The sequence below is a fragment of the Bombina bombina genome, chromosome 8 (assembly GCF_027579735.1).
Source record: "Bombina bombina isolate aBomBom1 chromosome 8, aBomBom1.pri, whole genome shotgun sequence".
NCBI classification, from domain to species: domain Eukaryota; kingdom Metazoa; phylum Chordata; class Amphibia; order Anura; family Bombinatoridae; genus Bombina; species Bombina bombina.
This window is the reverse complement of record NC_069506.1, coordinates 167,262,287-167,334,375: the sequence shown is the minus strand read 5'-3', so window position 1 is coordinate 167,334,375 and position 72,089 is coordinate 167,262,287. Positions and strand designations below refer to the sequence as shown.

Sequence of the window (72,089 nt, the reverse complement as noted above, 5' to 3'; positions counted from 1 at the left end):
TTGTACCAGCAGCTCACAAGAGCTGCTGGTGCAACGCCGCCCCCTGCAGAATTGCGGCCAATCGGCCGCCATCAGGGGGGTGTCCATCAACCCGATCGTACTCGATCGGGTTGAATTGCGGGGATGTCTGTCCGCCTGCTCCGAGCAGGCGGACAGGTTATGGAGCAGCGGTCCAGAAACACGGGGCCTCAAGCTCTATCCGGAGCTCGATAGATAGGCACCTATGTCTAATGGTGATGAGTTTGCTTTGGTAAGTTAGAAAAACCAGCTAGATCCCTAGGTAAAGCTGAGCTAACAGTAAAATACTGTTGTTTTCTAGAAAAGTGATTGTGTTAAATTTAAAGGCAGCATCTGCTTTAACAACACAGCAGTAACTAATGTACAAAATAGTTTGGTTTTTTGTTACATTTTATGCAAATTGGAGTAGAAAAAAAATTGCAGATGCCATGTGATCCTTTTTGTAGAGAGTGTATCCTAAAGCTGTAGAGATATTATAATTTATTAGTATTTTAAGAAAAACAGTTAGTGCTTTAGTCTTGTTAGAGAACCTAAAATCAAGTTCTCAAAAAAAATATCTATATTACATATCTATATCTAGATAAAGAGAAGATACTTTGAAAAAAATAGTGAAATAATTACATATAACTATAAAATGCAGCTATCTTACAAAAGATTATGAATTAAAGAGACAGCACATGAATAGTTAAAGAGACAGTCTACTTGAATTTTGTTATTGTTTAAAAAGATAATGGGGTCAATTTATCAAGCTCTTGCCCCTTGAAGACCGCTACTCCAGAATAAAAAAGGTTAAAAATAATGGGGCCGATTTATCAAATGGCGGGTGGTCATGATTCGCTGTAGTTAATCGTGTCCACCCAACATCGCTAAATGGCAACAGCATATGCTGTCAGCATTTATCATTGCACAAGCATTTCTTGTGAAATGCTTGTGCAATGTCGCCCCCTGCACAATTGGGGCCAATCGGCCGCTAGCAGGGGGTGTCAATCATCCCGATCGTATCGGGATGATTGCAGTCTGCCACCTAAAATGTGGCGGATGAGTTAATGAGCAGTGGTCATATGAGCAGCGGTCATATGTATTTAGCTTACAGTCCAAGCATAGCAAATTTTAGCGTTAAAGCAATAATTCCATCTTTGTAGTATGTGGCCTAAATCTGTTATAAGTTACTTGGAAACAGACATATGGGGTATCCCTAAAATCAGGGCAACATAATCTATTTGGCAGTATTTTTCTTTAGCCTCACTAGTTTTGTAGAAATGGAAAACTGCAAAAAATGCTTTCCCCCTCCCATTTTTTAGTATTAAATTCCTATTTAGAGTTATTTTATGTACCCATATAGTGTATCACTAGAAAAGTCTGTTTGTCTGTTCGAGTAAAAGCTATAACTGTTTTCACAAGCATATTTTTAAATATGCTCCATGCATCAGCATTTTAAAACACATCACTTGCTCAGAGAGCCTAAAGGTGCTTGTTATCTGGTAATGACTCAGTTTGTGTATTGCTGAAATAATACAAGCCCACTGGTGCTCTGAGCAGCTGCCGTTTTTAAAATGCTGGTGCACTGAGAATTTCTAGCTATGCTTCACATGCACATGCAGAGAAAAATGCTAACACTAAAACAGTTTTAACTTTTACTAGAAGCATTTTTTGCAATACGTTTCTATTTAAAGTAATTAATCTATGTGCATTTCAATTTTGACCGGAATGTCCCTTTAAGCACGGAAACTGTGAAAAACCTTGTCCTTAAGGGGAGACATAATAGTTGAAAAATACCATGCTCTAATTTGTCTTAGTATTATGGTTTATACTTCTAAACCCATCACTGAGCCATTATTTGTTTACTCAAACACACAAGCAGCTTTTAAGTAAAAAGTGTTTTATCTGTACACTAAATGATGATAAAATAAATGTTGCAGTTTTTTTCTGTAAAAAATTATAATTTGTGATATTTGAGGAAACATAACTAATAGTTTGTTTCTGCTACAAGAACCAATATTTACTAAAATGTATTATTTCCTGAATTACATCAGCACTGAGGAGGGAGGGACAGCGACCAGGCGCATGTGAAGAGCCTGTGACATAGGCCAAGTTAGAACCTGTTTGGAGACGACTGACCTTGCTGTCCAGAGTTCTGAACCAAAAACCACTTATTTTTCAAATAAAGATAGCAAGAGAACGAAGAAAAATTGATAATAGGAGTAAATTAGAAAGTTGCTTAAAATTGCATGCTCTATCTGAATCACGAAAGAAAAAAAATTGGGTTCAGTGTCCCTTTAATCATGACTCAAAGATACAGACCAAGAATACGAAGTGTAAGAGAACCTTCATATGGCTTATTTCTTCAAGCAGGAAGAAATTGTGTCCTGTAAGCATGAAACTTATGTCTCTCCCATATCATATAAGCAGCTTTCATAAGTGATATTGATTGCAAGACCTTCCTACCAAATGCTACAAGAAGACAAACACGTGCTGATAAAACTTAGTGTGCAAGAAAGACTAAGAGGCCGATTTACCAAATGTCTGTCGGACCTGATCCGACAGTGCGGATCAGGTCCGACAGACATCGCTGAATGCGGCGAGCAATACGCTCTCCGTATTCAGCATTGCACCAGCAGATCACAAGAGCTGCTGGTGCAACGCCGCCCCCTGCAGACTCGTGGCCAATCAGCCGCCAGAAGGGGGGTGTCAATCATCCCGATTGTACTCGATTGGGTTGAATTGTGGCGATTCTTGTCCGCCTCATCAGAGCAGGCGGACAGGGTTATGGAGACCGCTGCTCCATAACTTGTGTTTCTGGCGAGTCTGAAGACTCGCAAGAAAAACAGGCCCTCAAGCTCCATCCGGAGCTTGATAAATGGGCCTCTAAGTCATTGTTTGCACAGTTCTTCAGCAGAGTGTTCCTTACACCTGATCTATGGCAAAGCTAGAATTATAGTCTTTTTTTTACCGTTATAAAATGGAGTCTTACATGGCCACGTTTCACATTCCATTTCTCCGTATCCATGCATAGCTAGCATTATACTTAAAAGGGACATACAACACAACTTTATTTTGCATGATTTAGATAGAGCATACAATTTTAGACAAATTCTATAATCAAATTTTCGACGTTTTCTTGTTATCCTTTGCTGAAAGTCGGAATGCAAGCTCAGGAGTGTGCACGTGTCTGCCGCACTACATGACAGCAGTTTTGCAACAATGTTCTACATTAGCAAGAGCACTAGATGGCAGCACTATTTCCTGTCATGTAATGCTTCATGCATGTGCTAGCGACCTACATCGGTATCTCTTCAACAAAGAATAAACATGAGAATGAAGTAAATTTTATCATAGAAGTCAATTGAAAACGTTTTTTAAAAAATGTTGTATTCTCTATCTGAATAATGAACGAAAACATTTGGGTTTCATGTCCCTTTAATTGAACTTAAACCTCAAATTTAAATTCCCCATAAAATAATTAAGTATAGTAAAAACACTTTATACATTTATTTTCTATCATTATGTACCTCTTTACTGTAATTTAACTCTAGAAATTGTATTTTCCCCAATTCCTACATTAAGTTGGTCAGTGCAGGAGCTCATTTATATCTCTCCTAAATTGCCTCAGTATGTATCTAAAATATATGGATGAATGGATGATAAATATTACTAACCCCAAATATAAACAACCCCGATATATACTGATATTGCTATTGATATTTAAACCATGTGGTTATAATCATTGTAACTGGTGGATCTAAAATGTTTCTGTCTGTATCAGAAATAACAATACAATTATTTGAACCATAGACAGAGAACAAAATGAATGCATTTTATTAATAGCAATACAATAAACAAATTGATGAACATGTTAAAAACTTCTTAGTATGGATGAAACATAAAACAAAGTTTGCTAATGAAATTGCTATTTAAATGTTTTTTAAACATATTTTGAATGCAGATCATTTGCAATGCATGACTTGCTAACATATTATTCATATTAACTTTATTTCAATGTCTCATTCATTTCTTCTTAAATATTTAAATCTTTATATTGAAATATATTTACCTGAATTTTTAGTGATTGCAGATTGTGATAAAGATGCCACAAAACAGTAAAACAATTAACTTATGCTTCAGTCTAGCAGCAGCTCTGAAGCCCTGCTATATACATACTGTATATACTGTAGTTTGGATGGTCCAGTTCCTATTGGCTGGGAAAATAATGTACTAACTAATGTGTTTTTAGTCCATGAAATATGATGCACTTAAAGGGACAGTCTACTCCATATTTTTTATCGTTTAACCTCTTAATGACCACAGCACTTTTCCATTTTCTGTCCGTTTGAGACCAAGGCTATTTTTACATTTTTGCAGTGTTTGTGTTTAGCTGTAATTTTCCTCTTACTCATTTACTGTACCCACACATATTATATAACGTTTTTCTCGCCATTAAATGGACTTTCTACAGATACCATTATTTTCATCACATCATATAATTTACTATAACATTTTTTATAAAATATGAGGAAAAAATGGAAAAAAACAAACTTTTTCTAACTTTGACCCCTAAAATCTGTTACACATCTACAACCACCAAAAAACACCCATGCTAAATAGTTTCCAAATTTTGTCCTGAGTTTAGAAATACCCAATGCTTACATGTTTTTTGCAAGTAATAGGGCAATAAATACAAGTAGCACTTCCAAACCACTTTTTTTCAAAATTAGCGCTAGTTACATTCGGACACTGATATCTTTCAGGAATCCCTGAATATCCCTTGACATGTATATATTTTTTTTTAGAAGACATCCCAAAGTATTGTTCTAGGCCCATTTTGCTATTTTTCATGCCACCATTTCACTGCCAAATGCGATCAAATAAAAATAAAAAAAATTGTTCACTTTTTCACAATTTTTATCACAAACTTTAGGTTTCTCACTGAAATTATTTACAAACAACTTGTGCAATTATGGCATAAATGGTTTTAAATGCTTCTCTGGGATCCCCTTTGTTCAGAAATAGCAGACATATATGGCTTTGGCGTTGCTTTTTGGTAATTAGAAGGCTGCTAAATGCACGTGTATTATGGCTAGCAGTAAAGGGGTTAATTAGGTTGCTTGTAGGGAGCTTGCAGGGTTAATTTTAGCTTAGTGTAGAGATTAGTTCCCGCCATCTTAAGTACTGGCAGAAAGTCTACCAGTACTAAAATAAAAGCTATATTTTATTTATTTATTTTTTAAAAATTAAGCATATTTACATATACTGCTCTGTAGGATCCCCCCTTAGCCCCCAACCTCCCTGATCCCCCCCAAAACAGCTCTCTAACCCTCACCCTCTAACTTATTGGTAGCCATCTTGGGTACTGTCTGCCAGTACCCAGTTTACAATAAAATAGATTTTCTTTTCTAATTTTTTTAATATTATTTTCTGTAGTGTACCTTGCCCCCCCCAAAGACCAACCCCCACCCCCTCCCACATCCCTTAGATTATTTTTATTATGCTTTAATTTCCCCTTCTCCGCCACTTTTTCTTAAATATTTTTCTGCAGTGTAGCGGTACCCATCTGTTCCCTACCCTGCACGCGCCCGCCCCCCACTGCATCAAAGAAGAATCTATGGCCGCCCACCCGCCTCCCACGCCGGCTTCCACCCACCAACGATTGCGGCCATCGATAGCCGATGTAAAGAGGGCCACAAAGTGTCTCTCTTTGTATCGGACTGCTAAAAAATGTTATTGCAGGATGCCTCGATATCGAGGCATCACTGCAATAACCAGAAAGAGGCTGGAAGCGATCAGGATCGCTTCCACCGCTTTCAGAGACTGAGGACGTGCAGGGTACATCCTTGGTCGATAAGGGTATTATTTTGGAGGACGTACCCTGCACGTCCTCGGTCGTTAAGGAGTAAAAAAAAATAGACAATCCTTTTATTACCCACTCCCCAGTTTTGCATAACCAACATAGTTATATAAATATATTTTTTACCTCCGTGATTACCTCTAAGCCTCTGCAGACGGCCCCTTATTTCAGTTGTTTTGACAGACTTGCATTTTAGCCAATCAGTGCTGACTCCTAGGTATCTCCACGGGCGTGAGCATCTTATCTATATGGCAAACATGAACCAACACCCTCTAGCTGTAAAAAAATCCCTTCAGATAAGAGGCAGCCTTCAATGGCTTAGAAATTAGCATATAAGCGTACCTAGGTTTAGCTTTCAACAAAGAATACAAAAAGAATAATACGAATTTGATGATAAAAGTACATTAGAAAGTTATTTAAAATTGCATGTCCCATCTGAATCATGAAAGTTTAATTTTGACTTGACTGTCCCTTTAACCTCTGAAGCTTATCCTTAATGTATAGGGGATGAAAATATAACTATAGTTTACTAGTCAGGGATAAAAAAAAAAAAAAAAAAAAAAAGAAGCCATTAGCCCATTGAGAAAATGTTACCAGCCACTTTTTTAGCATAACAAAATTATCAATTTTTGAAAAAAAACTACTGAATAAACTGCCACACAAAACCAAAAATGTTTTATTCAGGCCTAGTAGTGAGGTTTGAAAAGCTGTGGAAAATGAATCTGACAATGTATATTAATAATGCATTATCAGATGTGCATAAACGTGTTTCCTGATGGTTTCAATAGAAGTTTAAACAAATGTTCCATAACTCTCTTGCACAATACATACTGCTTGCTCTGCACTTTTAAGCAGGTATACTATGGAAAACCTTGCAGCAATATTTAATCAGTTCTAAACTAAATGACACATAAAACAGTAAGGCTTTTTTTGGTGCTGTAACACAACAGCAGAGCGAGTGTTAAAAGGAGTCCTAATTGCTTTGGGTGTTGTGTTTTAGATAACTACTTATTTTAGCAAGTGCCACCCATGTCAATGGAATAAAACTAATGGCACTTCTGTCCCATACTGGAAACAGCACAGATATTTATTGCTGCATGGGTGACCTTCCATGCAAATTGGATACCTTATCGGAGATTAGTTATGACATTGTCATGAAATTCCTAGTCTGCTGCCACTAAGCTTCACATCTGCTTTATATGGAAACATAAGCAGCTCGTGCGGAAAGAGTACAAGTGTATGTGAAAGAGAAAGGGCTGTATCGGTCACAAGGGCCATCGAGAAAGATTTGACCCACAGCGATCAGAGGACTAAAGTAATAGCTTTAAAAAAAATAAAAAAAGTCCTAACATTTAAAATATAAAATTTCTTTGATATGTATCTTCATAAACATCAGATCATGAAACACAGAAATCATTGAATGAAAGTATGACATGCTGCTTAAATACTGTCATTATGATTATATAGCCATTTTTGTATTTTGGAATCTAAACTGTGTTTGCTTATGCCATGCCCTCTGCTTCAGCAGAACTCAATATACAATACGTCCTATAGGAAATTGTTCAGCTTCTAAAATCTCCTACATCAGTGGTTCTCAAACCAAGTGATCTCAAGGCCTGGTAAATATTAGCTGGACGTGTCCAGGGCTGTATGTATGTATGTATGTATGTATGTATGTATGTATGTATGTATGTATATATATATATATATATATATATACATATATATATATAAAATAAAAGTTTGAGATTAAAATCCTCCATGTCTCAAAAGTAAATCAATAAAAAAATTTGCATAGGAAATTAGCACATCTAGGCAAGTATCGCCGCTTCCTTCTCCCCAGTAAAACTCCATATACATTGTTACCAATGCACAAGAGCTTTACCTAAGCAGCAATCAGAAATCTGCTACTGAAGAGTTCTAATAAGAACGAAACAGGCTGTCTAGCAGTGATTTCTGTATTTGCTGCAATCACCCTATTAAAGGGATCACTGTGTTAAAACAGTATTTGAAGCAAAAAGTCTGAGATTTTGCATATATCTTACCCAGAATCCTCTTGTGCATTGGTAACAATGTATATGGGGTTTTACTGGGGAAAAGGAAGCAGGATACTTGGCTAAATGTATATATATATATATATATATATATATATCTGATGAAGGGGTGTATTCCCAGAAACGTCACTGAATAAATCTAGTATTGTCAAGACCAGTGAGTGCTGTCTCCTGATATATATATATATATATATATATATATATATATATATATATATATATATATATATATATATATATATATATATAGTACACCCCTCACATTTTTGTAAATATTTTATTATATATTTTCATATGACAACACTGAAGAAATGACACTTTTTGCTAAAATGTAAAGTAGTGAGTGTACAGCCTGTATAAGTGTAAATTTGCTGTCCCTTCAAAATAACTCAACACACAGCCATTAATGTCTAAACCATTGGCAACAAAAAAAAAAAGAGTACACCCCTAAGTGGAAATGTCCAAATTGGGCCCAAGTGTCAATATTTTGTGTGGCCACCATTATTTTCCAGCACTGCCTTAACCCTCTTAGGCATGGAGTTCACCAGAGCTTCACAGGTTGCCACTGGAGTCCTCTTCCACTCCTCCATGACGACATCACAGAGCTGGTGGATGTTAGAGACCTTGCGCTCCCCCACCTTTTGTTTGAGGATGCCCCACAGTTGCTCAATAGGGTTTAGGTCTGGAGACCTGCTTGGCCAGTCCATCACCTTTATCCTCAGCTTCTTTAGCAAGGCAGTGGTAGTCTTGGAGGTGTGTTTGGGGTTGTTATGTTTGAATACTGCCCTGCGGCCCAGTTTTTGAAGGGAGGGGATCATGCTCTGCTTCAGTATGTCACAGTACATATTGGCTTTCATGGTTCCCTCAATGAACTGTAGCTCCCCAGTGCCAGCAGCACTCATGCAGGCCCAGACCATGACACTCCCACCACCATGCTTGACTGTAGGCAAGACACACTTGTCTTTGCACTTCTCACCTGGTTGCCGCCACACACGCTTGACACCATCTGAACCAAATAAGTTTATCTTGGCCTCATCAGACCACAGCACATGGTTCCCGTAATCCATGTCCTTAGTCTGCTTGTCTTCAGCAAACTGTTTGCGGGTTTTCTTGTGCATCATCTTAAGAAGAGGCTTCCTTCTGGGACAACAGCCATGCATACCAATTTGATGCAGTGTGCGGCGTATGGTCTGAGCACTGACAGGCTGACCCCCCAGCCCTTCAACCTCTGCAGCAATGCTTGCAGCATTCATACGTATATTTCCCAAAGACAACCTCTGGATATGACGCTGAGCACGTGCACTCAACTTCTTTGGTCAACCATGGTGAGGCCTGTTCTGAGTGGAACCTGTCCTGTGAAACCGCTGTATGGTCTTGCCCACCGTGCTGCAGCTCAGTTTCAGGGTCTTGGCAATCGTCTTATAGCCTAGGCCATCTTTATGTAGGGCAATAATTCTTTTTTTCAGATCCTCAGAGAGTTCTTTGCCATGAGGTGCCAAGTTGACCTTCCAGTGACCAGTATGAGACCAGTATGAGAGAGTGTGAGAGCAACAACACCAAATTTAACACACCTGTTCTCCATTCACACCTGAGACCTTGTAACACTAACGAGTCACATGACACGGGGGAGGGAAAATGGCTAATTGGGCCCAATTTGGACATTTCCACTTAGGGATGTACTCACTTTTGTTGCCAATGGCTTAGACGACATTAATGGTTGTGTGTGGAGTTATTTTGAGGGGACAGCAAATATGCACTGTTATACAGGCTGTACACTTACAACTACATTGTAATAAAGTGTAATTTCTTCAGTGTTCTTACATGAAGAGATATAATAAAATGTTTACAAAAATGTGAGGGGTGTATTCACTTTTGTGAGAATATATATATATATATATATATATATATATATACACATACACACACACACACACACACACACACATACATATATATATATATATACACCTACAGACACACACATATACATATTAGACATGTGCATGGCGAAAAGATTTGGTTCGGATCGATTCAGATTTTTTATAATTTCGGTTCGCAGCAATTCGAATTCAGAAAAATTTGAATCGATTCGGTTCGGATTTGTTTCAGATTAATTCGGATTCGAATAAATTCGGTTCGGTTTTGTTTCTGATTCATTCGGATTCGAATAAATTCGGCTGAATACGGTTCGATTCGGTAATTCGGTAAGTGTTAGGTGGGATTAGAGTTATACTGTACAATACTAGTGTAATCCATGGCCATCCGAATTTACCGAATCGAGTAATTCGGATTTATTCGGTAATTCTGCAGTATTTTAATTCGGAAATTCGGTTCGATTCTGCGAATTTTCCGAATTGATACGAAACGAATCGCACATATCTAATACATATATACATACACACTCAGCTGAGACAGAACAAAGGCTAATAATAATAACTTCCATGCCTGTTCATTTTTCATTGCCACTCAGGGTGTATATTCTTTTAGCACACGTTGATGCCTTTCAACAGAGAAAAACTATTCTGTAGCATATCAGTCTGACACTGCCCGATGACAGTCCAGCGCCGAAATACCAGGCAATTCTTCTCTGAACAAGAGAAACAACAACTTCTGAGTGGCAATGAAAATGAACAGGCATGGAAGTTCTTCTAGCTTTTCTTCTGCCTCAGCTGAGTGTCTTTCTCTCTTTTTCATATTTATGCAAATTGCTCTTAGGTCTCCCTAAGAGTAATGGGGGAAACCAGACGTAGACTCCTTGCACACATGCCCTTAGAGAGATGCAACTGCACCTCACTGACGAGACCCACAGAAGGCTGAAACGATCCTCTGGGGTTGTTGTTTCTCTTGTTCAGAGAAGAATTGCCTGGTATTTAGGTGCTTGACTGCTATTGGGCAGGGTCAGACTGATATGCTACAGGATATTTTTTCTTTGTGAAAAGGTATAGTATGTAAAAAAAAAAAAAAAAAGTATGCCCCCTGAGTGGCACTGAAAATGAACAGGCATGGAAATTATTCTAGCTTTTGTTCTGTCTCAGCTGAGTGTGTCTCTTTCTCATATATACTTAATAACATGCCGGCAGTGCTCCCTACAATACGTAGGTCTCACTACACGACCACTTAAGGACCGTATCAGACAACATTTATTATCCCTAGAAGATGAAACTCCCAGAACCCCTGTAGCTAAACATTTCCGTTCTCATGGTAACCATACCAAACATCTTTTTACATTTGTAGGCATTGAACATATCTACAATGACATTAGAGGAGGAGATAAGGTAGGGAAACTTCAGAAGAGAGAGGCATACTGGATATTTACCCTTCATACTAAATCTCCCCATGGCATCAATATGAGACATGACCTTGACCTATTCATTGACTAGGCTTGATACATGCCCCATCAGCAGGGGACCTTTTTGCCTCTTCCTCCATTCCTCCCTTCCTCATCTCTCCTCTTCCTCCTCTCTGTCTTAACCTTTAACTCCAGGCCGAGTAATTTCTGTCCCTAGGTTTCTGTTTTATTTAGATAACTTAATTTTTAGTGTTTTCTCTTCTTTCACTGGTTTGTAACTCATATCTTACATTCAGACCACCACTATCTAATGGCCATTTCCTATCCCAGAATTTCACACTACCTGTATTCAATATCTAGCATTTTTTTTTTCTGATCTCACTCCTTTACTTCCTTACCTGGTACCCATGTCATCTGGATTAAGCTTACATAGAGCAGGCAACCAATGACCAATAGGTACAGTTCCCCCCCATGGTCCAGACACAACAATTAGGTATTTACTCTATATACTGTGAAAATTTGTCCGGCCACTAGGGGCACACAGAAATAATAACCCTATTGGTCCTGCTCCAGCCCTTAGCCTAATTTCCTACCAGTGTAATATAGCAAAGATATGGCCATCTGAGTCTACTATTATTATCCTCCCTCTTATTTGTGTATGCCTTATTAAACAAACATTTCCTTTTTTATCAGAAACATACTTCCTTTGTAGATACATATTGTTTTAGTCCAGCATTTTTAGATTTCCCCCCATGTACCCTCCTGCTCCTCATTTTCAAGTGTTAATCCTGTTACTTTCAGGAATAGTGCCTATCTTAACCTATTAGTTCACTCAAAACTTAGTCTTGTAAACTGTATTGAGTGTTTTAATGGTACAGGAAACATTACAATTGTCCCTGTTACCAATACAGGAATTCAATGCCATAAATTTCATAGAGAAAACCAACTTACAATATTTAAGAATATCCTAACATTGATTCCTAGTGATTTCCGGGCCAAACTAACCTAAAGATTTTTCTTAAAAAGAATTTAGTAAAATTAAGAACTATATCACGAGGTGTAAAGAAAGGGAATAAAAAAATAAAAAAACAAAAAAGAAATATAGTAATAAAAGAAATTTTAATGCACGCTTATGATGTGTGCTTTTTAACACAATTATGGAGTTTAGAGGTGGAGAATATCTTCCCCTAGACCCTCTCCACTCCTAGTCTCCTGTCCTCTATCCTGAATGTAATGAATATTCTGCCAATAGTTCATCTTAATTAACTTATTATCACCTTGATTCAAACACTACTTTTAAATAATTGCCCCTTTTTTTTCCCCTCGCACTTACTTTTTTACTAATCAACAGATTTTAGATGGTTACTCACTGATGTCACTTATTTATTTATTTACCTTAGATAATACACGTTCACAACTATTTTCACTTAATTATCACAGGGATCAGTGCCGGGATCAGTGCTGCCCACTTTTGTGAATCATGTTCTATTGGCTGATGTTCTCTATATAACCCCTTCACATGTAACACTACTAGATCTCTGATGAAGCGCATGTGAGCATGCGCGAAACGCGTCAGATCTAGCACCCCTTGCACACCTGTGTCAGTGCTACTCACTCTGTATATCGAATAAAGTCACCTGGCTTCAAGTTCCTGAGTCCTCGCCTTCTTCCTTGTATCATATATATATATATATATATATATATATATATATATATATTACACATATACACACACACACATACACTGTATATACACACACATACAGTATATATACATACAAAAAAAAATTATAATGCATTAGTGTAAGTGGGGGAAGAAAATGTATATATTTATTGGTGTCAGTGGGCTGGTATCACTTAACTGCGGTGCCTAGTTGCAGTCCTATCTGCTCCTTTCCTGCGCTGTCCTCCCACTGAGCTGCCGCTTCATCTACACAATGCACACGAATAGGAGCACTGGCACTCTGACAGGCCTGCCCGGTATTTCTTACGTGTAGAGTAACAAGCCTGTCACAACTCGCGGTGGGAGAATTTCAGGTCTTGGCCCACCAGGAGGGCTGTCAAGGCCTGGTACTGGGCCGTGGCCCGGCTGATGAGAAACCAGGTCCTAGATTATTATATTATTTTAGATTATTCAAATTAGTAGGTTTTTACATTGGAGAAAGCTATCAAAGTTAAGTGCACAAACTATACAGAAATGGTTCACAAATGTATGTCCAGGAATACAGGTTAAAGCTGTCTGTTTTCATGCTGGAGACCTTAAGACCAGCTTGCGAGAGAGCTGGGTATCCTCCAATAATATTTCTGTTTTGTGATGTCACACACACAAAGTTATGGTCCATAGCTCTGCAGCTCTAAAAGGTTAACCCCCACAGGGTTGCCTTAGGGATCTTCCTTGTCTGGCATTAAAATTAAACTTTTATTTTCATATTTGTCTTAACGCATTGTCTATCTCTTGGATACGACAGTGTGCAGCAACACAGTACAACACCTCAGTCTCACCACAAAACGCAGCAATTTTCCTGTAATGTTCAGTAGAGGCAATATTTTTTGCATACAACAATGAGGAGCCACAGTATAGTTTTGAGATGTGGTGTCAGCCATATTGCCAGACAATTGCATAATAAAATATATAGAGTGTGCTCTTTTTGTTGAGTAGCTATTCATCTGTGAATGGGTAAATACTTAATCAACATAACTGTACAAGAGCCAGCTGAACATGTAAATATGTCACATGGTCCTGAGCTTTAAATAATTTATTAACATATATATATATATAGATATCCAGAAGTTAAGATGATCCAGGCATTTCCTCACAACCTAGGTCATGTGGAGGGAGCCAATCTTTTCCCTCATTCATTCATTCATTCATTCATTCATTCATTCATTCAATTAGGATTGGATCCATTAAGTGAGTTTGCTCCTACAAATATTACATGATAGGGCTGGGGGGGGAGTGCAATCTTGGGAGGCTACAGTTAAAGTTGCTATACTATGAGAAAAAGGCAAATATATATCACATTTCTATCATAAAACAGAGGGGAATAGGGGGGACAAGAGAAGAAGAACTTACAATGGGAGGGGTATTTGGGGTTAGAACTGAAAACAGATTAGAAACAAAACAAAAGTACTAGATGCAATATGTCACTTGAGGGCTGTTATTCCTCGTCATCCCCAAATATTGAGATGGAGCATATTTATGTGGCAGCTAGTAACATTACATTATTTTTGAAGGATTTTCCATCATAAAATTTAAATTTTTTGTACATCCCTTGCAGTATGAAGCCAGACTTTGATACTGTTGTGCAAATGTAAGCAATTAAAGTGAAAAGTTATTATTTGTTCAATGGAAGACACCATAGGGCTTAAGAAATCAAACTGCGGAGGCAACTATGGGGCAGGCCCTCATGTGAACCTATAAACCACTAGTTAAGAAGTTATGACCTAACCTCCCAACATCTCAGAGATGGCAGAGTAAAATCCCTCCAAACAAATTAATCTGGGGGGACTGACAGACAGGAGAAAGCAGTGGCAGCGCAGGACACACATATGCTTGTGCAATATTAAAAGCAAGAAACAGACACACAGCTGGAACCTTGTCTGCCCATCAGTTGTGTTTTTACTTATGGAGAGACACATGGTAATACCAACGTAGGTCCACATGTACTAAAATGAACAAAAGAAAGATTTATTATTGTAATATTCCTTTAAATGAAGATAGCATTTTGAATGTAATACTTGTTGATGCCTTTCCTGTGTGATTTAGTTTTTTTTAAAAAAAGGTATTAAACAGTGATAGTTTAACAAAAACAAATATGTTAAAGTAAACATAAAAAGAAACATATTGTGTAAACCCCCTCCCAACAAACAACTTAACTGTTTTCTTGAAAAATGAGCACTTAGAAATTCTCAGTGTAGCCACTGCCCTCAGGGTGATAAGAGAGCTGACATTTTGGCAACTTAGGTTGAATTCTGCCTTTTCTGAGCATGGGCAAATCTGACTCCCTGTTTATCAAGTCTATTCGCTTAATAGTAAACCAGCTCACGTTACTCTAGAAGCTTTATGGCATCACGCTAGATAAGCATTCCTGTACAGAGCCCAGGCTCTTTGTATGGCTGTGATAGGAAGTAATGGACACTGCATAAATAAAGTTTAAAAAATAAATAAAGGTGAAATCCATTTTAAATGATTAATACATATTTCTGCTTTTTTATTACAACAATGAAACAGACTTTTATAATCCTTTATGGAATAAGGATATAATTTTTGGAAGTCTAAGGATGATTTTAGCTTTACAATATTAATGGGACAGTCTAGTCAAAATTTAAAATTGCTTGCCCTATCTGAATCATGAAAGTTTAACAACTTTCTAATTTTCTTTTATTATCAAATTTGTTGTGTTCTCTTGGTATTCTTTGTTGAAAGCTAAACCTAGGTAAACTGATATGCTAATTTCTAAGCCCTTAAAGGCAGTCGCTTATCTCAGTACATTTTGACAATTTTTTAAAGCTAGACAGTGCTGGTTCATGTGTACCATATAGATATCATTGTGCTCACTCCTGTGAAGTTATTTAGGAGTCAGCACTGATTAGCTAAAATGCTAGTCTGCCCAAAGTACTGAAATAAGAGGGCAGTCTGCAGAAGCTTAGATACAAGGTAATCACAGAGGTAAAAAGTATGTTAATATAACTGTGTTGGTTATGTAAAACTGGAGAATGGATAATAAAGGGACTATCTTTTTAAATAATAACAATTCTGGAGTAGACTGTCCCTTTAACTGAGATTTAGTTTTTGTCGATTTTGAAAATGCCAGTTTTTAGACATCAGATAAGTGAACACTGGAAAAGTGTTCAACTTTCAAATTGCTCTGTTGAGGAATAATCTGAGGCTAAATAATAAGCCTTATTACTTTCCAGATAAACTGAACTTGGTCATTCATTTCACTTTGCTGCACTGAGAAAAGGTAATTTCATTTTTTTTATGTTACTATTTTGAGAAATACAAACTATGGTCTTTTGCTTACATTGTAGTCATTGATTGTCCACCATTAGAGCTGTGGGAGTTTTATCAGCCAACAAGCTTCTGTTCTACAGACTAGTATTGTGCATCCTGTTAAATACCTCTGTCATTCAAATAATATTTTTGACATGTTTAAATAATGATTTTATATGCTTAATATAAATGTTAAAGGGACATTAAAGTCAAAATGAAACTTTCATGATTTTGATAGAGCATGCAATTTAAAAAAAAAAAAAAATTCTGCCTCTATCAAATTGTGTTGTCTTTTTATATGTACAGTTTTTAAGCCAAAAGATCACACTGAGTGTGTGCAAAAGTTTTATATGATACAAGGAGGCAGAAAATGAAAACAAAATTTTAACATTTGTCAGAAACAAATCACCTGTTTATTTGTAATTCAGTGCTATTGTATAGTCTTTTTATTATGCAAACAAACAAAAAAAAGTATTAGAAGCGCCAGGTACTCTATGATTTCCAAACACAGACTAAATCAAACTTAAAAAATCAAAAAGAATACTATAAATATATGAAAATTCATAGGAAATCCTGTACAGAAAACAGTTAAAGTAAATATTACCAGCACATATAAAAAAAATGTATATAAAAAAGTTCATAATAGTTCATATAAAATTCATGTACATAAAAAAGTTCATGTGCAAATAATCCTACTTTATAGAAGACACAGTCCTAATTCCTCCAGAAACCTTGAAATAGTATTCCTTGATATGCAGCTCCGTTCTTAATCACTGGTGTGATATCAGTGAAAGGATGAAAACATAACAGCTAGAAACAGACAAACAAGGAGCGCAAAGGGAGAAAAGAAAATATCATGGTGCAGTATATCCAATAAAATTTGATTATTGCATAAAAAAAAAAAAAAAAGGGACAATCAAACTCACAAGTGTGACCTCAATCAGTATGAGGTATAGTATAGGAGTTAGTGTAGGGTCTCCTACTACACACAAAGGCACTCTTAGTGTCCCACGGTGCAGATGTGTCTGACACCAGACCACAACTGTGTATTGTAGGAAAATCCACCACTCCAATAGTTGGTCCCTTCCTCTTCTTCCCCTGAATGGCGCGGTCCGTGTAGCCGGCAACGGATCTGAACCAAGACAGGGAGTACTGATGTCACAGTGCATCTCAGTGGGCGTGGCCTTACTCATTTCACCGGACTCCTCCCGCTTCATCAGACGAAGCGGGAGGAGTCCCGTGAAACGCATCCCGTGAAACGCATACGGCCACGCTCACTGAGACGGACTGTGACGTCAGTACTCCCTGTCTTGGTTCAGATCCGTTGCCGGCTACATGGACGTGCCATTCAGGGGAAGAAAAGGAAGGGACCTACTATTGGAGCGTGGATTTGCCTTTAGACTATCCCCCAATAGACAGTTGTGGTCTGGTGTCACAGACACATCTGCACCGTGGGACACTAAGAGTGCCTTTGTGTGTAGTAGGAGACCCTACACTAACGCCTATACTATACCTCATACTGATTGAGGTCACATTTGTGAGTTTGATTGTCCTTTTTTTTTTCTTTATGTAATAAATCAAATTTTATTGGATATACTGCACCATGATATTTTCTTTTCTCCCTTTGCGCTCCTTGTTTGTCTGTTTCTAGCTGTTATGTTTTCATCTTTTTATTATGCATTTGTTGATTATGCAAATCCGTTAGGACGTTCTATGCTGTACCAATAGCGCTGGGCTTTAACGTTAGGACTTCATGGAACGTCCTACCTTACATGGCATCCTGCAGCCTCCCACTTTGATGAAAGCAGGAATCGGACTGGGGGCGTGCCTAGCAGTGTAGGCAGTTCCCCATGATCCGATCCCGGCTTTAAAATCAAGTGATTGCATGCATCGACGATCTCATGATTTCCTTTTTCAAGCCAACTTTTACATTGGCATGAGGGGGTTAATATCTTTATTATTTTTGTTTTCTAAATATGTGCTAGCAAATCTGGGTTCTGAAATCCATTTAATAAATAAATTATATATATATATATATATATATATATATATATATATATATATATATATATATATATAAATATATACACATACATATACACACACACACACAGTATATAATATTAAGTTCATTAATGTCTGTATATTGTAAAAAGATTTGGTGATTTTCATAATATGATTTCATTACACAGGTATCTCGAAAAAAAGAATATTAATAAAATAATGTTTAGTAGATTTGGTTATACTATACTTTTTTCCCTTCTCTTACAGGAATGGTCGGAAACAGATAATGATGTTCTAGTGCCTTCTAAAACTCTAGAAAACCAAATTTCTCATCATTAGCACTTCCTATAAACATCACGCTGGGTAGCACAACTATACTCCCCCGAGGCACTCTGGCCATGGGGGTTGCACGTGCCATCCGTCGCTTTAGTACAGAGGTACCTGATCCGCTTCGTGAGGAGGAAGAATCAGAGTTGACACAGAGCATGAAGCCAACAACATACAAAAATGGCAAAGTTCATACAAAACCCATTCGTCAGCGGAGCCGATTTGTTCAAAAAGATGGCCACTGCAATGTGGAATTTATCAATCTCAGTGAGAAGAGCCAACGTTACTTGACTGATCTTTTCACTACATGTGTGGACATACGATGGAGATGGATGTTTCTTATTTTCTCATTAACTTTTGTGGTCTCTTGGCTAATTTTTGGTTTCACTTTCTGGCTTATTGCTTCTTTACATGGTGACCTGGCTCCACCACCTGAAACAGGCTCCGAGGACGCCACTAGTCCTGCATGCTTTTTGCAAGTAACCAGTTTTATGGCCGCCTTCCTGTTTTCCTTAGAAACTCAGACCTCCATTGGCTATGGATTCCGAAGTGTTACAGAGGAATGCCCATTAGCAATATTGACTGTGGTATTGCAGTGCATTGTGGGATGCATCATTGATGCGTTCATAATTGGAGCCATCATGGCAAAAATAGCCAAGCCAAAAAAGAGGAATGAAACTCTTGTTTTTACTGAAAATGCTGTAATTGCACTAAGAGATGGAAAGCTGTGCCTCATGTGGAGAGTTGCAAACCTTAGAAAGAGCCATTTAGTGGAGGCACACGTTCGAGCTCAGCTTTTGCAGGTAAAGAAACACAACAAACATTAAGTAAAGGTTCCGCTAATGTGTATTAATCAGTATAATTACCTACAGTTAAAGGGACAGTCTACTCCAGAATTGTTATTGTTTAAAAAGATAGCTAATCCCTTTATTACCCATTTCCCAGTTTTGCATAACTAACACTGTTATAGTAATACACATTTTACCTTTGTGACAGTTATGCATTATAGCCACTCGGAGCTGACTCTTAAATAACTCCACGGGAGTGAGCACAATGTTATCTATATGACAGAAAATATACAGGTAATAAGGGAGGCGCTAAGAAAAGCCAAAGGTATCAAGCACTTAAAATTTAATAAAAACACATAAGCATACAATAACATATGTATAGGGGACGTCTCCCCAAAACGAAATACTAATAAATAAAAACTAAAATACTAAAAGATGCAATTGATAAAACTTCCACAGATTTAAAACCATATAATTTGTATAGAGCAGTCCCAATCAGTTCGTTTTAGTAGGGTCAGATAGAAATGTCTTTACTCCATATAAAATGTAACTGAGTCTGTGGTCAGCGTCTCACTAGTCAAATACCACCAAGCTGCCAAATTGATAGAGCAATAGCTGCCAAACAGCGTAAGCGGATAATAATATACTTGCAATTCCAAAGTTCTCTTACTGTGTAAGATATCACTTTAGCAGAACATTCAGCCGTGTACTTTACCAGATCCTTATCCGTGAAGTAGATGTCTTTTCCCCTCGCCCGGTATTCACCTCGAGCGGGGCCGACTGAAACTTTCCGGCGTCTGATGTCACTGAAAGATGTTCCGGTTAGGAGAAGAAGCCGATTCCTGCGCTTACTTCTATGACCTGTAGTCACGGTCCTCTCAGATGAGCCCTGCACTTAGTGCTTATAGCACGCAAGGGATTGGATACTGGGCAAAGTGAAGGATATCCCAGAAATGCTGCCAAACACAAGTCCTACAGATGATTTACTCCCATTTAGGAGAAGATAGTTCCAAAATGTATAACCCGGGTTATTAAGTAGGAATCAAAAGATATGTAGATTGTTGTCACAGAAATAAAAACAACAACACTGCCAACACATACGACGCGTTTCGCCCTCCTATGGGCTTTATCAAGATAGTGGTGGCAAGTGTGAATGACCTTATTTAAAGGGGTATCATTCAGTCTGATTGGTGGTGATTTCAATTAGCAGATTTGCTTTAAGGTGGTATTTGACTTTCAGTAGCAACTTCTTTTTAAGGTGGTATTTTTCTCTTCTGACCTTTTAAATGAAATCACACAATCTTGCTACTAAAGGGACCTCGCAGTTGTACCAGAAAAAGGACCGCAATAGAATAATAAATAGAATATTCATAAATATTTAACGGAGAATCTATATGTGATTAATAAGAGATATATAACAAATTTTATTTCATATATCACTACAAATTGGCTCAAAGGCTTCCTTTTTTTTTTTTTTTTTTATTAGGAAGCCTTTGAGCCAATTTGTAGTGATATATGAAATAAAATTTGTTATATATCTCTTATTAATCACATATAGATTCTCCGTTAAATATTTATGAATATTCTATTTATTATTCTATTGCGGTCCTTTTTCTGGTACAACTGCGAGGTCCCTTTAGTAGCAAGATTGTGTGATTTCATTTAAAAGGTCAGAAGAGAAAAATACCACCTTAAAAAGAAGTTGCTACTGAAAGTCAAATACCACCTTAAAGCAAATCTGCTAATTGAAATCACCACCAATCAGACTGAATGATACCCCTTTAAATAAGGTCATTCACACTTGCCACCACTATCTTGATAAAGCCCATAGGAGGGCGAAACGCGTCGTATGTGTTGGCAGTGTTGTTGTTTTTATTTCTGTGACAACAATCTACATATCTTTTGATTCCTACTTAATAACCCGGGTTATACATTTTGGAACTATCTTCTCCTAAATGGGAGTAAATCATCTGTAGGACTTGTGTTTGGCAGCATTTCTGGGATATCCTTCACTTTGCCCAGTATCCAATCCCTTGCGTGCTATAAGCACTAAGTGCAGGGCTCATCTGAGAGGACCGTGACTACAGGTCATAGAAGTAAGCGCAGGAATCGGCTTCTTCTCCTAACTGGAACATCTTTCAGTGACATCAGACGCCGGAAAGTTTCAGTCGGCCCCGCTCGAGGTGAATACCGGGCGAGGGGAAAAGACATCTACTTCACGGATAAGGATCTGGTAAAGTACACGGCTGAATGTTCTGCTAAAGTGATATCTTACACAGTAAGAGAACTTTGGAATTGCAAGTATATTATTATCCGCTTACGCTGTTTGGCAGCTATTGCTCTATCAATTTGGCAGCTTGGTGGTATTTGACTAGTGAGACGCTGACCACAGACTCAGTTACATTTTATATGGAGTAAAGACATTTCTATCTGACCCTACTAAAACGAACTGATTGGGACTGCTCTATACAAATTATATGGTTTTAAATCTGTGGAAGTTTTATCAATTGCATCTTTTAGTATTTTAGTTTTTATTTATTAGTATTTCGTTTTGGGGAGACGTCCCCTATACATATGTTATTGTATGCTTATGTGTTTTTATTAAATTTTAAGTGCTTGATACCTTTGGCTTTTCTTAGCGCCTCCCTTATTACCTGTATATTTTCTCTCTTATTTTAGACAACTGTAGGGATATTTGTCTTTTTAAGGGGGTGTTTGGTTATCGATTTGGCCTAGCGCACCTTTCTCTCCCCTTTATTTTACATTATCTATATGACACACATGAACTAAAAAAGACAGATGCGCCACATGGCCCAATATTGTATGTTCAGCGGGGTAGATATATTCTAGTGGTGTCAATATTAACTCACAATCTAGGGAGCACTTCAGTTAGTGCAGCAGGAGCAGTCTGGGATCAATCACAGTCACCCAGCAGACCGACCTCTAGGGCAAAATAGTATGGTTCTGTAGTGGAGATACAAGCAAAAACAAAAGTGCCTATATGGCCTAGTACTGTTTGAACCAGAGGATGGTGTTCTGTGTATTTGAAAATATACTCACAATTTGTATAGCATCTTTATTGATGCTAATCAGGCAGGAAGGGATCAATGCAGTCACCCAACAGACTATGGCAGGTTTTTACAGCAGGCAGAGCCGCAGAGCTCTCAAGAATCAGGTTAGGTCCAAATGATACACAATAGCAAGTGTTTAAATAATAAGTTGGTACTTTACTAGATAAAACCAATAAAAACAAGCGACGCGTTTCTCAGTCTCAGACTGTTTCCTCAGGCTTAATAAAATAGTTTACAAACACTTGCTTTATATACCTAACCAAACTAATTACCACAATTGACACCACTTGTTGTGGGTGTGGTCTATGACATCATTAGTATCCTAGCTGCAGAGATATTTTGACAACAACAATGTCTACATATACCCAATTTGTATGTTCTAAATCACACAATATAAATATACATTGTAACATACAATGCATAAATTCATCACAGATGGTTTATACAATACAAATATATATAAAAACAATTTGCATGTTTTTTTGTGAAGCAGACCAAAAACAATTGTAACTTGTGATGGATGAATTAGTCATAAATCAAAATTCATTATATACAATGTATAAGCTAAACATATATAGATTAAACACTTTAGTTATTTCTACACAGTTCCTTATTTTATTATTTCTAACGGATCATTCTCAAACGGCAGGGTCAGTTCAATTATAATATTTACTTGTTAAAAACATATATTACACTCTTCACTTCACTCACGTCCACCATAGTTTAATAGCAATCTGAATTTTATGAACTAAACTGCCATTATTGTCTACATGGAGTTTGATGGTTAGGAACAAACACGCTAATTTAACACTTTATTATGCCCAATAATTTGTAGCCTACAGTGAGCGTGTGTCGCTCTCTAATATTTATATTAATAATATTTTACACCTTTTCACAGACTCTGTTCCCTACCGATATACAACAGTTATTTATTAATTTGATTGGTTATAATATTGCTGAATGGTGCTTATTATGAGCTTGTTATGGGATCAGTGACTCGATAAATATAGTAGTCGCTTATTATCAAGGATTATACTTCTTTGACCTGTACATCTAGCCCTACATGAACGCACTGACTTTATTATTAATTATTATCTAGCAGACTGTCTTTAACAGTTCCGTCTCTAATGTTATGGATTGTACCTGCTACCCGCGGCTCCGATCTATAACATATATTCTAGTGACGAAATCGGGCACATCACATGATGGGAAACCACCATTTGATTGGCCCAAGGCTCTACTCTCTTTCATTGGCTAGACCCAATGTGCCTATTCTTTCATACGCATGCGCTCTCGCTATGTAATGACCTATAGACGAACGCACACGCATGCGCTGACTGCATTAAGAAACGCCGACATATAATCCCCACATATCATGTCTACTACTATGTTATCACTTTATCTAGTAATACAAAATATATATACACCTTAATTCTATATAACACATTTCGTGTATGATATAATAGCAAATAACAATAATCATCAACATGACAATATTGTGATCATTAATTATAGGTAGAATATTTTTAGCGCTAATGTTGACAATGCTCAGAGCGATTGGTATAACCAACGCCCATAGATGGAACCCAGCCAATAGCTACTCTCACTCATAGGATTACATTATCCTATCACGTAATCACATTCACTTGCGCTTAGCGTGGAGCCGAATAGGTCTCCGGGTACCTATGGTAACGCTACAGACATGCGCACTAGCTTCACATGCACGCCAGTTAGAAAGTCAAACTGGCGGTTTGAATAAAGTAAGTGATCTAGCTTTGAAATTAATGTACAAGCTTGGTTTATCTCGATTCACTCCCTAGTAGGAATATTCCTCATCACAAAAGGGTAATGTTATTGCATCTGTAATTTAGATTAAGATAAATCAATGGCCTTAATACCAATGCCTGTTTGAGTACTATTAACACAAAGTGTATTACTTCTCTACTAGGGATCACAATGGGGCAATGCCGTTTGAGAATGATCCGTTAGAAATAATAAAATAAGGAACTGTGTAGAAATAACTAAAGTGTTTAATCTATATATGTTTAGCTTATACATTGTATATAATGAATTTTGATTTATGACTAATTCATCCATCACAAGTTACAATTGTTTTTGGTCTGCTTCACAAAAAAACATGCAAATTGTTTTTATATATATTTGTATTGTATAAACCATCTGTGATGAATTTATGCATTGTATGTTACAATGTATATTTATATTGTGTGATTTAGAACATACAAATTGGGTATATGTAGACATTGTTGTTGTCAAAATATCTCTGCAGCTAGGATACTAATGATGTCATAGACCACACCCACAACAAGTGGTGTCAATTGTGGTAATTAGTTTGGTTAGGTATATAAAGCAAGTGTTTGTAAACTATTTTATTAAGCCTGAGGAAACAGTCTGAGACTGAGAAACGCGTCGCTTGTTTTTATTGGTTTTATCTAGTAAAGTACCAACTTATTATTTAAACACTTGCTATTGTGTATCATTTGGACCTAACCTGATTCTTGAGAGCTCTGCGGCTCTGCCTGCTGTAAAAACCTGCCATAGTCTGTTGGGTGACTGCATTGATCCCTTCCTGCCTGATTAGCATCAATAAAGATGCTATACAAATTGTGAGTATATTTTCAAATACACAGAACACCATCCTCTGGTTCAAACAGTACTAGGCCATATAGGCACTTTTGTTTTTGCTTGTATCTCCACTACAGAACCATACTATTTTGCCCTAGAGGTCGGTCTGCTGGGTGACTGTGATTGATCCCAGACTGCTCCTGCTGCACTAACTGAAGTGCTCCCTAGATTGTGAGTTAATATTGACACCACTAGAATATATCTACCCCGCTGAACATACAATATTGGGCCATGTGGCGCATCTGTCTTTTTTATGTTTTGTAGATCATCTTCTTGGGATCCCGGCCGGATTCTTTACAGATTGCTGCCTCTATAATATCTGTTCTCCACACAGTGACTTTCTACTAAGTAACCTGAACTGTTACAATTAATATCAAGTGTCGCTCACTTGTTGAATAGAGTGTCACACGATTTGTTGTGGCATTATAAATCTTTATTTATTAATTTTTTTTTTTTTTTTTTTTTTTTTTTTTTTCCTTTATTGTATTTGACATTTGATTATTCTGTTCTGATTGCTAGAAAATTGTATACTAGATTATTATACCTTATAGTATTACTCCTTACCATTGTTACAATTGTAATTTAGGGCGCCCCCTACTCTTATAGACACATGAACTAACTCAAATGCAATGAGATAAGAGGTGGTTCAACAGCTTAAAACTTAGCAAAAGAGGCAGCCTAGGTTTAGCTTTCTACAAAGAATACATAGAGAGCAAAGCAAATTTGATGATAAAATTAAATTGGAAAGTTGTTTAAAATTACATACCCTATCTTAAAGGCACAGTATACTGTAAAATTGTTTTCCCTTAATGTGTTTTCAATTACTTTTTTTTACCAGCTGCAGAGTATAATATGTATAAAAATTAGTTGTTTAAGGTTTATTTGTGCATATTAAATAGCTGATTTTGTGTTTTGAAGCCACAACCTAATAAAATGGGTTTAACTTGTAGGTATAATCAGATCTCATTAGTTTACCACATTGTGTACATATATATGCTTCTTTATCTTATATCTGTCCATAAACCAAAGACCATTACTTGGAGAGAACAATGGAAAAACATAATTTATGTAAGAACATACCTAATAAATTCATTTCTTTCATATTGGCAAGAGTCCATGAGCTAGTGACATATGGGATATACAATCCTACCAGGAGGGGCAAAGTTTCCCAAACCACAAAATGCCTATAAATACACCCCTCACCACACCCACAATTCAGTTTAACGAATAGCCCAGCAGTGGGATGATAAAGAAAGGAGTAGAAAGCATCAAAGGAAATTTGGAAATAATTGTGCTTTATACAAAAAATCATAACCACCATAAAAAGGGTGGGCCTCATGGACTCTTGCCAATATGAAAGAAATGAATTTATCAGGTAAGTTCTTACATAAATTATGTTTTCTTTCATGTAATTGGCAAGAGTCCATGAGCTAGTGACATATGGGATATCAATACCCAAGATGTGGAGTCTTCCACTCAAGAGTCACTAGAGAGGGAGGGAATAAAAATAAAAACAGCCATATTTCGCTGAAAAATTAATCCACAACCCAAAAAAATAAGTTTATTTTCATTTTTGAAAGAAAAAAAAACTTAAATCAAAAGCAGAAGAATCAAACTGAAACAGCTGCCTGAAGAACTTTTCTACCAAAAACTGCTTCCGAAGAAGCAAATACATCAAAATGGTAGAATTTAGTAAATGTATGCAAAGAGGACCGAGTCGCCGCTTTGCAAATCTGATCAACTGAAGCTCCATTCTTAAAGGCCCACGAAGTGAAAACGAATCTAGTAGAATGAGCTGTAATTCTTTGAAGCGGGGCCTGACCAGACTCCAAATAAGCTTGATGAATCAAAAGTTTCAACCAAGAAGCCAAGTAATTAGCAGAAGCCTTCTGACCTTTCCTAGGACCAGAAAATAAAACAAATAGACTGGAAGTCTTCCTGAAATCTTTTGTAGCTTCCACATAATATTTCAAAGCTTTTACCACATCCAAAGAATGTAAGGATCTCTCCAAAGAATTCTTAGGATTAGGACACAAGGAAGGGACAACAATTTCTCTATTAATGTTGTTAGAATTCACAACCTTAGGTAAAAATTGAAAAGAAGTCAGAAAAACTGCCTTATCCTGATGAAAAATCAGAAAAGGAGACTCACAAGAATAAGCAGATAGCTCAGAAACTCTTCTAGCAGAAGAGATTGCCAAAAGGAACAACACTTTCCAAGAAAGTAGTTTAATGTCCAAAGAATGCATAGGCTCAAATGGAGGAGCCTGTAAAGCCTTTAGAACCAAATTAAGACTCCAAGGAGGAGAAATTGATTTAATGACAGGCTTAATATAAACTAAAGCCTGTACAAAACAATAAATATCAGGAACTATAGCAATCTTTCTGTGAAATAAAAACAGAAAGAGCGGAGATTTGTCCTTTCAAGGAACTTGCAAACAAACCGTTATCCAAACCATCCTGAAGGAACTGTAAAATTCTAGGAATTCTAAAAGAATGCCAGGAGAATTTATGAGAAGAACCCCATGAAATGTAAGTCTTCCAAACTCTATAATAAATCTTTCTAGAGACAGATTTACGAGCTTGCAACATAGTATTAATCACTGAGTCAGAGAAACCTCTATGACTTAGAACTAAGCGTTCAATTTCCATACCTTCAAATTTAATGATTTGAGATCCTGATGGAAAAATGGACCTTGAGATAGTAGGTCCGGTCTTAACGGAAGTGGCCAAGGCGGGCAACTGGATATCTGAACCAGATCTGCATACCAAAACCTGTGTGGTCATGCTGGAGCCACCAGCAACACAAAAGACTGTTCCATGATGATTTTGGAGATCACTCTTGGAAGGAGAACTAGAGGCGGGAAGATGTAAGCAGGATGATAACACCAAGGAAGTGTCAGTGCATCCACTGCTTCCGCCTGAACATCCCTGGACAGGTATCTGGGAAGTTTCTTGTTTAGATGAGAAGCCATGAGATCTATCTCTGGAAGACCCCACATCTGAACAATCTGAGAAAACACATCTGGATGGAGAGACCACTCCCCTGGATGTAAAGTCTGGCGGCTGAGATAATCCGCTTCCCAATTGTCTACACCTGGGATATGCACCGCAGAGATTAGACAGGAGCTGGATTCCGCCAAGTATTCAAGATACTTCTTTCATAGCTTGGAGACTGTAAGTCCCACCCTGATGATTGACATATGCCACTGTTGTGATATTGTCTGTCTGAAAACAATGAACGGTTCTCTCTTTAACAGAGGCCAAAACTGAAGAGCTCTGAGAATTGCACGGAGATCAAAAATATTTATTGGTAATCTCGCCTCTTGAGATTTCCAAACCCCTTGTGCTGTCAGAGATCCCCAAACAGCTCCCCAACCTGAGAGACTCGCATCTGTTGTGATCACAGTCCAGGTTGGCCGAACAAAAGAAGCCCCTTGAACTAAACGATGGTCTCTTGTCTGTTAGAGACACTGAATCTCTCTGGAAGTTTAAAAAGGTGACCCTTGTCTGAGGAATCAAGAAACTCTTTGGTAAATTGATCCTCCAACCATGTTTCCGAAGAAACAACACTAGTTGATTCGTGTGAGATTCTGCAGAACGTAAAGACTGAGCTAGTACCAAGATATCGTCCAAATAAGGAAACACCGCAATACCCTGTTCTCTGATTACAGAGAGTAGGGCACCCATGACCTTTGAAAAGATTCTTGGAGCTGTTGCTAGGCTAAATGGAAGAGCAACAAATTGGTAAAAAGAATCTCAGAAACTGATAATGTTCTGGATGAATCGGAATATGAAGGTATGCATCCTGCAAGTCTATTGTGGACATATAATGTCCTTGCTGAACAAAAGGCAGAATAGTCCTTATAGTCAGTATCTTGAAAGTCGGTACTCTTACATAACAATTCAAAATTTTCAGATCCAGAACTGGTCTGAATAAATTTTCCTTCTTTGGGACAATGAATAGATTTGAATAAAACCCCAAACCATGTTCCAGAAGAGGAACTGGCATGATTACCCCTGAAGACTCCAGGTCTGAAACACACTTCATGAAAGCCTGAGCTTTTACTGGATTTACTGGGATACGTGAGAGAAAAAAAGTCTTACTCTGAATCCTATTCGATACCCTTGAGAGACAATGCTCTGAATCCATTGATTTTTAACAGATTTTATCCAAATAACCTTGAAAAACCTTAATCTGCCCACTACCAGCTGAGCTGGAATGAGGGCCGCACCTTCATGCGGACTTAGGGGCTGACTCTGGTTTCCTAAAAGGCTTGGATTTATTCCAATTTGAGGAAGGCTTCCAATTGGAGGCAGATTCCTTGGGGGAAGGATTGAATTTTTGTTCCTTATTCTGACGAAAGGAACGAAAACAGTTAGAAGCCTTAGATTTACCCTTAGGTTTTTTATCCTGAGGCAGAAAAACTCCCTTTCCCCCAGTGACAGTTGAAATAATAGAATCCATCTGGGACCCAAATAAATTATTACCTTGGAAAGAAAGAGATAGTAATCTAGAATTAGATGTCATATCAGCATTCAAGGATTTAAGCCACAAAGCTCTTCTAGCGAAAATAGCTAAAGACATGGATCTAACATCAATTTTGATAATATCAAAAATAGCATCATAAATAAAATGATTAGCATATTGCAGAAGCAAAAAATGCTAGATAAGTCAGAATCCAATTCCTGTTGCGCTAAATTCTCCAACCAGAAAGTTGATGCAGCCGCAACATCAGCCAAAGAAATTGCAGGTCTAAGAAGATGACCTGAATATAAATAGGCCTTCCTTAGATAAGATTCAAGCTTCCTATCTAAAGGATCCTTAAAGGAAGTACTATCTTCCATAGGAATAGTGGTACGTTTAGAAAGAGTAGAAATAGCCCCATCAACTTTGGGGATCTTTTCCCAAAACTCTATAGATTTTGCTGGTAAAGGATACAATTTTTAAAACTTGAAGAAGGAATAAAAGAAGTACCTGGCTTATTCCATTCCTTTAGAAATCATATGAGAAATAGCCTCAGGAATAGGAAAAACCCCTGGAAAAACAACAGGAGGTTTAAAACAGCTTTAAACGTTTATTAGACTGAACTTCAAGAGGACTGGTTACCTCAATATCCAAAGTAATTAACACTTCTTTTAATAAAGAACGCAAATACTCAATTTTAAATAAATAAGTAGATTTGTTAGTGTCAATGTCTGAGGAAGGATATTCTGAATCGGATAGATCCTCATCAGAAAAGGATAAATTATGTTGTTGGTCATTTGAAATTTCATCAACTAAATGAGAAGTTTTAAAAGACCTTTTACGTTTATTTGAAGGTGGAAATGCAGACAAAGCCTTCAGAATAGAATCAGAAACAAAATTCTTTAAAATTTACAGGTTCTATCATGCACATTAGAAGTTGAAGGAACTGCAACTGGCAATGTACTATTATTTAATGGATACACTATCTGCATGTAAAAGTTTATCATGATAACTATTACAAATGACATTCGGCGAGATAATTTCTACAATTTTACAACAAATGCACTTAGCTTTGGTTGAACCGATGTCAGGCAGCAATGTTCCAGTAGAAGCTTCTGAGGCAGGATCATGTTGAGACATCTTGCAAAATGTAAGATAAAAAACAACATATAAAGCAAAATTATCTATTTCCTTATATGACAGTTTCAGGAATGGGAAAAAATGCAAATAGCATAGCCCTCTGATAGAAAAAAGCAAGAGGCAAACATCAATGGAGTATTGAAATAATAAAAAGATTTGGCGCCAAGTATGATGCACAACGTAACTAAACTTTTTTGGCACCAAAAAAATAACCGGAAATGACACACTCGCGTCTCTAATGACGCAACAGTGTGAAAGGTCTCGGCATCAAGTATGACGCCTGAAGCGACGAACTTGCGTGATAGATGTACTTTTCCGCGCCCAAAAAAAATTTTGCGACAAAAATGACGCAATAAAGTTTAGCATTTGTCGCACCCGCGGGCCTAATACTGCCCGCAATTTGTAAGAAGTAGTCAATTGAAAAAAAGACTAAACCCCAGGTAAGAAATAAATTTCATATTTAAAAGATGTTTATATTGCCCAAATATGAAACTGACAGTCTGCAGAAGGAAATATATTTGCCATGAGTCAGGTTCATGTAAGTACAATACATATGTTTAGAACTTTATATAAATGCATAAAGTGCCAAACCATAGCTGAGGTGTCTTAAGAAATAAAAACATACTTACCAAAAGACACCCATCCACATATAGCAGATAGCCAAACCAGTACTAAAACAGTTATTAGTAGAGGTAATGGTAAATTGAGAGCATATCGTCGATCTGAAAAGGGAGGTAGGAGATGAATCTCTACGACCGATAACACAGAACCTATGAAATAGACCCCCATTAGGGAAATCATCGTATTCAATAAGTGATACTCCCTTCACATCCCTCTGACATTCGCTGTACTCTGAGAGGAATCTGGCTTCAACAATGCTGAGAAGCGCATATCAACGTAGAAATCTTAGCACAAACTTACTTCACCACCTCCATAGGAGGCAAAGTTTGTAAAACTGAATTGAGGGTGTGGTGAGGGGTGTATTTATAGGCATTTTGAGGTTTGGGAAACTTTGCCCCTCCTGGTAGGATTGTATATCCCATATGTCACTAGCTCATGGACTCTTGCCAATTACATGAAAGAAATTAACATTTTAGTACCTTATCGTCTATACCCAATGGGAGTGTAATTTCTTCTGGTGGTTGTGTTTATACAGCTTATCCATAGCTTGAGCCTAAGGACAGACATTTTCTGAATAGGTGGGGATACCACAGGCTAAATCAACTATTTCAAATGCCAATATAAGGGTAAAGGAAATACTTGTAAACAATGTAATACACTGCAGCAGGTAAAGTGGATCTTTGGGAACAAATTAAAGGGAAGAACGTTTTGAGTAAACTGTCCCTTTAATTATTAAAGTTCAATTTTGACTAGACTGTACCTTTAACTTAAAAATGCTTATAGTGCAGGTACTATGAGATGTGTTGAGTAACATTCCCACTGAATGAAATTTGCCCACATAAAATCTAATAATAAAGGATCAGTATTTAATGGTTTAATTTCCCTTTTATTAGACAATTAAGTTCACTGAAGTAACCATAAGTATACACAACAACATATGACCAGGGAATCCCTGCACCGGATCTTGAAACTTATAGACTGATAACTAAACCCAACACAGACCCTAGCATAAAAAAAATCTCTTTGCTCACTGGATTTACAAGTATATATATATATATATATATATATATATATATATATATATATATATATATATATATATATATATATATAAATATATATAATCAGAAATTAACATGTGCATAATAGTAACATAGTATGCATGTCTCAGACTGTGAGAATGACATCTAGTTTATAGATGTTACTAAGTACCCACCTTATCTTTGTGAAACATGTTGAGTAGTATCTTAAAATGTCAAGGTTACTCTGAAGTATTGTTTCCAACATTCTATACAAGCTGTACAGTCCAAGCAAGAAAAACTCATGATTAACGGGATGGTAAATCCTAGTGTTTATGAAACACTAGGATTTAGCATTGGAACAAATAAATGGGACATTCATTCATGAAGTATAAAATACTTCATGCTGAAAGTTCCTTTATTTGTTTGAAGTATTCACCACGCTGTGTGCCTCTTAGCCAATACCCATGCGGTCTATCCGGCTTGGCGCCAGTTGGAGCGCATGGCTATTGGCTAAGAGGTGAAAACGTTACCTCTCACAAAATAGCTTTCTGCCGGTGGGCTGCCTGAGCAGCCCAGTGCAGCGAACGCTTCAAACAAATAAAGGAACTTTCAGCATGAAGTATTTTATACTTCATGATGAAAGTCCCCTTTATTTGTTCCGATGGTAAATCCTAGCGTTTCACAAATATTAGGATTTACCATCCCTTTTACTAACTGAAATATTGACATGTATGCTTTTATCTTATGATTTGATGTTCATACTATATTTTTTCAAACTATATTTTAAAACAAATTTAAGCATGAAGTATTTTAAATGCTGCGGAGTCCGTTGGCGCTCTACAAATAACCGGTAATAATAATAATAATAATAATAATAATAATAATAATAATAATACATGTATATAAGCACTATTAAAAAGGGACACAAAATCCACATTTTTTTTTTATTTCATGATTCAGATAGAGCAGGTAATTTTAAACAACGTTCTAATTTACTCGTATTATAAAATTATTTTGTTCTCTTGTTATCTTTATTTGAAAAAACAGGAATGTAAGTATAGGAGCCGGTCCATTTTTGGTTCAGAACCTGGATAGTGCTTGCTGATTGGTGGCTAAATGTAGCCACCAATAAGCACAAACAAAAAACTATGGTTTATTTCATGGGTGACATTTTGGAGTACAAAACTCTTTCTTTAGTCTGAGGAAGGGGTTTTGTACATTGTTTGTTAGAGTGCAGATGAACCCTCTTATGATATAGAATAGACAGACATTTTATGAAACTTTTAAAAATAAATGTTACTTTAAAAAAAATGTTTACACTTTTTTCCCCTTCAAAAAGGAACAGTAAACACCTTGTGATTATGAGACATTTCTGTTGTCTTGATATAGAAAAATATATCAGCCAAGTCTAAAAACATTTTTAAAACAAAATAACTTCCTTTTACTGCAATAGTTTGTTAATAGCCAAACTCCACTCACCATTTGCCATGTTTGAAAAAGCTTTAGTCTGCAGACTATAAGGATGGTCACAGTCAGTTAGTTCAATGAATTGTTAAATCACATGAACAAGGGGAAAAAATTAATAATAAAAGTATATTGGATAGTTGTTTTGCTACACACAACTAAACATTTTACATTAAAATATCTAGGTGTTTACTGTTCCCTAAACTCTAAACTGAGATTGGGAATTTGTGCTTTCTACTGATGTACTTATCTTGCATCATAAGTAACTCTTCATTTGTGCATAAGCACCTACATATTTGCACCAATGAGTATGAACAAAACATAATATATGTAAGTTTGAAGGGAACAAAAAAAATAATATATATGTTTTTTAAACAAGATTTATATTTGAAAGTTTCTTAAAATCGGATACACAATTATGTGCCATTAATTCAATCCCATTTCTTGCATAAGCAGTTTTTTATAGAGAGCACTAATATCTTATTCATTAAAGCTAAAACTATTCTATACCAGAAACTAACTTAAAAAGGAACATTAAACACTTTGAAATGGTAACATAAAATGAAAAATCGCATATCTAAAAAGAAGTCTGCAATATACTTTCATGATTTATTTTGTCCCCTTTTCCTGTAATTCCATTTTGAAATTGTGAGCTTTTCAGTTCCTGTTAGAAATGGAAGTTCAGAACACAGCAGAGAAGGTAACATAAGTTACAACATGGCAGCTCCTATTTTTTTTTTTTTTAGACACAAACTTTACACTTATTGTGTCACTATTTAATCAGCTAATGAAATTTAAATTTAAAAAAAAAAAATACATCTGCATGTTATTCACAGACTAATCTTTTCTTTAAATGTATCATTCTCTCTCACATTTATTTAGTGTTAAATGTCCCTTTAAATGTGCCTCTAAGCCCAGTTGTGCAGTCACTGCCTGTGTAGTAAGTTTTAATTTATAAGTGACCTTAGTTTTAGATATACATTTGACTGCTTATCCCCAATTTTATCTATCTTGTTCTGAAAAAATTTTTAGTAAAACATTTTAAAAAATAAATAGATAATCTTATAAAAAAAATTGTGGCAAGAACACATTAAATAGCTTTAATTTATACCAATATGTTTCTTAAAGGGACAGTCTACACCAGAATTTTTATTGTTTAAAAAGATAGATAATCCCTTTATTACCCATTCCCTAGTTTTGTACAACCAACACAGTTCTATAAATACACTTTTTACCTCTGTGATTACCTTGTATCTAAGCCTCTGCAAACTGCCCCCTTATTTCAGTTTTTTGACAGACATCCATTTTAGTCACTAAGAGCTGGTTCACCTGAACTCCACGTGCATGAGCACAGTTATCTATATGAAACACATGAACTAACACCCTCTAGTGGTGAAAATTGTCAAAATGCTCGAGAGAAGAGGCGGCCTTCAAGGGCTTAGAAATTAGCATATGAACCTCCTAGGTTTAGCTTTCAACTAAGAATACCAAGAGAACAAAGCAAAATTGGTGATGAAAGTAAATTGGAAAATTGTTTAAAATTACATTCTCTATCTGAATCATGAAAGTTTATTTTGGACTAGACTGTCCCTTTAATATAGACATCTTCTACACATACATTATTATTATTCTTTATTTATAAAGCACCAACAGATTCAGCAGCACTGTCCATGGGTAACAAAGATAAAAGGATAGTACATTATGAGGCACCAGACAAAATATAACAAACAAATACAGGGGGAATTGGGAGTCCTGTTCCTGTGGGAACTTACAATCTAAATGGGTAGGAGGGTGAGAAACACAAGGTGGGGATTGCAAACGTAGGAATGATGTTAGTGTGGAGTTAGATGAGGGCAAATATTAGGCAATTAGATAGTCTTCTGTAATATTTTATGTGAACTATACAATATTTGTAATGATTTCTTCTGTTTTGTTCTCCTCATTTTTCTCTACCAGCCTAGAGTAACTCCTGAAGGAGAGTACATCCCACTGGATCACACAGACATCAATGTTGGATTTGACAGTGGCACGGACAGAATTTTTCTTGTATCTCCAATAACCATTGTTCATGAGATTGATGAAGAGAGTCCTTTATATGAGTTTGGAAAAGCAGATTTAGAAGCAGCAAACTTTGAGTTAGTAGTCATTCTTGAAGGCATGGTGGAAGCCACAGCAATGACAACACAATGCCGTAGTTCTTATCTTCCCCACGAGATTTTTTGGGGCAGCAGATTTGAGCCAGTTCTCTATGAGAAACGTAATCATTATGAAGTGGATTACTATCACTTCCATCGTACCTATGATGTACCCAATACACCCACATGTAGCGCTAAAGAGCTTTCAGAAAGGAAATACTCGCCAGTGCCGCGCAGCTCTTTCTGCTATGAAAATGAAGTAGCGCGTAATTGCATCTGTGATGAAGAGACACCTATTCTTTTGGACACTAAATTGCACATTCTAGAGGCTTCACATGAGCTAGACATGCTTAGAGTGGCTGATCCCCTGGAAGAGATATTATTAACATGAATTGACAGTTAAGTCTTTAATTATTCTAACTTGACCAAGGTGAGATGAACCAAAATTTGCAGACCCTTCTGCATATGGTAAAAAAAACGTCCCTGGCAACGGCAAGGACGAAAGAGGTCATGATACTTGGAAGAGGTTTTCAAGAAAAACAATACATTCATGTAAAAGGGGAATGCCTTGTTCTTCACAGCACTGAGTAAAAGATGTAAACAAAGCTTCTCCAGGCAACTATTTTAAACATCTAGCTGTGTGAAAAGGAACAATGAGCATGGAATAAAAGTCATTTTCTCTATGACACTAGATTGCTTTATATTATGTTTCATGTATTGAGCACATGCTGCTTATTTACCTATTTGGTGAAAAATTTACCAAGAGTTTATTGTTCATAAAGTATGTCTAGTACATAGCCAACGTTGAACATAGGAGTTAACATATTTACTCTATGGCCAAAACATTAACATACATGGTCACTCCATGCAAACAACCCTTAGTATGGCTAGTTAGGAAGAAATGTATATTACTTCTGTGAAGTGTAGACTTATTTTCCAAAGGCACTGAAAGTGGAATACTTTCTGGGAAATTATTGTTATACAGATTAAAAAAAAAAATACAGAACAGTTAGTTACAAACTTAATACTACATGGTGATATCATCTTTCACATCAATATCTGCAGCTGTAATAGTTCAGTATTAGCCATTTAACTTATTTTGGGGTACAAACAAATGATACTTTTCATTACATATTGTTCAAATAACAAGATCATTGATTAAATATATTTAGAGGGAACAAATACAAGGGAGACAAATATATTAGAAAATCCAAAACAAGAAGAATCATTTTTTGGGGTGTTATACCCAAGTAAAGTCCCATCATGCAGTCTTAAAGGGACATTAAACACTAAATGAATGCTATATACAATAATGCATTCAAATAAAAGATTAGCCTAAGAATAACATATAAATGTATTTTTTAAAGTTTCATTAGATGTTTAAATATTGTCAAAATATGCGTAAAATTTTAGTGTCTATAAATCAATGGGAGCTGCCATGTTGTAACTTTGGTTACCTTCTCTGCTGTGGCCAATTAGGTACAGTTATAAATAAGTCACTAGAGTGTGCAGCCAATGACTGTGTGGAATATAACAAACTGAAAAGCTCACAATTTCAGAATGGAATTACAGGAAAATAGGACAAAATAAATTATGAAAGTATATTGCAGACTTCTTTTTATATATGCAATTTATATTAGCATCTCAAAGTGTTTAATGTCCCTTTAAAGGGCACTTATTTATAAAATGCTACTGCACTGCTCTATGGAGAGATTGTGGTGTGAAATCATTTAAACTTTTAAACTGATGTGCTGTAAGTCACAAAGGACAACATTAATTATTTCAATTTAAACAAAGTCACATATGAAGTTATATCTTATGCACAAGCACACAAACGTTTCATATTTCTTTCTGCGTTTATGTGAGTCATTGGTTAGTCACAATTTTCTTCTGTTCATTTCTCACTCAGGGAGGGTCTGATTCTCTACAGCTCTCTGGTATGGAGAGATTTTATAAGATGCCTTAGTCAGTATTACGAGGCCCTTCAGGGATCGTTTTAAAGCCATTTTTTACATTGGGAATGTGTATCTCATTAAGGGGAGTTCAGTTTTCACTGATATTCTTTATTTGAAGGAGATACACTTACTTTACAATATAGTGCTCAATAATATAAGTAGATGATTTCTCTCGATGCAGGGAAGTTTTTGAGAATCTGGTCCTCAGTCTTACAGGTATTCTGATAAAGACAATGGCCAAATGAAATCTATTTTCCCTTCATTTCCCACTCCTGTGTAACTCCATATTTGTTTAAGCTATATTAAAAAAAAAATAATAATAATAATAATAATAATAATAAAAACAACAGTAGCTATTGAGACTATACAATAACTGATGTCATGATCCAGTGGTGCATTTAGTTTTTGTGACATAAAATCCTCTAACGCCTGAAACACTTACAATTCTAGCTCATATATTTGTCACGCCTGGAACCTAGGAATTGATAGGAGTGATACTTCTCTACTGAGCAACCAGGGGTCATTGATTTATATTGAAATTGATAAAATATTTAGGAGTACAGAAGAATGGGAAGGCATTAGACCTAGCTGGCCTAAACCAATACGTTCCCATCTTTTAATTACTTGACAGCCAATAGGATCATACTCTAGGATTTTATTTTGCACTAATAACTACAAGTAAAGAAAGAATTAAATAAAAAAAATACGAGTTGGGGTAGTTTACAACTCTTCTTGATGTTATATGCTGAAATTAGTTTTTTTTAAGTTGTCTCCTGTACAATGTGATTGTCACAGGCTGGTGGAAAAACTCAGGTCTTTTAAGGCACCATATGAAACGCCCTTATAAATTAATAATTGCTGTGGAATTAAAGGATAAGTTCTATTCCTGTTCATGCACAGGGAGGGGGACAAGAAAGTCAAATTTGAAATGCAAATTAGAGTATTTCAGATTTGAAAAGAAGCAAATTTGTAAAAATACATCTTGCACTGTTATTACTGTTAGCTATGATCACGCAAATTATGAATATAAGCTAGTAGATCAGGTTCACAGGTGCCTAGATCACCCAGGCTGCAAAATCAGGCTCAGATCAAGCTGTTGCAGGTTCAGAGGAAGAGAGGAATGAATTAGTTTGGATAAATGTATTTTACTATTCAATGGCTAAAAACAAAAATAAGAGAAGACTTTCCAAATAATGGGAGATATAGTGTCTCCTATAAACATACAATCTCCCATTTCAGAATACATTTATGCAACATGAAAGAATTAGTAACAAAGATGCACATATTCTTCAATTGGACTGCAAAAAATAAGAAAACAATAAAAGTTCCAAAAGCTACTAATGATGTTTTGTCAAATAAAATGTATTTTCTGTTTAGTTAAAGTTGGAGTTTTCTTCCAAAACATTGTTCAAATTGAAGACCCTATAAAAAAGGTGCAAGTTTTACAGGACTGATGAAAATAAAGTATATATTTTGGATTTTGAATGTCCATGTGCTTATTTTAAAGACTGAAATGGAAAACACATAGATGTTACTAGAATGTATAATATAAAGTCAGGATAATGTATTCAGCTATGTCTCTGGAGTGCGGGATGTAGTGATTTGAACTCAGATTGTTATTGAATGGAAATATTTTAAAGATTGCTGGTTCTAATAACGAATGTATGATGGTACAAAAGCAGTACTTTTTTTTTTTTGTAAATAATTGTGATTACCTAACCAAATAGCAATAAAGCCCCATCACTTGTGTTTAAGGGGCCAAATTATCAAATGGCGGGCACACATGATTCGCTGTAGCTGTCGGAATTTAACATTACACAAACATTTCTGGTGGAATGCTTGTGCAATGCCACCCCCTGCACATTTGCGGCCAATCTGTCGCTAGCAGGGGGTTTCAATCATACTGATCGCATTTGATCAGGATGATTGCAGCCCGCCCCTAAGAAGTGACAGATGAGTAAAAGGGACAGTCAAGCCCAAAAAAAACAAAACAAAAAAAAACTTTCATGTTTTAATTAGGGCATGTAATTTTAAACAACTTTCCAATTTACTTTTATCACCAATTTTGTTTTGTTCTCTTGGTATTCTTAGTTGAAAGCTAAACCTAGGAAGGCTCATATGATAATTTCTAAGCCCTTGAAGGCCGCCTCTAATCACATGCTTTTGTATTTGCTTTTCACAACAGGGGAGAGCTAGTTCAGGTAAGCCATATAGATAACATTGAGATCACGCCCGTGGATTGTGGCAGACACTGTACTAATTGGTTAAAATGCAAATCAATAGATAAATAGATAAATCAAATGTCAAGATACAAAGTAATCACAGAGCTAAAAAGTATATTAATATAACCATGGTAACTGTGCAAAACTGGGGAATGGGTAATAAAGGAATTATCTATCTTTTAAAACAAACATACATTCTGGTGTTGACTGTCCCTTTAACTCTTTCAGTGCTAAAGATGGCTCTGAGCCATCTCAGAGTTTCCCACTCAGGTGCTAACGACGGCTCAGAGCCATCGCTAGCACTCTCCCACCTTGAGGGAGATCTGGGGGCTCCCACCCGCTCCTACCCTGGTGATCGGGCCTGTATACCGTGACGTCACGTGCAATGATGTCACCGCGCAACTTTATTTAAAAATAAGAATGTTAACTATAGGAAAAGGGGGCATGCTGCTTAGAAGCCTGTATCTCAGGCATCTATTAGGGAGTGTGCAGGCGCAATCATGTTATTTTCCTATTCAGTTTAAAAAGGGACACTGAACCCAAATTTTTTCTTTTGTGATCCAGATAGAGCATGCAATTTTAAGCAACTTTTCTCCTATTATCACATTTTCTTTATTTTCTTGGTGTCTTTATTAGAAAAGCAAGCATGTAAGTTTAGATGCCAGCCCATTTTTGGTGAACAACCTGGGTTGTTCTTGCTCGATTGGTGGATAAATTCATCCACCAATAAAAAAGTGCTGTCCAGAGTTCTGAACCAAAAAAAGCTTAGATGCCTTTTTCAAATAAAAATAGCAAGGGACTGAAGAAAAAGTGATAATAGGAGTAAATTATAAAGTTGCTTAAAATTGCATGCTCTATCTGAATCACAAAAGAAAACATTTTGGTTCAGTGTCCCTTTAAGTAAGTTCTGTGAAATCTCATGAGATCACAGCAAAGGAAAAGCATTACCTCAGCACTGCTGATGGGCTATTTTTTTTTTTTGCAACTTGCAGCTGGACAGCATTAGAAGTATAACTGTTTACACAGCACTTATTCTGGTGAGCTGAAGACATTTTGAAGTAAAATATCGTCCTTTTTTAAATAGAGATGCTCAAGTGATATTTTCTTCTCAGTAGCTTTTTACAGTTATGTTGCATCACTTTCAACTGATTTAGCATATGAGTATTATATCCCTTTAAGGAGAATTCTTATAGTGCACGTCTATGAGAATCAGCATTTGAATGTTTAAATTTTGCTTTTATCCTTAAATAAAATGTTACATTCAAAACAGGCAAATATAACATTCTAAGCATTAATTAGTAGAAATTATTGTCAAATGACAAAAAAAAAAAAAGTTGTTGTGTACTAAAATAGCTTCTTAGATCAGTGTTTCTCAACTGCCGTCCCAAGTAGCCCCAACAGGCCAAGTTTTCATTATAGCTGAACCAGTGCACAAGTTAAATAATCAGCTGATCAGTAACCATGGTTACTAACTTGCTTTCACCTATCAGCTGATTATTTCACCTGTGCACTGTTTTAGCTATAATGAAATCCTGGCCTGTTAGGGGTACTTGAGGACCGCGGTTGAGAAACAATGTCAGATGAATACACCATGTACTGACTAGTAAGTTAAGATGACCTGAATATTTTCATTTCATGTTATTAATAAAATGATCTGGGTTGTGAGGGTATGCAATATAATTGCACTGGGTCATGGGAAGAAAAGTTTTATGAACATGGTAATTAAATGAAACAAACTTTATAGAGAAATAATTGTATTAACGGTAATCAGTAGACAGATGTGTAAGGGCCTAGTGAGACCTAAAAACAGCCACCTCCAGATTTTGCATATGAAAGACACCACTACATGCACTCCAAGCTGATCACATATTGTGAGCCAATGACAAGGGAATATGTGTTTAGCCACTAATCACCAGACAGCTCCTTGTAGTACATTGCTACTAATGAGCCTACCTAGATATGCGTTTAGGATACCAAGAGAACAAACGTAAATTTTATTTTAAATGATTCGCACGTAGTCCGTAAAAAAGGCTGCAACACCCTGAATACTTTAAAGACTGAGGTAAAATATGTTTAAACCTACAAGGTGACAACAAATAAAGCAAAATTTGTCTTTCAGCTGAAGGAGGAAACTGTGGTTCAACCACAGTCTCTTGCAGTTACAGAAAATGTCTTGTTATTGCTAATACAGCACATTAAGTGAAACTAACAGTTCACGTAAATAAAAAAGTAAAACACATTCAAAATAAGATGGAAATAATCATATCAGTTTGAATATTTGTTTTATATTAATTGCCTATTTTAAAATATATAGTTAAACATTATAACATTTTGAACATTACAAACTAGTTGGTGGAATTATTAAATGCAATAGACAGGATATCATGTTGACATTGAACACTCACTTAGGATTCCTTACCAATCATACGTCAGAAAGAGAAATCCCCTATGGATTTGTAAACTCACGTGATTGTTAATATCAAATTAAATCGGATTAGTATGCCCTGCCATATTTATAACCTGCATGATTACAAAAGGGTAGCCTAGCAGATAAAAAGGAATTATCTACAACGTACAGTTTATCCTGGACAAAAGTATGATGCAGTAATTCATATTGTGTAACAGACCCTGTCTGGGGAAGGGGAGGAAGTTATAGGATGTTACTGAAGAGAATGCGCTGAACAAGTTTAATAAAGGTTACACAGTAATACTTTTATATTCAATACATTTTTCTTTTTGGTGAATTGTATTTTTATACTTTGAAGACAACAAATATATTCATGTAGTATCCACATCTCATCTTATACATTAAAACATCATGGGGGAGTCAGATGCATTTTTTGCAAGGGAAAATCAGCATTAACAGTAATGCACACACAGATCTGTAGTACATAAAAGGTTAATTACTTCTAGGATGCTGGGAAATCTGACATTGTCCTGTTACCAATTAATTTACCCTCACGTCAATATATTGCTGTGTCTGTCACATTAAAAATAAAGTTGTTTATAAAAGGCACATTTCAACTCAAAGCATTGTCTCTATGCACTTTATAGGACAGATAAAAAAAAATCAACATACCTCTATTTTTAAAATTTATTTTTGGGTAGTGAAAACAGTCTGTGAGCTTCTCCTAACTCACTCAACCTCCACAGTTGTACGGCACTGCAGGTGTTGTGTCGTTCATTAGAGTTGTGGTGGGAAGGAACGCCCAGATACTGACTGTTGAAGGCTCATGAAACCTAATTGTTTCTTTGTTTTATGATTCAGATAGAGCATAACATTTATTTTTAAAATGGTTTCAATTTACTTCTATTACTAAATTTACTTTGTTATCATGTTATATTTTGTTGTAAAGCAAGTAGCTGGGTTCAAAATTGTATAGGTGTCTGAGGCACTATGTGGTAACAGTTTTTTTTTTTAAAATTGTTATACATTTGCAAGGGAACTAGAAGGCAGCAGTTTTTCCTGTCATGTAGTGCTCCAGACGTGCACATTACCTACCTAGGTATGCTCTTCAACTAAGAGTACCATGAGAATGGAGCAAATTTGATAATAAAAGTAAACTTGAAAATGTGTTTTTCTTTTAAATTGTATGCTCTATCTGTCATGAAAGAGAAAATGTGCGTTTCTTGTCAATTACAGTACATACGACTTTCTGAATTGACATTACAAAGCTCTATATTTTTCCCACATTTTACAAGTTCTTAAACGGACATTAAATACTTTGAGATTGTAATATATAGTATTTAAAGGGACAACATTTAAATGCACATAGATGAATGATATATTTCAATAGAAACATATTTGTAATATACATGTATTGGCAAAAATGCTTCCAGTGAAAGTTATCACTGTTTTTAGTGTTAACATTTTTCTCTGCACGAGCATGTAACGTATACCTAGATATTCTCAGTGCACCAGCATTTTAAATACTTCAGCTGCTCAGAGCGCCAGTGGGGCTTGTATCAGCAATTAATAATCTGAGTCATTACTAGATACTACAAGCACCTTAGGCTCTCTGAGCAAGTGCTGTGTTTAAAATGCTGGTGCACGGTGCATACTAAAATACACTTTTGAAACTACTACAGCTTTTATTAGAAGCATTTTTAAGAATACATGTACAGTATATTAAAATATGCTTCTATTAAAAACTGAAATGCATCCATGTGGTAATTTCCCCATTCACACAATTTTTTTGCCTCTGCCTGGGGGGTTTAAAGAAGGCACCCTGCTGATCCTCTGGCATCCACCCCAAGTGAACCCCCCTTGAATACCCTAGGCCGAGGCAATAAAGATAGTGAATACTAGTAAATTACAGTGCATCGTATACAGTATATGTTTGATGCAGTGACTTGATGCACTCTGAGAAGATTTATTATGCTACATTACGCTTTACCCACAGGCGCTTGGGTAATGTCAGGTTTACCCGGGTAATGATAGGATTAAGCAATTTCTTACTTTACCCGCATGAGCCTGTGGTTGGCTGATGGCTGGCACATGATAAGGGGGGATGGCAAATTGAAGTTAAAGTGAATGTAAAGTTTGAGGAATGAGTGCCCGGTTTTTAATAATCCTATTAAAAACAGGGGCACTTTTATTCATCAAACTTTAAATTCCACTGCTTTTGTTAAAATACTTACCTTTTCTTTCTGGAAGATGCTCCAGCGCTTCTCCAGCCCGTCGCAAGCCTCTTCTTAAGTCAGGAATGATGATTCCGGCATCCTCCAATCACGGCTTCCCCTCATTCCTCAAACTTTACATTCACTTTAATTTTGAAATTTGCCATAAAAAAATCTTCTTCTCTTTTAAAATTCATTAGGTGCTATAATATTGTCTATTTGTGACACACTTGTTGATTTTGCAATTCTACTGTATTTAAAAGGACATGAATCTCAAAATTTGTCTTTCATTATTCATATAGAACATTCAATATTTAACAATTTTTCAATGTACTTCTATTATCTAATTTGCTTTGTTCTCTTGGTAACCTTTGTTGAAAAGAATACCTAGGTAGGCTTAGAGGCTAGGAGCTAGCTGCTGATTGGTGGCTGCACATATATACCTCTTACCAATGTGGTCAGCTAGCTCCCAGTAGTGCATTGCTGCTCTTTTAATAAAACACACCAAGAGAATGAAGCAAAATTGATAATAGAAGAAAATTGGAAAGTTGTATAAAATTGTATGCTCTATCTGAATAATGAAAGAAAAAAAATTGAGTTTCATGTCCCTTTAATGATTCTTTAAAGTGAAAGTAAAGTTAATAGGTCCAGAATTCATCCATCCTTATAGAATACTGACAGCAATACGACCGCTAACTTTTTTTTATTATATATTTTTTCATAATTGTACTTTTAATCTATATATTTTTTCTTACCGTTACTGGACGAACTCCTCCCACCCTCTACTTCCTCTATTTTAGCAATGTGACGTATAGAGCGGTCCCACACGCTCTATACGTATCTCTCATGCTCGTGCATGAACTCCCTTTCTAATGTGCATGCGCAAAGCCTCTTCTCACAGTCTACTGCACATGCGCTTCGTGGCGATATCGCTATACAATGCGCATGCGTTACTATTGCTTGAAAAATAGTACTCTTTGTGAAATAGAGCGGCCGCATTGCATTTTTACTAACAGTGACCCGTTTTCACATAGGAGCCTTAGTCAAAACAGATGACATGTTATTGGTCCGTGCAAAATATAATGCGCATGCGCAAAACGGGAGCACACTCCTAAACTCATTATGCGGAAGAAAAGTTTTGGGCATGCGCAGAAGAAGAAAAGGTAGGATGACGTAGCTTGTCGGCCGCCTAATGGCCAGATTTTCAATTGGGTAATTAAAAAACGTGACCAGGACCAAAAAAAAACAAGGAAAAAACAGGTTGAATACAGATAGAAATCAATCATTTTCGGCGATAACTTTGTTTAAAGATAAATACTCAAAAAACGATGAATGAGACTCATATTATTTTGGCACAAAGACTGCTAATGAGGATCCGGGTAAGTTTACTTTCACTTTAAGATTTCTTCGATTCCTGTGTCTATTCAAAATGTGCATTCAGTTTTTTTCCCAGTGGTTAATAAATAGGCTGATGTGAGTAACATGACAATTTAAGAAGCTTTGATCTCTATAGTGTATGCTCCCAACTCATTTTAATTGGGTTATAGAGGAGCAATAATGGAGGAGTAATATATCTTGTGTAAAAACTGTGCTTTGTTCCACGCTCCCTAGAGAGATAAAATGTCTGATCCACATCCAAATAACTCTTCTACAATACAACCAAGGATAGAGACTGCAGCCTGCTCCTCACCACCAGCTAATGCAGAAAATGCAGGAGAAGTCACCACTTCCTTTCAAATGAGGGGGTTGCATGCCCCTCTAAGGTGCAGCGGATCACTGTAAAAACCTTGATTTCCTGCAGTAGTCCTTAAAGGGACAGTAAACACTGGATAATTACAAAGCATTTCTGTTTTGTTGCTTTAGAATAACATATCAGCCAAATCTTAACTTTTTATAGAAAATTGACATCCATTTTACTTCATTTATTTTTCAATAACCAAACTCCACAAAGTTAATATAAAATGAATTGTTTGCAATTGTTTTCCGATAAAGCTAATTAGGGACAGATATGTGACATTCTAAGCCTGGAGGAGCCAGTAGGGTGAATTCCAAGTTTTAAGAATTAGAAATTGCTTAATTTTCAGAGTTGTTACATCAAAAGGAGTCAAAGTAAATAATTAAAACTATATTGCAAAGTTGTTTCATTGTGTGTTAATAAACATATTATATATATATATATATATATATATATATATATATATATATATATATATATATATATATATATATATATATATATATATATCAGTGTTTACCATCCATTTAAAAGTTCTGCTTAATTTGAAATGCAGGGGGCTACAAGTGATCCCCTCCTCCCCAGTTGGGTTAGAAGAACAAGTGAACCCTCATTTAAAAAGGCAAACTCCCCCTCCAAATGGGGGTACTTGTGCAGCTAATAATTGTTAAAACAGTTGATCATCTGCCTCATCAGGAACTAAGTGGTGTGGGGGCTAGTACATAGCCCTTATCTAGCCCTCTAATTTAATTGGAGAGATATGAATGAAGGATCACACCCCTCTAATTTAATTGGAGAGATATGAATGAAGGATCACACCCCTCTAATTTAATTGGAGACATATGAATGAATGATCACACCCCTCTAATTTAATTGGAGAGATATGAATGATCACACCCCTCTAATTTTTTTGTTGATAGAAATCAATTTTATAGAGTTTTTCAGAATGTATTTCTTAAAGGGCCACTCAATGCAGTAGAATTACATAATTAACAAATACATAATAGAAAAGACAATGCAAATAAGAAGTAGATTTTTTTTCTGACAAATTTAGTTTTTTTTCCTATTTTCTGGCCCCCTGTATTATGTGACAGATATCAGCCAATCACAGACTGATATACGTATACCCTCTGAGCTTGTGCACATGCTCAGTATGTTCTTGTTCCCCAGAAAGTGTGAATATAAAAACACTGTGAAAATGTGATAATGGAAGTAAATTGGCTTAAAGGGACACTAAACCCAATTTTTTTCTTTCATGATTCAGATAGAGCATGCAATTTTAAGCAACTTTCTTATTTACTACTATTATCAATTTTTCTTCGTTCTCTTGCTATCTTTATTTGAAAATGCAAGAATGTAAGCACAGTAGCTGGACAATTTTTGGTTCAGCACCTGGGTAGAGCTTGCTGATTGGTTTGCTACATTTAGTCACCAATCAGCAAGCTCTACCTAAGTACTGAAACAAAAATGGGCCAGCTCGTAAGCTTACATTCCTTCTTTTTCAAATAAAGATAGAATGAGAATGAAGAAAAATTGATAATAGGAGTAAATTAGAAACTTGCTTTAAATTGCATGCTGAATCAGTAAAGAAAAATGTGGGTTTAGTATCCCTTTAAAACTGCATGCGCTATCTGAATAATAAAACTATATTTTAACTCATGTCCCTTTAATGCAACTCCATTCTTCCACTGCTTCCTGTGAGGAACATCTTCAAGGCAGCAGAGGAACACCTGGACAGCAACTTAAATAAAGTTAAAGTAGTAGTTAGTCCTACACAAGCCAGCAGCACAAAAAAAAAGATTGTGTTTCTTTGTTTTAAAGGACCAGGATTGGCCAAGAACAAAAGTGAAGCTACAAACTTATTAACTGGCACAGAAATCAATCAACCAACAAGGGCATTGCTAGATTGTTATTGACTGCTGTAAATTTGAAGCCTTTTATGCCTGCAGAAAATCATTTCCGTCCTTTAGAGTAATTTTAACCCTATAGATTCATATACACCACTCAATTGTGAACTTTTGTCTCATGGTTTGTACTAGAGTAATGAGTGATATGGACACTGCTGAAATCTCCTAAACCCTCAAATATATCTGTAGACCTTTCTAGGAAAAACAATCAGATGATAATGTACATTTTCTGAAGGCAACAGACACAAAGCTAATAACCAGATGCTTGAAATAAGAGGATATCCTAAAGAGAATGAAATCCTACCTTTAAAGGAAGTGGGTTATGCTAAACTAGGAATACATATTTTAATCATAACAAATACTGACCAGCTCTGGATTCTGTTTTCACTGGGATGTTGTTGGTAAACCTGAAGTATATATCATTCTTTATCTTTGTTTGTTATTTCTATGCACATCGATTATAGTATACTTGGGCTAAAATGTATGTGACAAAGGTATGTTTTGTCAATACAAAGAGAACTAAGACTTATATTTAATATTAATAAAAGAAAATGCATTTAATAACATAAGCAGGGGCATATTTCAACATACCGTAACGCCTTCAGAGCTGTGCCATATTATACTTATTGAATTTTACACATACATTTTCACTTTTGTTCTATGAGGTACCCACACAAATCATACATCATTTTTTTTTAACAAAACAAGATTTTATAGAACATAATATTTACAGTATGGGCAGGGGTGGCACTACCATTGGTGCAACAGGTGCGCTGGCACCAGGACCCAGGTGCTGAGGGGGCCCATAGCAAACAGTCTATACATAGGCATGCGCAGAATCTGATCAGACAAAAAAGGGAAATGTGATACATAAAAAAAAAAAAATATTTCCCATAGGGGGCGCTTCCTTACTACAGATCCTCTGCGCAGAATCTATACATTTGTAATGCAGAGGAACCTTTTATTAGTGCAGGTTTCAGGTCTATCTATCCTCAATATCATTTCTCAGAGCAGCAAGAATATTAATATTGCTTCATACTAAGTTACCTATGGGGGGGTCAAAAAATATGCAGAAATGCAAGCTTACGAGCTGGCCCATTTTTGGTTCAGCACCTTGGATAGCGTTTGCTAATTGGTGGGTGCCTTTAGAAACCAATCAGCAAGCGCTACCCAGGTGCTGAACCAAAGATGGGCCGGCACGTAAGCTTACACTCCTGCTTTTTCAAATAAAGTTGCCAAGCAAAGAAAAATTAATAATAGCAGTAAATTAGAAAGTTGCTTAAAATTGCATGCTCTATCTGAATCGTGAAAGAAAAAAATTGTGTTCCCTTTTAATTATTGTGTAATTTTCTATTGTATACCTGGATGTAGAAGCAAGGCAGTCATTATTGCTTTAATATTATAGAACTCATTTTTATGGTCTCACATTTAGCTTTAGTTCAGATTCCCAAAACATGAAAATTACAATTTTACATATATTTTGTCCAATAAAATTAAAGATAAAAAATTAGCAGATTAAATGTATTATTTTTGTCAGTTTGTGCCATTTTGCAGGTTATGCAGAAGGTGTAAACCATACAAATATTAAATACATTTTAACCCCTTAACAACACACACTGTACAAGGTAGGGCGGGTGTTGTTCCTTTAAGGAGACGGGCAAGACTGAGCTATTTCTGCATGCATCATAAGTGAGGTAGTGCAAAAAATAGCAGTATGGAGGCCATTCCAGGCTAGGGATTTCAGGGATAGGGTGTCCCTGTGATCGCTTTAACTGTTAGTGGAAAGATCAGGGGTGCCTCCATAACAGCATGTCTCTCATGCTGTTGCTGGATGCCTACATGTGAAGCAGCCAGCAACAGTGCAGTAATTGTCAAAATATGAATATTGCATAAATATTATGTGTCATGTTTTCAGCTACTTGACTGCAAATGTCTATATATGTGTGTACATATGTATTTATGTGTATATACTGTATATCTGTAAATACATATTAACACATAAATACATATATACACACATATAAACACACACACATATATATATATATATATATATATATATATATACACACACATCTTTAGACATGTGTATGTATGTATTGCTATGTCTGCTCAATTGTATTGCTCAATGTCTGCCTTTTTTTCCCCTTACACCTCATATCTTTGAGCCTTTATAACTTTTCTATGCAATTTGTTTTAAAAAATAATTTTTATTAGGTGATGTTATTATGAGTGTAACTGAACTTTTTAATGTAATGTTGATGTATTTTGTGCAACTTTTTATTCAAGTGTAACAGTTAAGCAGAGTTTTGAGGTCAGGCTATCACGCCAAACATTAAGTTAAATTGCTCCCGAGCAAACACGTTTACTTTCAACTTTTAATACGCGCACCACTTCCGACTCACAAAAACAGTCGAGATAAATCCGATATTGCTTGTGCAAAACATTTAGTACAACACTCGTAATCTAGCCCTAGTGGGCAATCACTAGATACTTTATATGAGAGAGTATGTAGAAAATGTGTGTGTGGCAAACAAGTCAGATGTTAACAAACAAATATGCTCAACACAATGTGCTAAAAAACAATACTCTCCTTATTAAAATGATATAAAGATGACCGCTGCCTTCCTTCAGTCTCTCCCCAGGGACTGTACAAACAATAGGCAAATCGAAATGGATGGCGCTGGTCTTGGTGTGTAGTTAATTTTTCTAATGATACATAGAAATGGACTTGATGTGCAAGTTTAGATCCAACAAAATAATGTGCAGTATACTCACTCCTTTAATAATGTGAGTTCAGCTTCTAAGGTGTGTCTTTCTCCAAAGGATAGGAAGGCAAATTTCAAAGATGATATCAGCTGGGCTGGAAATGGATTAAAAACCCCATCAGCAGTAAAGTAGTAATTTTTGTTATAAATCAAGTAGTAACTTACTTATCCAATATAGTAAGTCCGGCTCGTCACAGGAAAGAATGATTCCAAATGTGAAAGATAAAAATATTTATTTTAGCTCTACGCGTTTCAACGCTCAAGCGTCTTTTTCAAGAGCAGTAAAAACAGATAAAAAAGTTTGCGTAAATTATGCAAACTTTTTTATCTGTTTTTACTGCTCTTGAAAAAGACGCTTGAGCGTTGAAATGCGTAGAGCTAAAATAAATATTTTTATCTTTCACATTTGGAATCATTCTTTCCAGTGACGAGCCGGACTTACTATATTGGATAAGTAAGTTACTACTTGATTTATAACAAAAATTACTACTTTACTGCTGATGGGGTTTTTAATCCATTTCCAGCCCAGCTGATATCATCTTTGAAATTTGCCTTCCTATCCTTTGGAGAAAGACACACCTTAGAAGCTGAACTCACATTATTAAAGGAGTGAGTATACTGCACATTATTTTGTTGGATCTAAACTTGCACATTAAGTCCATTTCTATCTATCATTAGAAAAATTAACTACATACCAAGACCAGCGCCATCCATTTCGATTTGCCTTTTATATGAGAGAGGCAGTCTAGTGATAACAAAAAGAGGTCCCATGGTCATGTGACCACGGTGTCAGCTAATCACAGTGATCACGTCACAAATTACAACTATGACTTGTCTTGGCACCTGCCCTTCTGTCCCCAGTGAACAAATACAGTAAAAAATTATAAACTAATTTTAATAAAGTATATTTATGTTTTTTAATACATTTCATTTTAATAAAGTTTTTTTACCCCTAAATTTTATTTTCTGCCTTTGGAGATAAAAATGTTAACATAATGTGGTAGATTTATCAAATGTCGTGCAGACATGGGCCTCCATTACATATAGAGCGTCGCCCACAAAAGCCAGCGACGCCAGATTTTACACGATTTTGGTATTACATATACGGCGTAGCATACAAGTTACGCCCGTATATTTCACCCGTCGCTCGCAATTTTTACTCCCATAGGCTAACATGGGACCGCGTCGTAAATCGGTATCCAATATCCAGCGCAAGGCCTTACGTGGCTATCAGCCAATAGGATTGACCTTGCATTCTATTGGCTGTTTCAATCAGCCAATAGAATGTGAGCTCAATCCTATTGGCTGATTGCATCAGCCAATAGGATTTTTCCTACCTTAATTCCGATTGGCTGATAGAATTCTATCAGCCAATCGGAATTGAAGGGACGCCATCTTGGATGACATCATTTAAAGGAACCTTCATTCGTCGGTTAGTCGTCAGCCAGGAAGGATGCTCCGCGTCGGATGTCTTCAAGATGGAGCCGCTCCTCGTCAGATGGAAGAAGATAGAAGATGCCGCTTGGATGAAGACTTCTGCCCGGCTGGAGGACCTCTTCTGCCCGGATCGGATGAAGACTTCTGCCCGGCTGGGTGAAGACGGCTCAAGGTAGGGTGGTCTTCAAGGGGTTAGTGTTAGGTTTTTTTAAGGGGGGATTGGGTGGGTTTTAGAGTAAGGTTGGGTGTGTGGGTGGTGGGTTTTAATGTTGGGGGGTTGTATTTCTTTTTTTACAGGTAAAAGAGCTGATTATTTTGGGGCAATGCCCCGCAAAAAGCCCTTTTAAGGTCTATTTGTAATTTAGTATAAAGTAGGGAACTTTATTATTTTGGGGGGCTTTTTTATTTTATTAGGGGGCTTAGATTAGGTGTAATTAGTTTAAACTTCTTGAAATTTTTTTATTTTCTGTAATTTACACCCTGTTCCAAATTATTATGCCAATGATATATTTCTCATTTACCTAAATAATTGATGTAAACAACAGTCAGCATAATTCTCATGTTATCTACTATTAAGAGTACAATTCAAATTTTATTGAACAAACCTCCTAATGATAACAGTATTTTTTTTCAAAATAAAAAACTTACAATGCACTGTACCAAATTATTACGCACAGTAAGTTTCAAAACACTTTATAGGTTGTAAAGAACTGAAAAGTGTCATTTGTTGTGTTTGCAGCATATTTACTGAAATCAAAAGTTATTTCAATCAAGCTTTGAACAACATTTTAACTTTTTAAACATTTTAACAGGTCACGTTACATTTTAACATAGGACCCCTTATTTGATAGCAGCTTCACAAGTCTTGCATCCATTGAACTTGTGAGTTTTTGGACAGTTTCTGCTTAAATTTGTTTGCAAGATGTCAGAATAGCCTCCCAGAGCTGCTGTTTGGATGTAAACTGCCTCCCACCCTCATAGATCTTTTGCTTGAGGATGCTCCAAAGGTTCTCAATAGGATTGAGGTCAGGGGAGGATGGAGGCCACACCATGAATTTCTCTCCTTTTATCCCCATAGCAGCCATTGATGCAGAGGTATTCTTTGCAGCATGAGATGGTGCATTGTCATGCATGAAGATGATTTTATTACGGAAAGCATAGTTCTTCCTTCTGTACCAGGGAAGGAAGTGGTCAGTTAGGAACTCCACATACTTTGCAGAGGTCATCTTTACACCTTCGGGGACCCTAAAGGGGCCGACCAGCTCTCTTCCCATGATTCCAGCCCAAAACATGACTCCACCACCGCCTTGCTGACATTGCAGCCTTGTTGGAACAGGGTGGCCCTCCACCAACCATCCACTACTCCATCCATCCAGGGTTGCACTGCACTCATCAGTGAACAGGATTGTTTGAAAATTAGTCCTGATGTATTTTTCTGCCCAATGCAGCCATTTCTGCTTGTGAGCATTGGTTAGTGGTGGCTGAATGGAAGGTTTATGCACAGTTGCAAGACTCTGGAGGACAATACACCTTGATGTCCGTGGGACTCCAGAGGCACCAGCAGCTTCAAATATCTGTTTGCTACTATGTAATTGTATTTTAACAGCTGCTCTCTTGATCCGATGCATGGATCTGGCAGAAATCTTCCTCAATGTGCCTTTATCTGCACGAACCCGTCTGTGCTCTGAATCAGCCACAAATCTCTTAATAGTGCGATAATCACGCTTAAGTTTTCATGAAATATCTAATGTTTTCATACCTCGTCCAAGGCATTAAACTATTTCACTCTTTTCGGCAGCAGAGAGATCCTTTTTCTTCCCCATATTGCTTGAAAATGGTACTCTGCTTAATAATGTGGAACACCCTCCTTTGGTATTTTTTCCTTTAATTGGGCTCACCTGGCAATCTAATTATAACAGGTGTCCGAGATCGTTTTCAGTGATCAAAAGAGCCCTGAGACACAATGCCATCCATGAGTTAAACTAAAAAAAAAAAAATTTAATCTTTCTGACACTGAAATAGAATTTGCATAATAAGTTGGAACAGGGTGTAGTGTTTTTTTTTTTTGTACTATAGTTTATTTTATTTAATTGTATTTAATTTTAGGTAATTGTAGTTAATTAATTTAATTTATTTAATGATAGTGTAGTGTTAGGTGTAATTGTAACTTAGGTTAGGATTTATTTTACAGGTAAATTTGTAGTTATTTTAACTAGGTAGCTATTAAATAGTTATTAACTATTTAATAGCTATTGTACCTAGTTAAAATAAATACAAACTTGCCTGTAAAATAAAAATAAATCCAAAAATAGCTACAATGTAATTATTAATTATATTGTAGCTATCTTAGGGTTTATTTTATAGGTAAGTATTTAGTTTTAAATAGGAATAATTTAGTTAATAATAGTAATATTATTTAGATTTATTTAAATAATATTTAAGTTAGGGGGGTGTTAGGGTTAGGGTTAGACTTAGGTTTAGGGGTTAATAACTTTATTATAGTGTCGGCGACGTTGACAGCGGCAGATTATGGGTTAATACATTTAATAGGTTATGTGGGCTATGGCTGTTTAGGGTTTAATACTTGAATAGGTTAATTGCGTTGTGGGCTATGGCGGTTTAGGGGTTAATAATTTAGTTATTACTTGCGGTGTGGGTTTGATGGCGGATATAGGGGTTAATAGTTTAAATAGGCATATTACGTTGTGGGGGTTGTCGGTCTAGGGGTTAATACATTTAATATTAGTAATGAAAGGGGGGATTGCGGATATAGGGGTTTTACGTGTCGGGCTTATTTTTGGGAGGCGTGTTAGACTTTTACGGGAGATTTGTTATTTTCTTTACTTTTCTTAGGCGGCGGCAGTTTCTAAAGTGCCGTAAGTCACTAGCGACTCCAGAAATTTGTATTTACGCTTATTTCTGGACATCGCTAGTTTATCCGACTTACGCCACTTAGGAAATGCCGGCGCCATATATGTAATACCCCGATGCTTGCGCCGAAACCTGCGCCGTACATTTGATCGTGCCCATGATCCGCTGTAGCGGATCATGTCATCAATAGATGCCGACAGCATACGCTGTCGGAATTTATCATTGCACAAACATTTCTTGTGAAATGCTTGTGCAATGCAGCCCCATGCACATTCGTGGCCAATTGGCTGCCAGCAGGGGGTGTCAATCAACCCAATCGTATTCGACCGCGTAGATTTATGTCAATTTCTGTGCGCCGCCTCAGAGCAGGCGGACAGGTTATCGAGCTGCTTCATAACTTCTGTTTCCGGCGAGCTTGATAAATATGCCCCATGGTATCCTATTAAATAATTAAGCTTACACCACTGCTTCATACAATCTCCACCACCTCTGAGTTGGCGGAGAGAAATCACCCAGAACATGTTTGCTCGCGGTGAATGACAGCCCTTTATGTCTCACGATTGGTCGCACAAGGGAAGGGGGCAGCATTACACACTTGCTTGAGTATGTATTGGTACATAACACAGGGACCGCTGCCCGTATGGTGGGAAGCTTTGGGGACAGGTTCTAAAGTTGAGAACCTTGTCCACATGGCATTTAATATGTGGGGCCCTAAGGGGTAATTTTTTGCTACATCTTAAAGAGGGTATCTTAGAATGTACTACAGAACTTTGTTTTTATAAAATGAATGTTCATATACTGAGAGAGACTATAGATAATTTGTTAGTAATCTCACTAATGAATTATTCACCTGTGTAGCTAATCTGGAAGTTCCAAACAAAGAAAGCAAAACTGATTGCAATTAGACATGTCCAAAGTGAAATTTTCAGTTTGACCAATTCTCTTGTTTCAAATATTCGGCGCCCGTGCTGTTTAGTATTCATCTCGTTTTAAACTAAATGAATACCAACCATTGGTGGAACATTTACATTAGTTTTCATTAAAAGAATGTACATGTTCCACTGCTGAAAAAATCTAAGTGCACTGGAGAACCACAATAGCCCGTTCCTCTTCTTCCCAGAGCCCCGGTAGTGCGTAGAGGAGGCTTTGAGAGGTGGCTCCCAGGGCCTGCACTAAAGGACCTTCTCCACTATGCTAAGCCTGCTGTTTGGACCAGGTTATTGCGGCTCTCCAGCGTGCTTCGGTAAGTATTTTTAACTATTTAAAGTCAACAAGTGAATACTGCCAAATTCGTCATTGTTCCTTTTGTTTTATTTCAATTTCGTGCTGCATTCTTTTGGATATTTGTCTTTTAAAAATATGACAAATATTTGTATTTTGTTAATGAAGTGCATTCGTTTTTTATTGTTGTTTTTTATTTATTTATTTAACCACTTTGTACAAAATCAAGTTTGGTCCCTTTCCAAAGATCAAGATGTTAAAATAAAATGATTTCAGGTCCAAAAATGTTTATTTTCTTTTGCTTTCTGGATGCTCTGCAATATATGAATAAGAGGAGAGGGTTTTTCTTTAGCTTTTTTATTATGAGCGATGCACGCAACTTATGACACTGCCCTGCTGGGTCTGGTTCTCAGGATGACTTGTAATTATTTTCATGTAGTTACCTATCATCTCCTCTCCGCTGTTACAGACACAGTGTGCTGTCATTTTGCTCGGACAAAGGCGACAATAAGGCTCAAGGTCAGAGCACACAGAAAGAGCAGATTGGCTTTCCAGCTGGAGGAACAGAGATTAAAACGACACCGTTTCAATCACTAATCTCATCTGCTTAATGTCAAAACATTCCACCAATTCCCAAAGACAATCTTCAGCATTATTATCTTGCAGTCTAGTACAGAGTGCCCTCTACGCCAGACATAGGTATGTGCTCGAGTCTAGACTGCAAGTCTGTGTGCCAGGTATGTCAGGTACCATCTTGAGGATGGGGAAACCAAGCTACTAAGTTCTAGGTGAAATGAGGCTCCTTAAGTTTATATAACTGTATAATACCTTAACTGAGTGTTATTTCTTTGCTTCTTCATCACGCAACACATACTGCAAAGGAACAAAATCACCTTTAGAAAAACGTAGATGTCAAAACTGAAATGTACTTGCTCACTCCAAATATGCTTGTGTGGCAAGTCTCCAGACTTTTGCTGTGCCTTGGCGCTAGGTTGGCATAAATTTTGAGGAGTACAATGCTGACACAGGATTATGTGGCTGACACTGACCTGACATAATTCTCTAGTAATGCAACAACAGGTTCCTGTAAGGCTCCAATCTATAACTTTTAGAGATAACTGCTAGCTTCAACATACTATCATTTAGATAATCTCACACCTCACATACAATTAATTTTGTTTAAGTATCCTAGCATAGTTAGACTGTATATTAAAGAGGAAATCCACTTTCAGCTAAGCCCTTGGGCAGGATTTTTCCCTAGTTTCCGGTTCTCGCCTCTAGCAGCCGAGGAGGCGAGGGCATAGGATTAAATTAAAATAATAATCTGCCCCACTTCACACCGGATTAATTGATGGATAGTACTCAATACCTAGATGGCAACGGAGGCTTGAGTTTATTTTCATAGTGTTTGCTTAGCTCTAGTCAATGGGGGAAACAATAGCTCCCAGTCTGTGTTATGTGTTTTGTTGTGAACATTCGGTGTGGACAAATTTTGTTATTCTTTAAGAGTTTATTTCCTATACCATATAGAAAAGGAGGTTCATCAACTGAGATCCAAGAGTGGTCTCCTTTTATTCGGGATTACTTCCTGTAGATTGATACCCTTTACATCAATATGAAGTCCAAAAGTGGCCTAAGATTTCATCCAGGAGGTATACAGTTTTGTTAGGCAAATTATATATATATATTCCTATATTTTCATAACATGTTGTATACATAAATATGTAAACAGTTGCTCTTTGTATTTTTCAACGACTTACAGTATACTTGTATACGCTGCTGCTGGTGTAACACATTCAGGGAAAACAATGTTACAGTGAACTGTCCCTTTAACTAATGTCTACAACATTGTACTTTGTTATATAGGTTGATGATGTTATGACCCTTGCCTGTGCGTTACATTCAGAGATGAAGAAAAAGTAGACTTAAACATAAAAAATTGAAATGTACAGATGCAAAAGGACAGTGGGGTCGGCATTTAACATTGCACAAGCATTTCATGTGAAATGCTTGTACAATGCTGCCCCCTGCACATTCGTGGCCAATCGGCTTCTAGCAGGTGGTGTCAATCATCTCAATCGTATCCGATCGGGATGATTGCTGTCCGCCACCTCAGAGATGGCGGATGAGTTAAGGAGCAGTGGTCTTACGACCGCTGCTTCTTAACTTATGTTTACGGCAAGCCTGAAGGCTCGCGCGGAAACAGCTGCATTCACAGATTAATAAATCTAGCCCAGAAACTCCGATCTCCCAGACTGTTTCATTTAATTGTCTCCGTGTTTAAATTGGTCCCAATAAAATTGAATATTGTGAAACGTCCATTTTTTTGCTTTCTATAAAAACTGTAGCCTCCTAGAAGTAGTAATTCCTGTGTTCTATTCACCCATAGTTGTTTGGAAAAGGTTGCTGCAGATTTAAAAATCTTGCAATTAATGTGCCGAATAAATAATTTCCTAGAGATTCTAATTTGTTCCATATGCACAAATATTTTATTCCAAACTGAAATAGATTCATTTTACAAAGCTTTGAAATTATATAAACTTACACTAAAAATAATTAAATTTACTTTTCTAAGTATCGAATGCTACAGGATTTATCCTGATCACTTTGTGCAGATCTTCTAGTATGCTGATCATCCAGTATCAGTGAAATAGAGCAGGGATACATCTACTGACACTATTCTTCATTGTAACACTAAAAAGTAACATTATGGGGCCTATTTATAAAATGTCTTTCGGACCTGATCCGACAGTGCGGATCAGGTCCGACAGACATCGCTGAATGCGGAGAGCAATACGCTCTCCGTATTCAGCATTGCACCAGCAGCTCTTGTGAGCTGCTGGTGCAACGCCGCCCCTCTGCAGACTCGCGGCCGATTGGCCGCCAGCAGGGGGTGTCAATCAACCCGATCGTACTCAATCAGGTTGAATTGTGGCGATGTCTGTCCGCCTCATCAGATCAGGCGGACAGGGTTATGTCTTTAGACCGCTGCTTCATAACTGCTGTTTCTGGCGAGTTTGAAGACTCGCCAGAAACACGGGCCCACAAGCTCCATGCGCAGCTTGATAAATGGGCCTCCATTAATCTATTTAGTTTTGTGTACTCTGTATTTAATATTTGTTTGCAAAAGAGAAAGAAAATCATTTTAAAGTCAGATTCTCCCTGTATTATTTATCACATTTTATAACACTCGTGAGAGAGTGCTCTCATGTTGTATTATCAGAATTAGGATCTGTCGTTAGTTATTTTTAAAGCAAAAAAAAAAAAAACCAGGCTATAAAACTTGGTAGCACTAGTGGTGAATGATAAAATATAACTATACCTATATGGGATTATCATGCATGGTAGCTAAATTAGCATTAGAGGAGTATAATTATTAAAAAAAGGAAGTAAAATAAATGTGTTTTTTTTATATTAAATTCTACTTGGACACTAGCAAACAAGCATTTGAGACTTTATTGACAAATTAGTTGTGACGCACTGGTTGCGCTAAGCAACAACTCTTGTTAAAGACCTTTGCAGCCCTTTTTCTCAAACACCTTATACCATCTAAATTTAAGCCCTTATAAAAAAAAAAATCAGATAGTGTTAATATGAGTGTAACTGTACTTTCATGTATTTATGTTGTGTTTTGTGCAACTTTTTTCTTTTCTTATCCTTTATGCGAGTTCTCAAGTCAAACCTGACGAGCGCTAAATTCTGTTGCGCTCAAGCAAAAGCATTTACTATCATGCCGAAGAAAAATATATCTCTCAAGCGCTACAGATAGCGCACCACACATAACCTAGCCCTAAATACTCAGAGTACTACAAACGGCTCTCTTCCCTCTCATACATCATTTCTACAAGGACTAACTTACTCTCAGAATCTTTCTTCCCCTATTCCTCCTGCCTTCTTTTTTACTTTCTTTTCTTTATTGCAGATCCATAAAGATAATTAATAAACCATACTCAACTCAGCAGGATTATAAGTCAAAAACTTTTATTAGAACAACCAAGAGTTGAAATAATGAAAGGGACAGGGTGCACTCATTTTCATATAACTGCATATAATGAACATGATAAAGCAGAATATGCACAGATACTGATCTAAAAATCTAGTATAAAACCTTTTTAAAACTTACTTAGAAGCTCTCAGTTTAGCTCTGTTGAAAAGGTTAGGCTGGGACAACCAGTGAAAGGGGCTTGGAAAGCAGAAAGAGCAGACACTTCCCAGCTCTCCCCTCCTCTGCATATAAAAAGACCCATTGCACAAACAGGAGCAAGTAGAAATCTGTAAGCTTCAGTTTACATCTGATACTTTGGGGCTTGGTTAGGAGTCTGAAAATCAGCAAAATGTTATTAAAAATAAGCAGAACTATACATTGTTGCAAAGATACTCCAAGATGGGCTATATAAATGGATAATCTATAAAACATTTATGCAAAGAAAAATCTAGAGTACAATGTCCCTTTAAGAACAACGGACTATGAAAGCCATATACGCTTGTATTATTAGTGAATGTTTATTACATACCTTGAGCCTGATTTAAGAAGCTGCGGATGTTGCTGTCTCCGCCCAAAGTTTCCGGGCTTTGTCGAAAACATAAGTTAAGAAGCAGCGGTCGTAAGATCGCTGCTCCTTAACTTGTCCGCCTCCTTTTAAGTGGCGGACTGCAATCATACCGATCCGATCGGGACAATTGACACCCCCTGCTAGCAGCCCATTGGCCATGAATGTGCAGGTTGCGGCATTGAACAAGCATTACACAAGAAATGTTTGTGCAATGTTAAATGCCGACAGCGTATGTTCTCGGCATTTAGCGATGTCGGGCAGACATGATTCGCTGCAAATTGACCTCCATATCTCTTACAATAACTCTTTAAAATAGAGCACAATGTAGAACATTTGCCATGGACAATTTATATACCTGTATTTTATTCTTATTTTTCTTTTTAAATAAAGAAAATCTTAAAAAAAACAAAACTATATCTCAGATGATAGGGTGCCCGGAAGGTGAAGAATTATGCAAATAAAGATAGCATGTATGTCGAGATAGCAGTCTGACTGCAATATGCAGCCTACACCACTAAACCCCAATACGAAGATATCACCAGAATGTATAGCTACAAGTATACAAAAAATACTTTACAGTTATGTTCAATAGCTAGCTTATATGATGTTTAACACAAGTTTAATTACTCTGTAAATTACATTTCTGAAACTATTTCAAGTTAAGAAATTGAGCAAGTGTCACACTTTTATATCACACCTATATAATTTAGACCAGGGTTCTTCAAACTACGGGTTGGGACAATTACTGGGTCGCAACTTGTGTGTATGTTATATGTATGTGTGGTGTGTGTTGTATGTGGTGTGTATTGTAGGAGAGTGTGTGTGGTATGTGTGTGTTGTGTGAGAGTGTTTGTGTTTTATTAGCTTTTACAAAATTTTCAAGTTTGACAACAATCAGGAATAAAGTATGTACACATTTTAGTCACTTTGCCCAAAATTGCAGCTATCTTGTATATGACTTCTGAAAATTTAAGATCAATTATAAAAAAGGGTTGAAAGGTATGTGGTATCATGACACTGGGTCTTGGGAAAAAAAGTGTGAATAATCTTTATTTAGACTTTAGTATATTTGTGATGGAGTCAGTGGCAGTCTTTAAAGAAGACAGCAGAATAAGTGAAATTAAACTTTCAAAGGAAATATGGGTAGACTATACAAAATAATTAAGAAACATCTTTTTTTAATGTGACCATACAAACTCAGTAGTATTGATTGTTAGAAATCTAATACTTAAAGGGACACTAAACCCAACATTTTTTGTTTCATGATTCAGGTAGAGAATACAGTTTTAAACAACTTTTCTTATCTAATTTGCTTCATTCTTTAGATATCCTGGGTTTAATAAATATCAATGCACATGGGTGAGCCAATTACAAAAGGCATCTATGTGCAGCCACCAATCAGCAGCTGAGCCTATCTACATATGTTTTTCAGCAAAGGATATCAAGAGAATAAAGCAAATTAGATCATTGAAGTAAATTGGAAAGTTGTTAAATTGATGTAAAATTGAATGCTATTTCTAAATCATGAAAGATAAAATTGGGTTTGATGTCCCTTTAAGGTATGGAAAGGTAAGAAAGCTATTGTGTCATTTAATATGTTTTTATAAATTATTATCATTATTGGATGTATACAACTGATTCTTGATAATTGTTTTTTTTCTTTCCAATTATGGGCTAGATTACAAGTGGAGCAATAATTTATTGTGCGCTCTGTAAATGGTCAAATTCGCCCATTTACGGGTAGCGTGATAAATAACCAGCCATTACAAGTGGCTGATTATTGCTACAGCAAGCTCACGGTAGCAATTAGCACTCAGAAAATTAACAAGAGATCAGATCTCTGGTTAATTTTCTAAATTTCCCCCACAATTGCCCCCAAATTTTAGAGTAGGGTTCTTTATTAAAAAATATAAATAGTAGCATCTTTTATTTTTGTGGTCAATGGGAACTGTTCCCTGTAAATATATCTGTATATGCTTATATACATATATATTTATTTGTTAATATTTGTATATACACATATTAACACATAAATATATATGTATATAAGCATATATATATATATATATATATATATATATATACTGTATATTTAAATTTGCTGCCCATCGATGCGCGACTTACCCCCTTCACTGCGCTTAGGTTCTGTGCCGTGTATGACGACATCAGAATGAGGCTCCCATTGGAGCCTATAGGAAAGCGCTATTGTGAGTGCAAAGCTTCCGTGCAATGTGAACGCGAGGTCGTGTTCGCATTGCACCTAACTTGTAATACCAGCGCTGGTATTACTAAATTGAGTGCAAATATCACTTTCGAGAAGCAATATTTTGTGCTCAATTTGTAATTTAGCCCTATATGTTATACATAAATAATTGTATAGCTTCTTTTTTTTTAAAGTTAATAGTAAACCAGTTCACTTGAGTGCAATTAAAGTTAGCACTTGTTGGGATAGTGCGTCCTCACAGTTCTTTCGAGAAACTAATAATTTTAATTTTGAATTTATATATTCAATATATGATAAACATTTGAAAGCTAAATGGATTTGCATTATTTTGACTTAGCTTTTTAAAATTCAATTTTACATCCAAAAATAAACATAAAATTCAAATAATCTAAAAATATTACCAAATGTTTATTAAAATTCAAATACCAGTATTCAAAATTAGAATGTTAGAATGTTTGATAAACATTTGAAATTTGTTTCAAAAGGACGAATGTATAAAAATTTGTTTTAAATCTCGAATGTTGTGAAATATTCGCCCATCCCTAATAAACATATATTGGAAGTAGATTCAGGCTCTACATTATTATTTTTTTTCTGAAGTGATTAATATATAAATTAGTACTGAGTTTCTTGGGCACATAAAAGCACACATTATTCATCCAATGATACTAAAAAAGATAACCTATCTGTGGAGCCCAAAAACCAAAAAAATGATATCTGCAAGCCATCCTGGGGGTTACTTATTTACCTCTCTTTCCTTTTGGAATGAAGGAGCTATTTGTTCCAGTACAGGTTGTAGTCCTAATGAGCTACTCATTTGACGGTGTCTGAAATCCTTTCTGGTACATCTGCATTTTAATGACAAGATATGTCAATCAATTAAAATAAAAGTGAGAAAGGAATGAGGCTGATCCTGTTGGTATTGAATATACATTGACCAGTTTAGGTTTGTCCACAGGATATATCATTTGACTTTTACCTTACAGTCTCTCTTCAACAGCCATCATTCTATAATTAATTTGATACTGTAAAGGAAAAGCTAACACTGTCTGATAAAATTTCAGATAAGGAAGTTACTTAGGATTGGAGAGCCCAGAAAATATTACTAATCATCTTCCTTTTCGCAAAGTACTTAGTGATGCATTAGTCAACCGGCATTATGTGTCTGTATTGGTTATGATTGGTTATATATTTCATATTTTTGTTGAGAAGTTCAGAAAAGATATTTAGGCCTAGATTATAAGGAGAGCATTATAACCAATTTTGGTTCCGCACCTGGGTAGCGTTTGCTGATTGGTGGTTACATTTAGCCAGGCGTTACCCTGGAGCGGAACCAAAAATGGGCTGGATTCTATGCTTACATTCCTGCTTTTTCAAATAAAGATATCAAGAGATCAAAGAAAAATTAATAATGGGAGTAAATTAGAAAGTTGCTTTAAATTGCATGCTCTATCTGAATCATAAAAAGAAAAAAATTGGGTTTTGTGTCCCTTTAATTTATTTGTGGCTCTGTTGATGAATCCCTTCATTGTTTTTTAAAAAAAATATAATACATATAATAAATCACATTATTGGACAAGCTTTTTAAAAAAATTGTATATGCAATGCCCTTTTTCACTATCTGTGGAAAACACTAGACCGTGGCCATTGACACTGTAGTTACATGAAAATGGGGCAAAATGGGGCTTTGAGTATGATGCAAAGTGGGTAGCTCCCACACTAACAGCATTCACAATGACCTTGAGCAAGCCTGTGGATATCCCTAAAGGAAAATGATTTACTGCCTAAGAAAAATAGGCGGGTGAGTGGTGAGGACCCACAAGGATCCGCCAAGTGAGGCAGATCTGACTCCAGAACCAGAGAGACATCAGCCAACGGGGATAATAATGGGAAAGGAACCCCCTTACAGCACAGGTGAGCATAAACACATACAGGCTGGTACACAGCAAGGAAGAGTGCAGGCTACATCATAAGAAATAAAGAAAGCCTGAATTCAACAGCATAGAAGACTACAGGACTAGAAAATAAAACATGAGTAATCCAACAGCTGAAACAAGGTCAGTGGTTGAACATTTCTTTGAAAGTTTCTATACTTGGCAATTATCAACAACAAAAAATAAATTAACCTGTATGGAAAGTGTCATAAAGTCCTCATGATTTTAGTTGTAAGGGGTTAACGTTTTAGCTTGTGTGCTAAATAATTTGGGTTTTTCTCAGAAGTGTGTTACTGTGTGTTTATTTTAATAAATCCTCATAAATAGCTGTAAATCCTCATAAATAGCTGTAAGCTTCACTAGAGAGAACTTTATTGCCTACGGATACGATCGGGTTGATTGACACACCCTGCTAGCGGCCGATTGGCAGTGAATGTGCAGGGGGTGGCATTGCACAAGCATTTCACGAGAAATGCTTGTGCAATGATAAATGCCGACAGCGCTACAGCGGATCATGTCCACTCCGACTATAATAAATCGGCCCCAGAGAGTGATTTTTGTGATACAGGGACATCAGCAGAGACATAATAAAACCAGTGCCCTCTATCCAGAGAAAGCTGAGGTCAATCAGAGGGGACACTAGAATATCTGGAAATATGCTTTTATCATATATATAACATTGGATGATAGAAATATGACAACCATGTCATATTTGGCATCAAAACCTGCAGCCTATTAACTGTATTGGGTTAGCTGGCAATATCTGGGAAATACATTACTGGAATAAATTCAGGATTTGCTCTACTTTAGAATGTAAGGTCGTAAATGCTGGGAGCAGATAATCTCACCCCTTCTAACCCAGAGAGGCTGGTTTAGCAACCTGATATGATTTTGTTATGTATATAGTTGTAAAAATTACACAATCATTTTGTCATTTTACATTGGAAACTGGGCATAACAGTGTATCTGGCCATTTCCTAATTCAATTTCCCTGGAAACAGAAGACTATAAAACTTTGGGGAAAAGTTACAGTTTCCTGTTATTTCTTCTTTTTATTTTAAAAAACTGTTTGCTGTGTGTAATTTGTTTGTTAACTGTTTTTTATATATATAAATTGCACAGTGACTCATTTTTGCTCATAATAAATGTTCCTTTATTTTGTCTTTTTCTAATATTTGAACCATGATACTGAAAGAGACTGCTACTATAAATATTGTTTTCTTTAGATTTTATTTTGCTAAAATGTATTCTGGGATTTTACTTTGTTAGTCTTATAAGATTGCCCATACAATAACTGTTAGGTGGTGGCAGCATAGATATAGTTTAGTGTGGGTAGCATTATAGGGGAGCTTTGGGCATTGTTTCTAATTCTAGAAAAGACTAGAGTGTGTTTGTTAACCTTTGCACCCACTGAACTAAGTCACAGGCTTGCCCGGAGTGATTAGACTGTGACAAATTTGGTTAAGGTGTAAAGGGTCTGTTAACCCCTTCTGTACCAAACAAGTGATGGGTTAACTCTGGTCGTCACAGATAACAGATGATTTCCATACAGAGGGATATGTTTATATACCTTTTCAATTAAAGTACTATTATCCCAGACTTTTCTTTAAACCCTGCTGTCTGCAAATGTAATATTATTTTTATCATATGAAAGAAAGTTTACTTTTTGGACTTAACAAAAGTAATCGGCGTATTAACACAGAAAATCTACTGTGTACAGAGGCCTGTATTTATGTGAATTTTTGCTATCACCTGACGACTCTGCGCTACTTATTTAAAAACATGTTCGATATATTATAAGAGCCTAAGGGCAAGGATTTGTGCTCCACTCAGTAATACCAGCACACACAAATGTGCGCTGGTATTACAAATAAAGTGCAATGCGAATACAACCTCCTGTTCGCATTAAATGGGAGCTTTGTGCTCACCAGAGCGCACTTCCATAGGCTCCAATGGGAGCCTCGTTCTGATGCCGAGAGACATGGCACAGAACCTAGCACAGGGAAGGGGGTAAGTCGCAAAGCGTTGGGCAGCATATTTAAAATATATATGAATATATACACATATACATGCTTTGTGCAGTTATTATTTTTTTATTATCAGAAGTTATGAAGCAGCAGTCTAAAGACTGCTGCTCCATAACTTGTCCGCCTGCTCTGAGGCTGCGGACAAAAATCTACCCGATCGAATACAATTGGGTTGTTTGACACCGAATCTGCAGGGGGCGGCATTGCACCAGCAGTTCACAAGAACTGCTGGTGCAATGATGCATTTATCAATGTGCAGCGGACAGGATCCGCTATATCGGATCATGTCCGCTCGCACCATAGTAAATAGGCCCCTATATCCTGCCAGCAGGTTTAAAGTCCTATTCATTACCTATGATAACTGATAATTGTCAGTACTGTAATTCAGGTGTATTTTCTGTTTGTTATATCAAGCTGTTCACCACGTACATAATTGAGTACTTTTGTATAAAGAACTGTAATTGAGGTAACATCTATAGCAAGGTTATATTCCCCTTAACAGAGCGTTATTCACCGATATAAACTATTACTCTAAACTTGAGCAATATAAATCTAACAATCAGCACCAGTAGTGTTTTTCATTTTGTTGGGCAGCAAACAGTGAATCTGTTTTCTTCTTTTTGCTGTCATTTTAGTAGCTACAATAATATTTTAGTAGCTACAATAAAGGTTACATTTTAATAACATTCTTACTATACATTTGTTTTTCTACCCTGCTCTAGGGGTGGGTTTGCACTTAACAAAGTTTTGCAAGACTGTTATCCATTTGCAAGAGCACTAGATGGCAGCACTATTCCCTGTCATGTAGTGCTCCAGACACCTACCTAGGTATCTCTTCAATAAAGGATATCATAGGAACAAAGCAAATTTGAGAATAGAAGTAAATTAGAAACTTTTTAAAAATTGTATCCTCTGTCTAAATCACAAAATATTTTTGGGGGGATTTCATATCCCTTAAAGGGACACTGAACCCAATTTCTTTTTCTTTTGTGATTCAGATAGAGGATGCGATTTTAAGCAACTTTCTAATTTACTCCTATTATCATTTTTTCTTTGTTCTCTTGCTATCTTTATTTGAAAAAGAAGGCATCTAAGATAAGGAGCCAGACAATTTTTTGGCTCAGACCCTGGACAGCACTTGTTTATTGGTGGGTGAATTTATCTACCAATCAGCAAGAACAACCCAGGTTGTTCACCAAAAATGGGCAGGCATCTAAACTTACATTCTTGCTTTTCAAATAAAGATACCAAGAGAATCAAGAACATTTGATAATAGGAGTAAATTAGAAAGTTGCTTAAAATTGCATGCTCTATCTGAATCATGAAAGAAAAATGTGGGTTCAGTGTCCCTTTAAATGCTAGAACTCAGACAGTTTAATACAAGGCTGACTGAAGCTGAACAAAGAATTTCAGATGCAGAAGATTCTTTGTCAACACAAATTTGGGAACTGGAAAAACTTAAAGGGCCATTAAATACAGCAGAGTTGTAAAATCAACAAACACATAATAAAAAATAATGTAAAAACACAAACTGAGTAGCAGATTTTTTTTTTCTCATAAATGTCAAAGTTTACTCCATTTTCCTCCCCCTGCATCATGTGTCAGTCATCAGCCAATCATAAAATGAATAAACGTATACAAGGTGAATTCTTGCAAATGCTCAGTAGGAGCTGGTGCCTCAAAGCGTGCATATAAAATTATTGTGCACACATTTGATAATGGAAGTGAATTGGAAAGTTGTTTTAAAATTGCCAGCTCTATCTGAATATTGAAATTTTAAATTTGGCTTAGGTACTCATTTAAAAAAAAAAAAAAAATATATATATATATATATATATATATATATATATATATATATATATATATATATAGATAGATAGATAGATAGATAGATAGATAGATAGATAGATAGATAGATAGATAGATAGATATTGCATTAAATGAACAGTAAAGTCAAAATTAAATGTTCATGATTCAGATAGGGCATGTAATTTTAAACAACTTTCCAATTTACGTTTTTCATCAAATTTGCTTTGTTCTTTTTTGTATTTTTTGTTGAATGCTAAACCTAGGTAGACTCATATGCCGATTTTTAAGACCTTGCAGGTCCCCTCTTATCTCACTGTCTGGTCTGGCTGTGAATAGCTAATTAAATGCACTGCTATCTTATGTGAGCCATATAGATAACATTGTGCTAACTCCTGTGGAGTTATTTAGGAGTCAGCACTAATTGTCTGAAATGCAAGATTGGAAAAAGCACTGAGATTATGGGGCCATTTGCAGAGGTTTAGGTAAAAGGTAATCACAGAGGTAAAAAGTGTATTCATATAACAGTGTTGGTTATGCAAAACTGGGTAACAGGTAATAAAGGGATTATCTCTCTTTTTATACAATAATAATTTTGGAGTAGATTGTCCCTTTAAGATTGTTAGATCTTCCAAACAGAACCAGGCACAACAATGTCAGATTAATAGGGCTCCCTATAGCAATAAGATAAAATTAGACGATAAACATTGTTAAAGGCCTTAAACCAGAATGAAGCTTTTTTTGTTGGAGAAAGCCCACAGGACAGGGATAGAGAAAAGAAATGACAATGGATTAAATCTCTCTAGGTCAGACAAGCTTAAAGAGCAATACCTAAATTGACATTCATGGATTCACCACTATTTCTGTACCAGGATTATGGCACAGAGACAGCCAGACAGGAACTTATCCCATGTTTACAAGAATTCAACTGTCTTGGACATAAAATAATTGTATTTTTTTAGCTAAAAAGAAAGTGTTTGCCCCTGAAAACATTTTTAGAAAATAAAGTAGAAGATTTTAAGATGGATTAAAGGGGAAACAACAATGTTTTTGTTTATAAATCTAGGTTAGATAGCCCCAAGGAATAAAGATCCCAAAACATGAAGAGGAGGATTTACTTGCATATTAACCTTTTAACGCCGTTCTATTCCATCATAATTACACTGGGCTAGTGCCTTTAGGACGAAATAGAACGTCATAACCGTTGGCTGTCCTAAAGCCAACACGGCGCTTCCATGATGTAATGTAAAATCTCCTTTATTTTAGCACAAAAACATACCGGTGTTTGTGCTGGTGAATTAAAAGTCTCATACAGGCCCATTTATCAAAGGGCTTGCGGACCTGATCCGACACTGCGGATCAGGTCCGCAAGACCTCGCTAAATGCGGAGAGCAATACGCTCTCCGCATTTAACATTGCACCAGCAGCTCACAAGAGAGTCAATCAACCCGATCGTATTCGTATTCGATCGGGTTGATGTCTGGCGATTCCTGTCCGCCTGTTCAGAGCAGGCGGACAGGGTTATGGAGCAGCGGTCTTTAGACCGCTGCTTCATAAGTTGTGTTTCTGGCGAGTCTGAAGACTCGCCAGAAACACGGCCCTTCAAGCTCCATACGGAGCTTGATAAATGGGCCTGTTGGTGTTGTTTAGTAAAAACTTTGTGCAGAAATTTGGGGTATTTAACTTCCCAAACAGGCTGTGATGGTTGTCGCCTTGATTATGCACAAACAGTGTAGAGGATTCCTTGAAGATCTTTGTCTCCGGATGGTGTTAAGTATAAGGTTTATGCAAGATTTTGAGGTACTTTCCTTCCCAAACAGGCTGTGATGGTTGTTGCCCAGAAATTGTATAAGCAGTAAAGAGGATTCCTTGATGATCCCTGTTGGTTACTCTCTTTTTTTGCAAAAAAGAAAAAGTTCAGTTTTTAGAAAATAACGATTCCTGAAGGTTCCTGTGTGGGTTGTAGAAGATGTGAGGTGTTTAACCTCCACAGGTCTTTCCTGTCTTAGGATGGCGTTGGATACACTTGTGCTTCACAAGTGATCTGAAGAGTTGCGGTCTCGCCGGACCGAAAGTGATGTCACAAGTGGGCGTGCCCTTACGCGTTTCGTGAAACTGTCTTCACTTCATCAGAAGGTATGCCCACAGATGTTAGTGCAGTGTTACTTATAGTCCTTTCTATTGAGGAAGTTAATTGCTGCATTATTATTTGTTGTTATTAACTCACTTAAGAATTAATATTGGTAATTTGTCCTACTCATTGGAACAAGAGATATATTATTCCTTCTTTATTTGGAACAAAAAAAAAAAACATTAGAAAAAAACTTGAAAACTGAAACTGCAAGTGCAGCTTTTAACTATGTATTTATTTTGTTATATAACGGAAAAAGGCTTCAAAAACCGCTCCATTTGGATTAGATATGATTGTAAAAAACAAGAGATGTACTATTCCACCTTAATTTGGAACAAAAACATGAAAAAACATGAAAAAAGGTTAAGTGCATCCTTTAACTATGTGTTTTTTGTGTGTGTTTTTTTTGTGTTTTTTTTATGATGACAAAGAGGCCTCAATAGCGCTTCATTTGTGAATGTTTGGATTAGACATAACTATAAAAAGGGGGGGGGGGGTTCTTTCCTTTTACACTAGGGATCCCTGCTTATTTGAAGTGGGAAAAGTTTTCTTACTTAGTAGTACTTATTTAATTGGTTTTAATTATTGTCTACTTTTGTTTTAAGAACAACCGACTATTATTTCAACTGTATATCTGATTTCCTTCTTGTTAGACTGAAAACAGGCAAATAATCTGTGAAGAATTAATTTGTAGCATTTTTTGCTCCAACTTTACCTATGTGTTTACGGTTTTCAAATTCTTCTAATTTTAAAAAAAAAAAAATTTTTGTGGTTTAAAGTTGCAGGGTAATTTTATGAT

At 36.4% G+C, this 72,089-nt stretch overlaps 1 protein-coding gene across 1 annotated transcript; it reads left to right on the top strand.

Moving 5' to 3' along the window:
- The first annotated feature begins 18,473 nt into the window (after positions 1-18,473).
- KCNJ14 (potassium inwardly rectifying channel subfamily J member 14) lies at positions 18,474-36,565 on the top strand. The gene is made up of 2 exons (XM_053689934.1): positions 18,474-19,330; positions 35,701-36,565. Exons 1-2 carry the CDS (start codon positions 18,599-18,601, stop codon positions 36,268-36,270), a joined length of 1,302 nt encoding a protein of 433 aa, XP_053545909.1. The 5' UTR covers positions 18,474-18,598; the 3' UTR covers positions 36,271-36,565.
- The last annotated feature ends 35,524 nt before the right edge of the window (positions 36,566-72,089 follow it).

What these genes read in the sequence shown, in the direction of transcription:
- KCNJ14 (XM_053689934.1), top strand. Translation starts at nt 18,599, where the DNA reads ATGGGGGTTGCACGTGCCATCCGTCGCTTTAGTACAGAGGTACCTGAT. An exon ending in TTCGAGCTCAGCTTTTGCAG is followed by an intron (nt 19,331 to 35,700) that starts GTAAAGAAACAC and finishes TTTCTCTACCAG; the next exon opens with CCTAGAGTAACTCCTGAAGG.